Source organism: Ascidiella aspersa, chromosome 9, assembly GCF_963924565.1.
Source record: "Ascidiella aspersa chromosome 9, kaAscAspe10.2, whole genome shotgun sequence".
Taxonomy (NCBI): domain Eukaryota; kingdom Metazoa; phylum Chordata; class Ascidiacea; order Phlebobranchia; family Ascidiidae; genus Ascidiella; species Ascidiella aspersa.
Genome location: NC_139455.1, coordinates 10,361,566 through 10,432,339, shown reverse-complemented (window position 1 = coordinate 10,432,339; position 70,774 = coordinate 10,361,566). Strand labels below are relative to the sequence as shown.

Sequence of the window (70,774 nt, the reverse complement as noted above, 5' to 3'; positions counted from 1 at the left end):
TTTTAAATATCTTCCTCATGGATGCAATATACAAAATTTTCCATCTAACCACACATTGGAGGTGTCTGATTTTTACATGCTACAAGTTTAGCTAAACATGTCTGTTCCTACTTTAAAACTTTTTAGTGTTTGGATTTGGGATTACCATAAAGTAAGGCAATGTTCTGCTTACAATTTGTTTATGAAACGAAAACTTGTAAAGTTTGCCGTATGATAATTCTCATTGTTTGCCTGATGAAAAATTAAATAAAGTGTTAAATAATGTTAATAAGATCAGAAAAGAGCTAATAATAAATAACAAATGCGAAAAGAGTAAAACATATGTTGCTTTTATTAAGGTGTTTGGTCACTACATTTTATAACTGCTTTTATGAAAATTCATAGGTATAATTTTTGTGGTAAGATTAAGAAATGTATCCCACTCTGACATTTAAATCTATAATTTTAGCACACAAATGAAAATGTTAAACATTCTCTTAAAAAAAATTAAGATGTCACTTGAATTTTTAACTCTACCCCAGAAATTGTAACATTTATTAGGCCTCCAACTACAAAAGAAACACAACAGGTGGTGGAAAACGAAAGGGAGGTGCTCGACCAGAGTTAACTGAAGAACAAAAGCAAGAAATAAGGGAAGCTTTTGATTTGTTTGATGCTGATGGTTCAGGAACAATAGATGTTAAGGAACTAAAGGTATTGTTTATATTCATAAACCTAAGCACAGTTTTCATGTACTACATTACACTATATTTATCTTGTGTTCCTTTTTTATTATTTAAGTAATGTAAATCTCGTCGATTTAAATAAAAAAACTCTTTCAGATCAATTTAAAAATCTCTTTTCCCAACTGAATAGTTAAAATTATGAAAAAAAGCTAGAGCAATTACAGTTATTCAGTTATGTACACCGTAATTGGGCTATTTATCAAAAAAAGTACAGTTCAACCAGAAAATTTGCTCTATTAAATATTGAGAATTTATAACACATCGTTAATACCGAGGGATACGCATAGATACAATGAGATTATACAGCTGATTTTAAGTAGCCTTTTGTTAAAATATTTATTTTAATTTGTAATAAATATGTCCACATTTGCTTGGTATGGGATTATTATCTTTACATGCAAAGGTTCAAATTCAGATATTCTAACATTGAAACATGAACTTTTTATAGTTAACTTTTTATTAAATTTTATTCACTAAAATTAGCTAAATTTTAGGTTGCAATGAGAGCTCTTGGTTTTGAGCCAAAAAAAGAAGAAATAAAAAAAATGATTTCTGATGTTGACAAGGATGGAAGCGGAACCATAGATTTTAATGACTTTTTAACCATGATGACACAAAAAATGGTTCGTATGAAATAAAAAATTATAGTTTGGGGTATGACTAGTATCATTGTCCAAACCATAAGACAGTTTAACTAATTTAGCCAACCTTCTGAAATTGTAGATTTATTTTTATAAAAATACATGAAATTGGCTCGTTTGTAAATAGATTGTAGCTTTGCTAATGTTGTGAAATTGACACTCTAGAGTTGTTAAATATGTTTTGGGTAGCACATCGGGCCACTAGAATTATGAAGTATTACAAAAAACCTGCATCCACAATCAATTTGTGGAATAAGGTCAATCTTTGGTTTTATTTTTTGGACTAGCCAAACAATTTCCTTTAAAAACAAAATGAAAAGGTTTTCTACAATGTTTTGAATGACATGCCTGTATATATTATTTAAAATGGTTTTACCATTAATATTTTTTTAATAAGGAGAATGTTTTTCATAATGAGGTATATATTTATGTCTGTATGTGATTATGTTTTTATATATTATGTTTTCAAGTATTATATGTACCAACGGCTTTCTTTACAGAGTGAAAAAGATTCAAAAGAAGAAATTTTAAAAGCTTTTAGATTATTTGATGATGATGAAACTGGAAAAATTTCATTTAAAAATCTAAAACGAGTTGCAAAAGAGTTAGGTGAAAACTTGACGGACGAAGAACTACAGGTAAATCCTATCACAAAGCATTTACTAAAAATTGTATTTGCGTTATATAAACTGCTATCAATATACCATTTTGGTACTAGCATTGCTATATTGCATTGTGACAGCAAAATAAATAGCCTAAACTTTTAACAACAGTTGTGTGACATGTGTGCAAATGCAGCAAAACTCAGATTTGCCATTTAGATTTAACTGTCATATATGGTATATATACCTATTTTTCATCCCGTCTGAGAAAGAAATTAGAAACAAGTGTTTCTTAAGTGATTTGTATCTTTTGGGGTCTATATATCAACCACAAAAGTTCCATCACATCTTGCCTGCGAAAAGCAGCCATTTGGATTTTTAAAATGGCCCCAGGCCAGGGTCATTCCATGTCAAATCACCAGGCCATGTAACATATGGTTTTCAATACTTAAAAAAGTCTTTTAAGAAAAATGAATATTTATTTCTACTGAATGCTTTCTATATCCAAGGAAATGGTTGTTTTTGTAAGGTAACTTTTGTGCTCAAGATGTAAACAGACAACAGATATTCCTATTTTTGCTGCAAATAGTCTTGTTTGAAACGTTTATTTACACTGCATATCAAGATGAATAATTGTAACGTTGTTTTTGCTTATGGCTGTTTGAATTTTGCAACAAATATTACGTCTAAAGGGTGAGTATGACCATATATATTTAGAATTCCTGGTTAAATTCAATAAGATTGCCCTATAAAGCAACACTAGAGACAAGAGTATTATCTCTTACGCCATGATGTTACGACCATTGACATAATAAAACCAAATGCATATTAATATCTATGAACCTCACAATAAATTGCTTAAGTAAAAGGCAGCCTTCCAATTATTGAACCATATATGAAGGGATATATGCGTTTCAAAACAAGATAAATTTGCTGCTAATTTGAAATAAAGGTTTGGTGATAAAAGATAATTAAGCCATTTTATCTTATTAAGCAGGCCATATCTCTAGGTATAGAAGACATTTGAGGAAAATAAACACGTCCTTTTGCAAGAGACTTTTTCTATGGCTACACAATTTAATAACACTTTAAGCATATACCATGTGTTACACAGCCGGGTAAATTTACATTGAATAACCCTGGCGACCATTTAAAAAATCCAAAATGACTGCTTTCCCAGACCAGATTAACTGGAAGAGCACAAATCAGATTACAAACACTTATTTCTATTTTTTTTTTTCAGATTGAACCTCTTTTCATCAAAAATAAGGATACTAATAAACGTATAAATTTACAGGTGTTATTTCTGACCATTAAATACTTTTTTGCCCCCTATCCAAGTATTGTGTGAGTTAAACTAAATAGTTCTTTACTAAACTTCACGCTATTACAAAACTTTGTAATGTAACATATAGAAACTTAAAATAGCCCTCAATTAAAAATCTTATAGTTTTTAACGCATGTTAAAGGTTACTTTGCACATAACAAAAACGAGCCATTATGTCATAGTTATAACCAGGACTGCGGAGTCGGACTCGGGATTCAGGACTCGAGAAGTCGGTTGTTTTGTTGAAGTCGGACTCGGGACTCGGGATTCGAATAAGACCACATAAAACAACCCGAGTCCCGAGTCCGACATGCGCATGCGCAGTACCAACATTTTGTGATATGGCCTCCAACTGGAAATGTAAAGGTGAAATAGCATATGGTGCAATATTTTCCAACCATGTATTGCGAGTGAATGAATTATACGACACCACTATGAGTGGATTGCTGAATATCCACGTTATTTTAGTTACGTAAATTAGTGAAATAAGGCTGAAGAGTCTGGGCCTGGCTCTGGGCTCGACAAAATTGCACATTTGACCGGAGTCGGACTCGTGAGTCGGACCCGGGTTATTTTTAACCGACTCCGCAGCCATTGTTACAACATACTTCGCAATTCGCATATATCCTCCCGCTTGGATATTTTAAAATCTTGACAAAAGCCAGGTATACACGTAAGTCGTAAAGTATCAAAATAGTTCGAAGAAAACAATATTTACCCATAATTAGTTAACAACGCCATTTTTGATGAACACATCAACATTGTTATACCTTATATTTTTGTGCAACCATTGTCCAAAAAAACATTATCCAATATGCAAAAATATGTAAATCCATGCTATATTTAATCCTAATTTTTAATAACTTATATCCACGGCGACAAGTTGGCCACAATTTTTCAATTGCCGATGAGTATTGTTTAATAATGGCTTAACGTATTGTTCTCGTGAATCATATGGATGTTTTGTATGGTGTTCGCACACAACGTATTTTCAAAAATATAAAAAAGTGTACAGTAGTAGTCAACAAAATTTACCAAATTAAACAGATAACAAACACATTTTGCCTTTGTGTATAGCCCACAAACAAAATGTTTACGGTTTTTTGGCCGATGCCAGTCTTGTAGAACCCTGTTTTTGGCAAAAAATATCAGATGCGATACCCATTGACGTCGAGCAAAATTTATGTTTTTTAAACGTACAAAGTTTTGTTTGGTAGGTTTGTAATGCAATATTTGCTTAAATGTTAGGAAGCTAATTTATTTTCTATTTAGAATTTACTACCCTCAAAAACATTCTCTCCTTGCGTAGAAAACTCTGCGCACCACGGCTCAAATGTGCAAATTAAATGGACAGTATGTTAGCAGCGAGTGTTAGACCGGTCCAATATTATTGAACATCCCTATGGAGTATTTTTTAATCCATACTTTTTAAGGAAATGATTGACGAAGCGGACAGAGATGGAGATGGCGAAATAAACGAAGTCGAGTTTCTCCGAATCATGAAGAAAACCAGTCTTTATTGATCGCTTGTATACGTTTGTGCTCCACAATGTCATGCATTTTCTAAATTGCAAGATCATAAAGTTACCTTCAGAGGAAGCCAATCATTTATAAACATTCAGTTATATTTAAATCTTCCAAAATAAAAGATTAGTTTAAGAATGTTTTATTTCTAAGTGTGTTATCTGTTGTACATAATAGTAATGAAAACACATTCAATTGCTGACCATAAGTTAAGTTTCCGCTATTTTTTCTAAAATCTTCAGCTTGTCGAGATACGTTTTTACATTTGCGAGCGGTAACTGGTTTGGTGTTCACTTTTTATTGTTTGATGTCTTTTGTAATAAAAAACAAAAATGCTTTACCACATTGGTTATTTTATTGGAAATTCGAAAAACAAATTGGGTACAATATTTCATAACGTAAGTAACACCTCTCCAATTCCATCCAAGAACTTTAACAATCTAAACGCACCGTTTTTGTGCTTAACGCAACTTTTTACGGCATTTCCGTGCTACAATAATTCTGTGGGTTAATTAACCTCACAAATTGCATAAAAATCCTAGATTTGTACCTGATTGAGAGGTATTGTATCATACTGTGCTTGAAAACCATACATTTTAACAACAAAATTATTAGTTGAAATTTCGTACGGCCCACCTAGATCTTGCCGAGTTTGGTTTAGGCCCGCGACTGGGAAAAGGTTTCCCACTCCTGGTCTGGTATGTCTAATCCCATTTTGATAAAATCGTCTACCTCAAAGGCGCCTTCGTCCCATCAAACCCTCGTAAGCATTTATCAATTATAAGCCTTTTTACCTATGCCGATTCCAGTTATTGTTTTAGGTCAGTAAATCTATAGTTAAAAAGATAATTAAACTCTGATTCTAAACGCACTATATTGGTATTATATTAAAGTATATAGGCCTACTTAGGGTAACAAAAAAGTCACTCGGCCAAAACGATTAAAAAAATTGGTGATGTCGTTAACACTAAATTCTATATTTGACTTCATTTTTGCAATCTAAGGTCGGTGCTTATGAACGGCCACATGTAAAAACATTATTTTGGAAAAAATGTACAAATTAAGCACCAATGCCAGGTTTCATTTTTCAAATTCTATTAAAAACCCTCTAATCTCTCATGAGCTATTGCAATGGGATACTATTTTAGAAATTTGACCGCAAAATCAGAAGATAAAGAAATATAACACGTAAAATCTTATGCGTTTCGGCGCTTTTCATTACAAATCGCTTATTTTCTATTTGCTGATATTGTCTATTGTCGATCGACATACATTTCTTACATGTGCCGCCTTATTGCAAGAGGAAAAAGGTTTCGGAGCGCTGGCATAGAATGGTCAAATATATTAGGATGTTGCCGTAGTATCAAGTTTTAAATTAATATTTTATGTTTGTAAAGTTTAGCCAACATATGTGGCAACTCCTAAGTTCATACGCTATATTGCAAATTTTACGTTGATTTTAACATTTTTTTCTTGATTACGGCTATATGACGTCATCTTAAACTAATTGATTTGGTCCAAATGACTTTTTTGCTACCGTATACCCAAAGTATATTCATGAGACCAATTTCGAGTGTACTTGGGTATTTTTAAATTTGTAGCACGTAACAAATATGGAAGTCATTATTACGTGTAGGCCTATAAGACACGATATTTTCCCTGGTCTTTAGGGTTCCTGACCTTTCTCGTGATGAATCATTAGAAAAACAAGCGATTTTATTAGTTTGCTTTTATGACCTTGTTTGCTGACATTTCTGTTAAAACTCCGCGTTATTTTTTGCAGTCAGAATGGTTGAACGGATTGAATATAAATACTAAAATTGCCATTAATAACAAACCCTATTCCTTAATGATTTGTTAATTTAAATGAGTCAATATCCTACAGAAAGATTGTTGCAGCATGTAAAAGATCAAATGAAATAAAAATATTAATCTACGCTTATCTCATTAAATAATATTACAACTTTTTCATTTAAATGAGGCCACGCTTTTCTATTTTTTGTCCATATTGTAATTTCGTAAAAGACTAGTGTATATATCGGAAAAAGCATTTGTTTTGATTAAGTTTTAATTATTTTCATATTAGAGTACCATGGCCTATGAGTACGTTAGCAAAAGAGAAAATGGCTGAAACGATTACATAAAAGTAAAATCAAGTACAATGCCGGACTAAAGTTCGGTGCCATTCATCAAATTTTAAGTAGAAATGCAATTTATAGGCTACATTCCCACTCTGACTTCACACTAGTGATATATTTATCTCGTGAGAAATACAAGGCGGCACAAAGCGTTTGCCGTGTGACGTCTTTCTATTACCACGACATTTTAATGTTGATCTTGTCGCTTTTTACAGTTTCCTGTCCGTGTTGTGAACCTGTTGCAAGTTGTTTGAAGCTAAAAGTGCCGTGTGTGGTTTAGTAGATATAAAATAGTTATACCTAAAAAGGTTTTTGGTTCACTGTTAGGTAATTGCTGCCTACACACAAGGTGAAGGAAACACTCAATCGCAGAATAGGTATTCGAGAATTTAAGGTTTCTCTCAATCATGCAGTTTTTTTCAAATTGATTTTTTTAGGTTTAACCAAACAAATGTTTACTTAAGGTTGGAGTACCACGATCACTTAACAAAAAATAAAATTTATTCGTACCTTGGTCAGCTACGATTGCAAGTTACCATATTGGTGACCTCGTCAATATTGTAATTACTCTAATAGTTATGACTAAAGTAAAAAGCAGGAAACCGCATGAATGACTAATCACGTGATCGGATGTGTTCAACTGGTACAACATCATCGTTCTCAGAATTTTGTCGCCGTTAAGTGGCTTCACGACCACTTTTAAGCAGAGGCACACCTCTGCTAGCGTTTTAATTTGAACTATGCGCAACAACATTAAACATGGACTTTTTGACAACTACCTTTGTTTTGATTGTGTCACTTGTTGCGGTGGAAAGTGGTAAGTATATTATTATTTGATATTGGTAAGAAATTAATGCAATTTTTTTTTAGGTATAGTTTTAATTAATATTTCAGGTGTAATTAACATGCATGAACGTTAGTCTAAACTAAACCATCAGTTTAAAAAACCTATGGCGAACCCCCTAAGTTGAGTTTTAGTGTATTATTACACTCAAACCTAGGCCAATTTTTTTTTAAATTCGAAAAAAAAGCGTTAACATTTCAGGACGAATTTTTGCAATATTTGTCAAAAACGCATTGCTTTTAGGATTATGTAGGACTTATTAAAGTTAAGTCTTCATTCGCTTCATTTACGGCGTTTTGTTTGCAATAAAGAAAAAAATAGTTATGTGATTACGATCGGAAAATTGGAAATTAAGTTCCCCAATTTAACCCAGAAGTAAGGATTAATATACTTCATTTTGTAATGCTACGTTGTTCTAATTTCACAGAAATTTGACTTTACGGATTGTGTTAGTAACACGGCACAGCAAGCTTTATAGGCCAGGTGGCCCCCTGAGTCCGCCCCTGCTCACACAAATGCTTTTAGCCAATCGGATTACCAGTAATTAGAGACTGCTGTCTGCCTGATCCATAACATAAAACCCCGTCTAATTTCCTAAACATGTGCACGGCTGCAAAAAGTTATAGCAAACAGCCGCATGTGGCCGCATGATCACAGGTTGTGCAACCCTGCACCAGGTGGTCGCGACCCGGTTGGAAACCACTGGTCTAAACTTTAGTCACAGTTCCTACCATTATCATTTAATGGACAAAAACTAATGCATTATAACAGTGCTTTTTAACCTTTAAAATTTCCATCCGCATTTTTTTTATTTTGGAAAAATTCCATCTGCACGAAACAAACACAGTAAGTTTGCAACCTTTTTTGTGAAATAACAATGAAAGGATTTGTGTATTTAAACCGTGTGCCTAAGTCTTGACCGATTTAAAAATAGATGACTTAAACTGCAATAAAGCACTGCGAGACACTATATTACTGCACCTGTAACCCATAAGTGGGCGCACCAGCTGATTTAGTGATTACTGTTTTACCTAATGAAAAATAATAATATGCACCATTTTGATCAGCACATTTATCCGCACGACGTTTGTCATCCGCATTTCAATTTTTTCATCCACACAAGTGCCTACCATCCCACGGGTTGAAAAGCACTGCATTATAACATATTGTCTTGATATATGTTATAATTTATATATTTTAACTAATACACAAAGATTCACACCACGCAAACTGGAGTACAAATTCGACAAGGATACCTAAAACAATTGTGTTACTAGGCGTGTCATATATTGTTGCATATTTTAAGGTATACTATATAGACTTTCTACGACAATACCGTATTTTCTACGACAATACCTATAATTTAGGCATCAACAACCAATAGTAAACTATGTATTAAAAAGTAAACCATCTGTTGACACTTATTCCTAATATTTAAGTAGCCTACCCAAGGTAGGTTTTGTTTAAAAATAGTTATTATTTATGGTATAATATGTTTTGTAAGAACCATGCTTATTTCTCAGGTGTATGCTAAATTTATCTTATTTTAGTTTATCAGAATGTTTTTTTTATTAATTCCCGCAGTTTAAATTAGGTGCGAAAAGCTTCATTTGACACTCATTCAATGCTTATTTCACTGAGTTCTTTGATTGGATTATAATAACAATGTATTCTACTAATTAACAACAATGGATTTTATGCCTTGTGATTAAGTTAATTTGGTTAGAATTACGTCTATACTCTCGTCTATCGGGCAGGGTAACTGCGGCTGGCGAGCCGAATGCGACTCTTTAACCATTTTTTTGCAAATCTTATCTGTATGTTGTATTTGAGTTTTTTAGAATGTGCGGTGTCAATTTTCGTGTACTTTAGTTTATTGTATTTCAAATAGGTAGTGCACAAACTTTTCGCGTTTTGCGCTAAATTGCCCTAAATTCTGTCTGACCATATTTGAAGAATTCTTGTCACAATGAAAATACCGTGCACTTCATGTCTGCTTACTAACCTATATAGGGCGAAGGATTTTGTAGACGTATCCTTGATTGTATTTATGCTTGGTTTTTGTTGCATATTTGCGCACGAGATTTTATTGAGTTACTTTTTTACTTTTAGAAAATTCGACGGTGTCATGGCAAATATTCCTGCAGTGTAAGGTATAGGCCTAATTTAGTATTTTTACTGTATTGTCCGTTTTAAAGAATTAATTCGGCCCAAAGGCCCTATGCATACTATATCAGCTTGCGCTGTGTAACTTAAACGTTGCAATATCGAACAGTATGCGATTCGCTTTTATGTACCGTATGCGTCAAGTTTCCTCTTAAATTACAAGTTATGCCATTTTCAACCAAATAAACGCAAATGTTTTTATTGGGTAACTATGTAACGTCATTCCTGAAAATTTGCATGGCCCTTAAAAACAAAATAACTCGTTCCGCCCCTGTTCATCACAGCGTAGCGTGCTTATTTTTTTTTATCTTGGCAGATGGTAGCCCTGTATACTAGGTCCTAGTGGGGTGCCTATAGTAGTTTTGTATAGCCGGGGCCTCCAACCTTTATTGCTATGGAGCGGTCAACGTTTTAAAAATTTACCTCGGCACGCTAAGATGTTTTATAGGCCAGTCGGTATATTGAATAATTTCGTATTTTTGTTTGCGTGTTGAGAACTATTAATGGGGTGTTAGTGCCGTGGAAAACTGTTAAGATTTTTATGTTTTAGGATTTAACGTGTCGTGTGAAGGAACCGCAAAGCCATACATTTATGATGAGAGTGTTCAACTAGAATTTCCTTCGGTTCAAGTTGGCAAGTGGTCTAACTCGCTTCAAATATGCAAAAGTACAGGTCGGTTCATATTGCGTAGACAAAACTCTGCAATCGGTGTGGCAAATGAAATATAAAATATAAACATATGCAGGATTATCAATGGGATCTATCAGGTGCGTTGAACTAGGAGGTTGGGTATTCTTTGACGAAAATAGTCAAAATCATTCTGAGTGTACTGGACTAATAGAGGAAAAGTATGTAGAGGTAATTTAACTTTTTTTCAAAGGGCGTTATTGATTGGAGCTACATAATAGCTTTACTTTGTTCTTAAGGGTCACAAACATTATTGGGAAGAAGAGGTCACGGAAAAACACTACTACGACTTTGACAACAATGAAATATTTTTTAATAACACAAATGCTGACCCTATAGAAAATTACACCGAAATCGACAGTGACACAAATCCTCTTCTTTTGAATCTCAATGGAATATCAAATTTTGAACAGGTAAAAAAATGGCATACGTTTTTATTCACATTTACAATGTAGAAAATAAATTAAAATATTGTTGTTGTTGTTGTTTTGTTTTTTTGTTTTTGTTTTAACAAAACACTTTTAAATATTTATTTACTTTTTCAAAAAATATTTTATTTACTTTTCCACAGATTTCTCTTCAGGAGTTTAATCGTTTGACGAATAGTGTCAATCTTTTAATAGGAAGTTTGGCCAATATCAGTAAAAGCAAAAGTTCAAACCACAGCAATGCAACTAATTTAAAATTGACAGCAACAAGAAAACTAGTCACTGACACACTTGACATGATGGTTAATAGCATAACTTTACCACCGAACAGCATACATGTCATCAGTGGATCTTGTATCGACGTTCAAGTGCACAACATTGACGTAACGAGCCAAGGTAATCTTGCGGTAACGTTATAACAGATGATTTTAAACTAATTTCCTCATCAAAATTCGTGTCTTTGTTTACTTTAGATACTATCATAATATTAACGAGACAGGCGCAAGGATTTTTGTTTTGGGCCCATGATTTTTTTAACAGCAGCCATATTTCAAAACAGAATATTTATTCAATCGTGCATTAGTGAGATACTTGCTGCTGAACAATCAATTTACATTCCTTATCAATTCCTTCCTAAGCCAATATTCCTGCAAAATTCAGTATAGTTACATAAATTAAACTAAATTCTCCAATAAATTTAGATTTTTTAAATTAGTCTGTGGCCCTTTTCAAGTGAAAGTCACACACTCGAACTATTTAACTATTTAAAGTTTTGTACTGAAAAAATGAAAGCCATATGCATAGATGTTTACGTATCCCTCTTTTGTAGAATCTCATGTTGCATTTGAACTTGGCAACGATTCACTGACGTTTAAACTACCTATGGATTCCCTTAGGGAGCTAACATCAGATTTGAACCAAACCATGGCAAGGGTCGGATTTGTGTTGTACAAGAACTCAGTTTTGTTTCCTTCTCGCGATTTTACCTCCAATCAGGTAATAAACTACTATGATTTTTGTGTAAGGTACCGTACTTCTGTCTATTCCGCATGGATAAAGATACTTAAACCTTAGGCTACTGCCTGTCAGGGGTATTTAAGAGAGGATTAGACAACATGACTAAATTATATGGTTTTACTGCCTAAATCCAAACATCACGCATAAATGCATAAATTAGCAATGCGCGGATCAAGGATTTTTGTTTGGCGTGGCGATTAAATAATTTTTGTTGAGATGGCGTTACAAAGTTACGTCTAATCGCGACGTCATAAAGAGGAAACCTTCTGAAACAAACCGTTTATAATGTTAAAGTTTTGGTTCACAGAGGCTTACTTTCAAAACAACAGCTACACTAAAAATCGATTCGCGCAAACACGAAAAAAGTCAAGTCAAGTCATTTGGAAAATAGTGGTGCACTGGTCAAAAAGTGGTCAAATTTTATATCCTACTAAAATAATTTGATTATAAATAATATATATATACCTCATTGATATCTTCTTACAGGTTATATCTGCTTCAGTTACAGGTGTAAAACCGCACAAAACACTTACAAATCCAGTTTCATTCGGATATCTAAGTCATAAGGTCGGTTTGTTGCAAGCACACCTCGTTTTTTGATTTTGTGATTCGGTTTAAATTGTTGCTTGGGAATGAATGCGTTTATTAAACCAAAACTGGATTAACAGGATGAAGGAAATCTGACTTGTGGGTTTTGGAACTTCGAAACCGAAGCTTGGTCAACGTCTGGATGCAACTTAAACTTTCGAGCAACTCCGTACAGCATGTGCGAATGCAATCATTTGACCAACTTTGCGATTCTTGTTGTAAGACTTTAACATTAAAGTGGTACGTTGCTAACGCATCTGGTTACTAATAAAGCACGACACTTTAATATAGGACATAAGGCGACACGATGTGAAACATCACAACAAATCCACAATGGTGATTTCGCAACATTCTTCCTCTCCATCCGCAGTTATTGAGTACGTCAGTGATGTTGGAAATGTATTGTCAATTGTGGGTTTAACATTTACAGCCATCATACATTTATCATTTAGGTAGGTTTTAAACTATAATTTTCCATGTAGGGGAGTCTATATTTCGCCTTGACATTCAGTAGCCTTTTGATGTCGTAGGTTTACTTTATTAGAGGCCAGCGGCAATGGTAATTATGAGTCTAAACGGCAAACCTTAAAGACTCAGTAAATAATTTAGTTTGTTCCGGTTTTCAAGTTATCAAGAAAACAAACAGGCTGCTATGTCAAAGGTATACAGGGCAATCGCCAAGACATTGAATCACCTTTTAATTGTGTCACCCAAGTTTAAAATGGATTACGTCAACTGCCAACTTTCATGTGGCTTGATTGTAACGCGCATTTACCGTCATAGAACTCTCCGTCGAAGGAGGCCCCAGATGATTCTAACTCACCTATGCTTATCTCTTCTGGTCGCCTATATCTTGTTCATGGTGGGGATCGAGGCCACGAAAAACTTTTCTTTATGTGCGATTTTTACGGTCGCCCTTCATTACTTCTGGCTCTCTGCATGGTTTTGGATGGCAGTGGAAGGCTACACAATGTACACTATGTTGGTTAAGGGTAAATAATAATATGAGAATCAGATATTACAAACGTAAAACATTTTGTCAATATTAGTAATTTATACCTATAGTTTTAATGTTTAGTGCTGTTGACAAACACCCAGAATCATTACATCATGAAAGCCTGCTTATTTGCTTACGGAATTCCTGGTATTATTGTGTCCATTACGGCAGGATTTTCTCTTCTACACCTCGATGCGAAATCATGGCAACATTCTCATAGGTAAGGATGTCCGATACTTAATGTTTATTCCGCGTCATTGTAATGCTCAAAAAAATGAATAAGAGTAAAATGTTTAAATTGCAATGTTTTTAGGTTCATTAGGTCCAAAATGTTTTGGCATTAAAAGGTAGAAATCAGTGGCTGAAATTCTTATATCAATTAGGTATCGATTCCACCTCCTATCGGACGACTACCGTTACTATACCGCTTGGCATCGAGTATGGTTCTGTTTAGATATTATTATCGAGTATGGTTCTGTTTAGATATTGTATTTAACCTATTTTTTCAAAAGGGAATGTGCCGCGGGAAGAAAGGGTTGACCTCGAAGGCCGTAGTATGTTGACCCCCGGGTTGAGTAACGTTAGGCATAAACAACAAGACACCTAAATTCCACTTTTTGATACTGTTGGTTTATTTTGCAAATTTGCTTTTCTTTCTATAATACTTAGCCTATATGGTTTCTAAAGGCAAGAAATACACCAAGCGTTGTACGAACTTGATGAACAAGTCGCAAATCAGCATTTTAATATCACTGGAGAAAGCCGAAAAAATGTTTCAAACGAAGACGGCAAGTTACAATTTTAAGTTGACTAACACGTAAAAAACTGGGTGATAACTGATAAGATTCCACCTATTTTATTTTTCAACTTTTTATTCTACAATATTAAATCGACAATTTAACGAAACTGTTGAACGCGGTATCCTTACTTAGTGAAGCGGCCTTCAGCATTTATGAACAAAACACAGGAATCACAGCTTGATATTTGTATTTTAAAAGAATGGAAATCTAGTTATGTGAGCATGAACGCTTGCTGGTTGACCGGAAATCCCTTTTACTTCGGTTTTCTTCTTCCTATTGGATTGATCATTGTATACAATGTTGTCACATTTGGGTTTATTGTATATTCCATTGGCAAACGACGCAAAAGGGTGGGTTTAACATAATATTTCTTGAAAATTATTGCAATCTTTTTGGTAAAAATGTAGATAATTTGAGAACAACGTTTATGTTAACGCGAATCACGTTTTTCTGGTTGTAAAATTCCTATTTTAAAACCTAATTTAAATTAATAAATACGCAACTGAATATTTACTTTCAGATGCATATGAACTAAATATGATCCGTCTAAAGAGTCGTGCTAAACTAAGATAACTGCACCTTACAAAAATTTCGGCGCAATACTATAAGTTTAAATCCTGAAATATTGCCAGAAGTAAAGTAACCACACAATTTTGCTAGGTCCAGTCAACTGCAAAGAAGCAAACACTTTTGCAGCAGTTAAATAACCTTCTAACCATGAGCATTTTACTTGGTCTTTCCTGGTGTTTTGGTTTTTTCGCAATGATCAGTGAGGATCCACTTTATGTTCATGTAATGCACGGATTCTTCAGCGTATGTATATCCTTTCAGGTAAGCTCATTCGCAATTGAATCTTAGTAATAAGTTTTTAAAAAGCCTAAAAGTAATAGAATACTTAAGTATTTTTATAATAAATGAAAACACGGCCATACGATAATGGTATTTTATGTTTATGCTACCCAAATGGGTTTACGGTGTATCAGCGTTAGCTAGTGGACACAAGCAACCACCAGCCTTATGCACATTTTTTGTTTTGTTTTGACATTTTATACCGTTATCTGTAATCGTAATTTGAAAATTTGGATAGATTAGATCCGATATTATTTTTTATAGTAAGTAACAATATTGTTATACATAGAAATGCATTTAGCAAAGCGCTAAGGAACTAAAAAACTAATGTGCTTGTCCATTCTTATATCACTTTTTAGGGATTCGTTTTCTTCCTTCTATTTTGTGTGCGCCACCGAGTGGTAAGACTCACTTGGACCAAGGCGTTACGCACCAAGTTGCCCTTCCTGAAGAACCCGGTCACAGAACCGGGAACGTTGAGTCGCAACTACCCATGCATGAATGAAAATCAGCATCGTCACCATCGAACAAGCGGTAGAAGTAACGCATCAGTGCGCAGCAACGCTTTGGATGTGGGAGGCAAGTGACAATTATGTTACGCATTTTAATTAAGTCTCAATGGAAAATTTTACTTAAGGATACATCGGTTTGTATTTGCCATTGTTTTACATACAATTTCGTAATACTCGAGAACTACATTTCATGTTGGTGTAATCTATGTGAAAACTGGCTACCCCTTTCGCCAAACACATCACACAAAACTTACACTCTTCATTTAACCATAATCGAGAATCAGCATAAAATTATGTAACAATTTAAGTTGTGTTTTACTGTCCATGATTGTCAACTATTATATGGTTTCTCTGGACGCAAATTTTAAGACCGATATTCCATGGTACATGTGTTAATAAATTTATAAAAAAAATATGATAACGGTAAATTATATAAATTTAGGTAGGGTACTGTTAGTTATTGTTAGCTTAGATGTTAATTTAAGTTGGCATTTATTCAAATTTAGAGACAAACTTTCATTTTTATGCATTGTAAACTAAGCAACAAGAGCACACATTTTATTTTTTGCAATGAATGATAATTGTCTTCTACAGGTTCAATCAAACGAAATTGAGCCCAACAAAATAGGTGAGCAAAACTGAGCATACATCGCATGTTGACTAAACTATCACTGATTACCGTGCAAGTTTTGTGAGGATTTTTTAAGCAGTGGTTTTCAACCTTGCATACATAGTGGTCGTCTTTCATTGGATGTCAACAGTCCGTGACCCCCAGATCATGTTTCAGTCTTATAAGGATCCTCCTTTCTTATTTAATTTTTCCAAACTTTATTATATTTTGGCCCCTTTTAAAACAATGTCTTCCTCCTGAGCACCGTGTGTCTAAACTCTAAATATTTTTTTCTAAAATGACACTTTAAGTAACCAAATTCATGAAAACTCGTTTTCACGTGGTTTCTGTGCGGACATTCAATACCCATTGCGAAGTGTGCGAATGTTTTTCGGGTTGCCAATGAGTTAAGTCTCCTAAACTATTATATGTTTGCAAATTTAAACACAATAAACATATATATATTTTTTTTGAGCAAATAGTTTGTCGACATATTTATGAATGTAATGATTGAACTGTAATTTTAGATAAGATTAATTTGCGTATTTCCGCACGAGATCCTAAACTAACCTCAGGTGTTGCGGTAATTTTGGTTAGTGTAACGGTTGGAATTTTTTTCACGTAGTAGATTAGGAAAAACAATGTACTTTAAATTTGTGTTTAATCGGTATTTATAGAACGATTCATGGTAAATAGTGTTTTCGAATATTGTATTGTATTTGTCGCAATAAATATTTCTACGTTATAGGCTGGTACTTTTATCAAACATGTTTTTAAAACTTGACCGTGATAATCACGTCTAGTAAAACTGAATATGCTAAAAAACAGTTTTGCAAGTTTATTTTTTGCCAATTTAAAATGCTCGTTTTTACTTTGTGGAATTCCTATTTGAATTTTCATTTTTTATAGAGTCTAAAACTGTATAGTAATTGGCAAACCACGCCATTTTTAATCTATTCAGAAGATTCCCAGAAAAAATTGTTAACCTATTTTAAAAATGACAAGCAGAGTTTTAAATATAATTTAAACCTAGATTTTTTATGTGTAAGGTATTTATTGCTGTTTATCTTTTTATAGATAAACGTTACGTTGAGAAGTATTGTGAAATGGGACAGCAACAACTATCGGTTTCGAACAAGAAAAAATAATATTTAAAAATTTTTCTCTATTTTAGTCATATACAGCGTCCACTTTGATTAGAATGCTTTTACACATTTCAAAGGCAATATAGTTGGGCGAATAACGTTAATTTATTATTCACAATTCGTAAAAGATGCATGACTGTATTTAATACACGTATTACCAAAAACATGTACTACCGGTATCTATAACAAAGCAAATATTTTGTAACTCTGTCAACCAAAGGTTGGGCTAGACTGTCACAGATAGTGTAAAATCTTGTGTCGATTTTTTAGTAATTTGATTATAACGCCAAACCATACAAATTTAAATTGTTATTTTCCTAAAAAGTTTAGTGATTTTTAGGGAACTGTCATTCAGTTAAAAATGTTAATAAACTTATTGCGAATTGCACTCATCAGCATTCCAACTGTATTTAACTTCGTTACGGCAATATGTGCTGGTCGGCAGAATTAACCCCGCCTGTGTCTAGTTTCTTAATGGTCTTGGTTTATTGCTTAGGTTCAGCTCGTACTTTGTTTTTGCCTAATCAAGTGTCTTCTATTTAAACCAATGTATCGAAAAATATTTGCTATGTTTTGTTTATTAGTAGTTTGCCATTACTCCAATTGGTCAATAATTATTTTAACTTGTTTCGACGAAACTGTTTACTTATTTGAATTTTCCTTATAGGGTTGACTGCGCCTTGGTTTTCTGAAGAAAGCCGTTTTCATTTTTATTGGTTTTATCGATATGCCTAAACAACAACAGAATGAGATTTACACCAAAAACGTTCTGAAGGAGTTTTCACATACATAAAGCATCTATTTTGCGTCCCCGTATTAGAAAATCACCTAATTATGCTTTCGACAACAGAGCCTCTAGTCAACTCTAGACCAGGGATTGGTAATTATTTTTGACAAAAGGGCGCATTAAAAATATCTCAATGGAAGGTTTAAAAAGGGGATCTGGAATATAATATAAAGTGTGCTTCCATTTACAAAAATGCTGTAAATATTCTTGTCTGGCAACATTGAAAAGTAAAAATAGGTGAAGACACCTGAGAAGTGTCATTTAATCATTAAACATTCTAATAAAACAAAAAACTGGACAGGCTTTATTTGGAAACAAGAGTAGAAACGGTGCTAACTGCTGAACGGATGCTCCTTTACTGCCAGTTTTTTAACTTTTATTACTATTTAAATTATACTGTAGCCCTAAGACAACTCCATACGATCATCTATCTATAGGCACTCACGACTTTAAAATTGTGGGCATTGTTCTAAATCCATATAATTTAAAATCAGGGCTTTGGGGTCGATTTGAAACCACCCTAGTCCGACTTCAACAGAAAATATAAATTCGAGTTTCATTACCGAGGCCGGATTCCCAACCCGGCCAAATTTGCCGTCTTTTTCGAGTTTCCTGTCAAACTTCAAATCTGCAGCCTGTATTCCCCCATTTACGTAACTAAAATAGGGTGATTATACACCAATCCACTCATAGGCGTTTCGTTAAATTCTTCATCTCACAATAAATTGTAAAATGTAAACAGTTACCATATTGTGGAGAATCCATGAATCCACAATGCCGTATATTATTTATTCATGGTAAACAAACAGTATTTCAGTATTTTTTTACTTTACCTTCGAAAAATTGCTGTATTATCGGCTCCGTAACTGACAAATTAATACATACTGCTGTTTTTAACCTTAAGTAGCGCATACATATTTTGCCAGTTTATCTTTTGTGTTATATTGACAGCTTGGGCGACACAAACGGTAAGGCAGGGCACGGCGTTACCGTTTGTTCGACCCTAACAGCATCCCTGAGAAACGTTAACAACCTAGGTTTTCTCCTGGTGTCTTGGATGCGTAAAGTAACGAAGGCAGTGTGCCATTATAAAGTAACATAAAATTGTGTTACTCTCGACTTTGTGAGCTTACATAAAAATAATCCTTTACGTGGTCACACAACTACATTAACTACTAAAGTTAGCGCGTTATCTCATTAGCAGTATGAATGACGACGTGTGCACGTGGACTCGAATTTTAAACCAAAAAAATGCTTTTTTCGCGCTTAGCGCCAACACTTTGATGCAGTCCTTCCCAACCAGTGGGTCGCGAAGTTGTTTCCGGTGGGTCGCAAAGCAATTCTAAATCTTACGTTTCTATTAGATCGGGAAATTATTATAAAATTTAGGCAACACTGTAAAAAAAACATAACAATTAGATGTGTTGTGTTGCATTAACTATTGCACTTACACCAGTTGTAAATATGTAGGTTTTATGTAACTGTTATTATTATTTCCAAATAGTTGCGTTCTAAATTATTGCTAAATAAGGGTTAATGTACATTGTTTCTTTCTTAGTTTGTTTTTCAATTGTTTGGTCGTGTCTCATTGTGGGTCGAAATAAAACTAGCACTAAATGTGGGTCGCGAACTGAAAAAGGTTGGGAAGCACTGGTTTACTGCCTCCTTAAAATTAATTAAACACGTTTTAAAGCGCAAAAAATATCCGATGCCCGCCTGATTTACAGTCGTCCTAACATTTTACTAACACAATTCCTATTTAACAATTTGTTCGGCCCGCAGAGACCTTACAGAGTTTGGTTTTGGCCCGCGACTAGAAAAGGTTGCCGACCCTTAAGATAATACAACAAGGCTGTTAATGTTGGGCAAACTGACTACTTACGTCATCCCAGTAAATTGAACAAGGTTATATTTTGTATATTAGCAGATTATCAAGGCTGCCAAACCATAATATATACAACGCAACTCGCCAACTATAATCTTTCGTGTAACAAATATTTTCGCTTACACAAACAGCAGCAATACAACTTGCACCACGACAGTCAGGCAAAAAAGACTGTCACGAGTCCATGTCTTAGTGAGTTGTTTCACAACGATAACCGCACCATTGTCACATAGAAATCAGTAATTACTGGCAAATACGGTGTAACACCGAATTCGAATATTAAGCTTTTGTTGCTTTTAACATAATTATATCATGAATACTGTATCGAATCATAATGGTCCTAAAAGATTTTAAATTTGTTTCTTGTTCAAACACTATATACAGCAGAAATTTATGTTTTGCAAATATGACCCTCATTTCCTTTATTTCTCAATTGCTTCCGATGTCGCAGAAATATGTATAACAGTGGGAAATAAGTAATAACATTACGGTTGAACAAAATTATAAGCTTACCAATAATAACGCAGTTTTGTTGTCTGGTTAATTTTACAGTAGCGAGTCGTGGAGCATTGGGTTGTGTCATTGTTTGATTGCTTTGGGTTAAGGTTGTTTTGCGATTGTGCGCGTTGTTTTGCGATTGTGATATATTTGTGCGAATATATATACCAAAATAACTTATTTTTTAGAAAGTGGCAGATGACCAGCTGAAAAACTAAAGTTGTGTATATAAAACAGGTTTTGGACCTATTTGATCGTTTTAAGAAGTGTTGTAATGATTCAAGTCAATGACTTGACTTAAGTGCACTTAAGTCACTGTTTTCAAATGATTTGACTTGACTTAAGTCTTTTGGGCAAATCACTTGACTCGAATTAAGTCATTTGGACAACTAATTGGGTCAAAATAAATTGTTTTCATTAAGCAATTAATTATAAAATTGGGTAATTTATCTTAATCTTTGCACATGTTGGCTTTATTGCTCAAAAACTATGACTTGACTGGGACTTGACTTGGGCAACTGATGACTGGGACTGGGCCTTGACTTGTTATTTATTCAAAAAACTTGACTTGGACTTAAGCTATTTTACGAATGACTTGACTGGGACTTATGTCATTTAAAAATGACTTATTTACAACACTGGTTTTCAGCAATACCTTATTAAAGCTTCATCAACTTATATGAAACTTAATGAATGCTAGACGTTACCGGACGTGTTGCCAATTTTGTTCAAACAATTTTCTTGTAAACACAATCAAAAATCTACAATATTTGCTTGATTGTATAAAAGTATAATGTAAAAATGCGATTTGTTTTCTTTTTTAATGTTTTACAGTGAATAAAAGTGCGTTAATTAGTTTGTTTTTCTTGCACACAACAAACAAAAAAATGAAAAAAGATGGAATAGAAAACGGAAATCTGGCACAGAGGGACGGACCGCAAAAGTTCCAGGGGAAATTCGAAGCAACCCCTTTACGTTGCATAATCTTTGCGTATGTCAGCTACGCCATCGCCTTCGGTTTCGGGGTGCTGCGCACCCTTCTGCTGCAGCTCGGTTTCGCCAAAGATCACACTCCGTGTGATCCAAATGGCGTGGCGGAGGGCTTTGCGCCGCTCTACCCTCTTGCCGAAAGTTTCTACTTCCGGTATCTTTACAACCGCGCTCGTGGCCTTTGGAACCGACCGGTCTGCAGTACACCTTGTGCCACGATTGACATCGCCGAGCGAAAAGTAGTCAAGTCTGGCTGGCGTTGCGAGCACACTGGGCGCCTTCATAAGAACGTGGTGAACCTTAGCTCAAACAACTACCTCGGGTTCGCTGAGTCCTCTGGACCGTGTGCCGAGACGGTCAAGAGAACCGTCAAGGAATACGGCGTCGGAACGTGTAGCGCGAGGCAGGAAATCGGTAACTTGGACGTCCATGAACGATTGGAAAAGGAAGTTGCGAGGTTTCTGGGTGTAGAAAGTTGCCTGGCGTTCGGTATGGGTTTCGCCACCAACTCGACCAATATTCCTTGCCTTGTTGACAAGGACTGCCTCATTCTGAGCGACGAACTCAATCACGCGTCTTTGGTTTTGGGCTGTCGTTTATCGGAAGCTTTCGTTGTCGTGTTCAAGCACAACGACCTGACTGACTTAGAAACCAAGTTAAGGAGCGCTGTGGTCTGCGGACACCCGCGTACCCACAAGCGTTGGAAAAAAATCCTTATCGTAGTCGAGGGCCTTTACAGCATGGAAGGATCGATCGTCAATCTACCTGGCATTCTGGCGCTCAAGGCTAAGTACGGGGCTTATATCTACATGGATGAAGCCCATAGCATAGGAGCGCTTGGTAAAACAGGGCGCGGTGTCACCGAGTATTTCGGTGTGAGCGCGCGCGACGTCGATGTCATGATGGGCACATTCACCAAGAGCTTTGGGTCCGCCGGCGGCTACATCGCCGGTGCCAGCTCTCTTGTTGAGCATCTTCGCCACAACTCTCACTCGGCCTGTTACGCGGGGTCCATGTCTCCGCCAGTCTGCATGCAGATCCTTGCCAGTTTGAGGATAATCACCGACAGCCCTGAGGGGCTATCAAGAATGGTTCGACTTGCTGATAACGTTAAGCACTTTCGCTGCGGGCTACGTGAAATGGGTTTCATTCTTTACGGTAACGACGATTCGCCTGTGGTGCCGATGATGATTTACATCCCGACTCACCTATGGCTCTTCAGTCGTGCAATGCTCAGACGTGGCTTTGCGGTTGTGGTGGTCGGTTTTCCAGTAACAACGCTCATCGAGTCCCGCGCTAGGTTTTGCGTTTCAGCCAACCACAGCAAAGAGCAGCTTGAGCTTGCGCTGACTGCTATAAGTGAGATCGGCGACTTACTGGGACTGAAGTACTCGCGCAAAGCGGGCAACCATGAAAATAATCTGTAAGCCCCTACTAAACTTGTTTTTAATTTGTTATGAATAACATCTCCGGGATTTTCATTTGTGAGGGATTTTCATGGATGACGTCATATAGTTACGCCATAAGATAGCTTCGCACAACAATTAATATTAAAAAAACGTATGTTGCTCTCCTGCGAGCCCGTGCGCAAAAATACGGACTAAAGTCTCGCTAATCAAAAATGCGCTTATTTGGTAAAATTGCCCAAACCTTTAATTTAAAAGCATATGTAACGTGCATATTGCCATACTATGCATAGTGCTCAGGCAAAAATTTAGGTTTGTGGCCCATGGCCTTGTATCCTTCAACCTGGATCCACCCTTCTAACACGCACACCGGTGGGACCTACGCCCACTTAGACAAACACTGGTTAAAAGCATGTAATTTGTTAACGCAGCGATTGCTTTAACACGCCACATTTTTTACTATAAGCATTTTCTTTGAATACATTGTACGTCTTGCTGTTGCTTTCATGGATTCTCAGTTAGTTGTGACTCATTAAATATCTAGCTAAAGAATAAGAAATTTTTCTGTTTTTGGTATGCATAAATACTATAACATTCAAAAACGTCTACATAGGATTTTTTGTGTGAAGTGGCAAAACAGCTTACGAGCAGAAAACCTCCCAGCTAAATTAGGGAACGTAAAGGGTTTAAATTTAGGATATAGTATAATCCCTTCTTGTATTTTGGCATTAATTGTTTAACCACGAATTATTGGGGTCAAGTTTGACAATTATTGTAATGATTTACAAAGCTTAAGTTGCTGTTTAATTTTTAATTAATAGCACGTGAACATATATTTGGTACGATCGTATTTTAAAACAAGTGTGCTGCGATCATATTTTTAATTTGCCGCAAGCTGAGAGAGAACCACTACAGTACGACATGGTAGTGTAGCGACGTAGCCTAACAAAATATAAATGTGACCGCTTCCGCCTTGCGATGTCAGCAATTGCACGTTTCCTTCCATAAGTCTTGTAACGCCTGACAAACCACTTTATTTGTCTCTTGTATGCTTTGCGCGAATAGATATTGTCAATAAGCATCATCCTAAACCCCACTACATTGACGACCCTGGCGTCAACCGGTTTGTTTTTTGTCGATTACTGATTGCACTGTTAGCTTGTTTAGTTTGTTTTATTATAGAGGGTCACAGGGTAGAGTGGAAGGAAAAGACCAGAGGGGCTGCCCTGGCTTGGCCGAGAGTTGAAGACGGTCTCCCTGGGAAAGAAAGGACAGGGCACATATAAGAGAGGGGAATTAATACAACACAACAGGATTATGATTTAACAGATGGTTACCGCTAGAAATGGAAATAACTATTTAATGTAACTTTATTAAACAGTTTTTGCTTATGTTTATTAGCGGCACGGGCCATAAGAATTAACCCCATAGGCCTCATAAGGTAGTTTTTATAAATCCTGTATAAGTGCTTCGAAAAGTTGAACTTTTCGCAAAATCATTTTTTATAACTTTAGAGCGGATTTGGCTAGAGTCAACGATTTTAAGTGTAATTTTCTTTTCAAAATCACTGCTCATAGGGTTATTAAAATTTTATCGCAGGCTTTATCCATGGCTATTGGTAGAGTAAATCACTGCGACGTTTTAAAACTCATCCCTTTTTTCCTGGTCACAAATTGTGCGGTTTTTGCACTTTTTTAAAGTTGTTAATATGTGTTTTCGTGAAAAATCTGATTATGTTTTGTTGCAGTCGGCGTAGCTCTACGGCTGTTGTTATATTCACCAACACGAACAACTTTAAATAAAGTATAAGCTTGGAAGAGTCTTTTTTTATTTCTTTTTTTAGGCTACATACTAAATATTTAATCTATTAAAAATATGTAAACAAAATAACAAAAAATAACAAAATTAACAAAAAATAACAAAATTTTACGAATATCTTTCAAAGTAAATGCATGTCATGTAATTTTCTTATTAAAATTACTAATAACAGTTTCACTATTATATTTAAATAAAAATATCTTGTTTCTATGCAATTGTTCGTTGTTAATATTCTATTTTTAGAAAGATTTGTGACGTAATTCAAAATCAATCAGGCGAAACATTATCAATAAAAACTTTTCCTTAAAGCAGCTTGTAGATTACGAACAATGTTGGAAAGATGTTTCTTTTTTGTTTAGAAATTGTTTATGTTTTATGTGTTTATCGTAAATTAAAGTGTGAAGAGCTCTGGTCGAGAATCCTACCACAGCGTTGAAACAATTATTAAAGCAACGCACATTATTTAGGTTAGTTTGATATCGTTAGTGTTACTGTTTGGGGGATGGTAGGTCAGGTATTATTATTTATTAATATTGCTTAACCTACCTACTCAAACGCTAACACAAATAATGTTCGTAGTAACAGGATTTTAGACAGCGCTTCAACAACTGAGGCATGTTTTTTCAAATACCTAAAAAAACATTAACTGGTAGGGTAATGTTTGATAAATGATTTTAAGCTTTGTCTGATTTAAAGAATGGTCATCAGATTTTATTGGACTAAAGCATTACTAAATTAACCATTAAGTTAATGTCCCAGGGCACTAAAGTACAGGGAAACAGGGCCGCCAAAATAAGGCTTCTTATTCTTTAAATACAATATTCTATTGAAATATGAATTGTTTTTCCGTATAAAGTAAGGTTGTATTATGTTAATGTAATGGAAAATGTGTTTAAACATGGAGGAGGGGGCGCCAATTTTATAGTTTTCACCCTGGCACAAAATACCCTTGCTTCGTCTCTGACACAGAGCTGTTATGAAAGTACTGCTTAAATTTGTTTGACTGTAAATAAAGTACTACACAAAACTGTATAGGCCCAGCTAAAGTTATATGCCACTGGACTTCACTGTGATTTTCCATGGAGTGCGTGTCTGTCGCCAGGTTGTAAATATTGCACAAGTATCTGTTTGAGAAACTTAAAATTGCATGGCTTAATTGCTGCTGAAATTTGTTTAGATGTAAACTAATAAGGTTACTTATTAAATTTATATAAATCATTATTGACAAAAACTAAAGCATAACTTTAATTCATAAGTTTTGTGTTTGCTGACTCAAATAAACGCAAAACTAATTTGATTTTAGCAACAATGTTATTTTACAAACTTAAATGAAATAGTTATGGTGGTTTCTTAGGTAAAGATTGAAAATCCTGTTTAAGGCAATTATATTTGATGTCATTATGTAGTGCAAACAACCTGTTCTTAATTTACAAACCCAGTCCCTGCCTAAATTTTTCGCGTATTATATATTCCTATGCATAGGCGCTGAACTGTTCCAAGTTTTTTTTTTTCTTGACAGTACAAAATTGCTTATTAATTAGATAAAAAAGTGAGCTCTTAGATAACAGCTGTTGCCTTTTATGAGCTATCCATTCCGCCTTTTAAAAAAAATTCCTTCAAAATGAGCTAACATAACAATAATTAAAAAAAATGCATAAAGCAAAGTTTCTGGATTCTATGGCCCCATGCCTATATGGCGATTCAGGAATATTTTAAACACTTTTGGTTAACTAAGACTGTACAGGAATTCGTTTTGCACATCTATTAATAACTTGGTCAAATTCCAGGGCGTTTTGATGTCTTATGAGAAATCCAAGGCGTCTAAAAATGCTCAGCACACCCAAGTTCGGCGCAAAAAAAATATGCCTTAATTTGATAGTTATTGGGTCATTCCATCCTTAATTTAAAGGCCCGGAACCCATGTTCTTAGATTTTCTTTAAACTCAGTACAATTGAAGATCTCTTTTAAAAAATAAGAATGCAAAAAATTCGAGCATTCTGTGATAAGCGGTTTCGAAGATAGGACAGTTTAAAATATTTTACCACTAGGTGGAAATGGGTATTTTGTAGTTCCGCTTGAGTGCTTTTTGCTCTGTTGTGGCTTAATTTTGCAGTAGAAGCCTGAAGTAAAATTCTATTCCACCATTTATGGGGTTGCTAATTTCAAAAATCATGATTAAAACTATATGTGACGAATTCTTCTACATGTAATTTACATTTAAAGTTTTCTGACTTCCGAAGACTTTTCCGAAGCTCTCTGCAATTTTTTTTCAATTTTTATGCTGGAAAAATAATCTTGAGACATCATAGTATTTGGAATTTTTAAAGTGATTCTTGGTTATTTGCAATTAGTAATTGTTTTTTATGTTTTAAATTTGTGTTAGTTATAAAAAATTTAAAACACTAAAAAGTTACAACTGATAACTAGAGGCAGTAAAAGTCATACTTTTTTGGTGTAAAATGAAAAAAATATTGTTATGAGCTTCATGTAAGAAGGTTTAAGGTCATATTCTCCGTTTGTAGTCATAAAATATGACCTTTTGATTTTACTTAAACTTTAAAGATTTGGTCCTAGTAATTTTGTAGATAAAGTTAAAGCAGTCCCCTCTAGAAATATTGCAATGAGAGTTCTCATGCTGAATTTCATGAAGCATTTAAAGCATGATTTTCATTGGTTTCTGTACTTTAATGCTTACTGTTTGATTTCAATTTACATTGTGACATTTACACAGTGTTGAATATTATAAACACTTGCTATAGGTCAGCTCGTACAGTCAGTTAGATCAGAGTTATAACTTCTATGGTCAGCCAATGTTAAGATCTTAAGAGCTCCGGGTAGTTTTTAGCCTACAGCTCAATAGTGTATTTAATTTCTCAGTGCCTTTTTCAGGATTTAGTAAATTTGTGTAATCTCTAAGTGTACATTAAGCCTTGCTAGTATCTGTTTTATGAGCTTTATAACTACACAGATTTGTAAATTATGGAACCGTGTACTATAGGCATTTAAAAAGGGTCAGTAAAAGAGTGTCACAGCAACTCAAGAATTAGTAAACAAGGCATGACTAATTTTAATACAATAAGCGATGAGGAAAGAATTTTTTATTTATGGCGAGCTGGACTTTGCACAGAAATTTGTGGAAGAGATAGCAAAATTTGCAACCACCACAAAAAGCAGTTAGGGGACCACTTTTTATCTAGAAAGATGAAGTGCACTGATGTGTATGGAAGACATAAGAAGAAAAGCCTTCAGGTAGCCGAATCATCAGTTTGGATATGGCACTCTACCTGAAATCACAGGAAATTAACAGCATACCAGGAGACAAATTGTGTCGAAATTGCTGGGGCTTGTTGTTCAAAAATATGCAGGTTGAAAAAGATCCTTCTGGTAAGTCATCAGATTCAAGTACAACAGAAAGTTTAGAGTACTCTTTTAACCAATCTAATTCATTAAAAAGGTCAAATGAAGTACTAAAGCTATTGGGAAAATCACCAGTTAAACTACATTCCCTCAATAAACGCCAACGCCTATCTTATGTTCAAAACACGGTATCTAATGTAGTCCGGAACATCCAAGAAAATTTATCACTTGCAATACCAACAGAAGATGAAGAACAAGCATCAACTTCACACTCAAAAAACAACAAGAGGAAAATGCAATTAAAGCAAATGATTTGGATATTTTAATGAACGAGCTTAACGAAAAAGTTGTAACTACTAATCGTGACAAAAAACTTTCCATTTTGACATTAAAGCCGCACTCCTGGTATTTTGAAAAAACTCGTAAATTTTTTGGAGTGTCTAATTATTATGTTTTGCAATCGGCTAATTTAAGACTGGAGAAAGGAATTTTGGCAAAACCAGACCCCATTGGAGCTAAATATAAACTAACAGATGAAACAAAACAGCTGATTAAAGATTTTTATTTGGATGATAACCATTCATTTTTTAGAATCCTGCCTGGCCGAAAGGATTTTGTTGGCATAAGACCGAACATACATGAGCAAAAATGCCTTTTGCTGTGTAATATTGATGAACTATATGTATTGTTTAGACTTAGACAAAAACATCCCTCTTTCAAAGTATGTTCATCCATGTTTTATAGCCTTCAACCAAAACAATGTATTACTGTATCAGCATCAGGACAAAATCTCTTCTAAATTTCATACTTTGTCTTCTGAATAAAATTGTAACTATTAATTTTTTCTAGAATCCTGTAAAGAATGTTAAATGTAAATATTTTTGCCAATGTATATTGTATGTCAGTACAATAGTTGTACACAAAGTTGTGACAGTGTAGCGTATCAATTGATTTAAAGTGTCACCATTTTTTATTGTTGTATTTTAATTTGTTTCACAATTTGCATGAATTTGAAACTTAATAACCAACTACTAAATGCAAATAACCAAGAATCACTTTAAAAATTCCTAATGCTATGATGTCTCAAGATTATTTTTCCAGCATAAAAATTGAAAAAAAATTGCAGAGAGCTTCGGAAAAGTCTTCGGAAGTCAGAAAACTTTAAATGTAAATTACATGTAGAAGAATTCATCACATATTGTTTTTATTATCATTTTTGAAATTAGCAACCTCATAAATGGTGGAATAGCATTTTACTGCGGGCTTCTACTGCAAAATTAAGCCCCAACAGAGCTAAAAGCGCTCAAGCGGAACCAAAAAATACCCATTTCCACCTAGTGGTAAAATATTTCAAAATGTCATATCTTTGAAACCGCTTATCACAGAACGCTCAAATTTTTTGCATTCTTATTTTTTTATTAAAATCTTCAATTAACTAAAATTTAAAGAAAATCTGAAAACATGGGTGGACAAATTTCTGAAAACTTTAAATTAAGGATGGAATGACCCTATTACATTTTTTATATATTTGTGTTTTCTAGACTGAATGACAAATGGTTATATAACTTTTTAAAGCACATATATGTTTTTTGATTAACAATTAATTGTATACTATTGGAATAAAACATCTTTCATCATGGCTTTGAAGGCTTTAATTGGAGAAAGTAAGTATTTTTATATGCCTATCCAAAAGTATATGAGCTACTTTTAAATATGTATATATAAGTATCACCATCTAAGTAAGACATTTTTTTTCTTAAATTTAAAAAAACGTTAATAAATTAAGCTTGAACTATATTTTTTACCTGTTAATGATCAGCAAAACAAACAATTTATTAAAAATGAAATGAATATTGTAATATTATGGTTAATAATGAATTAAAATTTGAACTCTTCTCACCTACATAAATATATGTTTCAAGTTGTGAATTTTTACCAAAAATATTTTGTTTAACATTTCTGTGTTTAGGGATAATGGAAGATGTTATCAAACAAGCTGGGACAAAGGCTAAATGGAAAGTATGTATTAGTCAAATATATCTAACAGTGTTAAGAGCACACAAAATTTAGGCAGTGTTTGCAAATTTTTTGAAGAATTTAATAAAATAGACTATTATTATTTTTGTTCACTAGCAAATTTACATGGACATGTTACAACGAGATACTGAACTGTTCCATTTTAAATAACCACCCAAAATTTAATAGAACACCAGTAGTCCTTTCACACGTAGAAATAAACTGGTAAATAATGCGTTTATTGTAGCAGTTTCAACAGAAAAATGACCATTTTCAAACAGGATTATCTATCTGTTAGATGCAGTTTGGTAACACAAAATGTTGCTTGAGAAACAGGTTTGTTGTTAAAAACAGCATTTCTCAAGCAACAAAAGTTGATACAAAGTCACTTGTATTTCTGGTGCCTTTACATAACTTTATTTCGAATTGTATGGCTGTGTAGAATCAGTTGAAACTTGCTTAAGATTATAAATTATAATTATATATCTACAATTTGACTTAGTGCCATAAATGTTTAAACGAAAATCTGCATGTTTTACAGTTGTAATATTTTTAAAACTTTTCAATCAAATATACCGACAAATGTATATTTTGCAGCTGTTAACAATTAAAACTAACTTACATATACTTACAACTTTAAAATAAACTATACATTGCTTTATGTCTTCAACTAATATTTTAATGATTCTTCTTAATTTTAAAGTTGTCTTTTAAATTTTAAACCAATGGTAGACAGTATTGTGGTGTTTAAATATATTACTACAGCGTGAGCCCTGAGCTACCCAGCTTTTGTGATACCAAATTACTTTTATTGATTAGATTCTTGTTCTGGATCGTTTAAGTGTACGGATTATTTCTTCATGCTGCAAAATGAAAGATATTATTGATGAGGGAATAACATGTAAGTAAAAAATAAATACACACTGTTGTTACTGCATTGTGCTTTAAGTGACATAAAGCATTTGAGTTGGAAAGCCCAATGAATTATTTATTTCAATGCATATTTGAGCTTCTGTCCATACTACTGGCACACTTAAAAAAAATCAATATTCACTGCTTCTAATGTCTGATGTGTTCTGATTATTGTTGTGAAGCAATTGGTTTGTGGTTGTAAATATATTTTACTTTGTTAAATTTGCTCTTGGACTTAATGATATTTATAAAAAATTCTTATATGAATTCCCAACTAGGTCATAGTAAAAATGGTAAAATTACAGATAATTACATAAATTCAGAACTTGCTGCAAAATTGTCATGTTGTTTAGTGTCATCTATTAAAAATTGATTTAAAAAAAACATCATACAAATTGAAAAATTCTGATGTGCAGTGGTGGAAGATCTTCACAAGACACGACAACCCATGCCATCTTTTGAGGTAGTTTACTTTATCACACCTTCTAAAGACTCAGTTGAAAAGATGTCGGACGACTTTCGTGATGATAGAAGATACAAATATGTTCACATATATTTTACAGACTGTAAGTCCTTTTTTTACTGTATGAATGCTTTAAAATTTAGTCAAAGTTTAAAAATAAGAGTTGAAATTGCCTAAAGTTGTATTTTATCTTTGAATTTTTAATTTAGCTTGTCCGGATCAACTTTTTAAACAAGTTTGCCAAGCACCTATTGCAAAATATATAAAGACAATGAAGGAAGTCAACATTGCCTTTCTTCCTTATGAGTCACAGGTTTGTCAGTCTTGCTATAGCCTGCATAAACTGTGACTAATTGAGTTTTTGGTAGCTTTATCTTTACATTCAGTAAAAGTGTTGTTTGGTTTGCTAAAGAATATTTCATTTAATATTATTACACAATATTAGTGCTTCTAGCTGTATGCATGCAACTGGCTCAAATGTGGTTCTATTAATGTTTTCAATCTCCTATTGGCAGGCTTCCTGTAAATCAATAAACAATCAATGGATTAATCCACTTTGGCAAATTGAAAATGTGTAATGAAGTTGGCCAATTAAGTAATTGTATAACCCAGTTAACCAATTTGGGTTTTAACACTAATACTGTTGCATTAAATTGGGTTAGAAGAACCCAAATTCAATTCTAAACAAATGGCATTAAATATTGTAATTTGAATGCTTTTAAATTACAAACTTTTTAGGTGTTTACCCTGGACTGTCCTGATTCATTTGAACATATATACAGTCCCAACCACACACATAAGCGTGATAAGATTTTAGAACGGGTTGCTGAACAACTTTCAACTTTGTGTGCAGTTCTTGGGGAGTATCCATCAATTAGATACAGACAGTACGTAAACCTTTTTTACAAGTTTTATTAGTTACTTAATTATGACATAATACATATTAAATGAAATATTTGTACTCAACTTTATATTATTAAATTGGTATGTCCAAAATCAACAGGGAAGGTGACAAGTCAATGTTACTTGCACAACTTCTTCAAAGCAAACTTGATGCTTTTAAGGTAAGATGTAATCATTTGATAATAGGCATTTTAAATACAGACATGTTTTTTTAATTGTTTTGCCTTTATTTCTCTCGAACATTATTTGCTAGTTTTATGCTGGATATCCTTAAATTATTATATCTGGCACAAATTGTTAGACACATTTTGTGAAATAACAAAAACTTAGTTTCTATTTTTTTGTGTATTTACGATATACTAGAAAAAGCTGATTTCTCGCATGTACTGTGGATACAACACATAACATAATCCTTATTTTTATGTAGGCGGATAACCCTACAATGGGTGAAGGCCCAGACAAATCCCGTTCTCAATTGATTATCTTGGATAGAGGTTTTGACCCAGTGTCAGTTCTTCTTCATGAACTAACCTACCAAGCAATGGTTCAGGACCTTCTTCCCATTACAAATGATGTATACAAGTAAGTTTGGGTCATATTGTGACAATACTTTGGTAATTTTTGAAATAAGTTTTGCGTACAATTTTCAATATTTTTAAACTCAACTTAAATAAATTTCTGGCTTAAAACTAGTATATTTGATAAATTATGTGCTGTCCACTGGACTATGTGCTTAACTTTGTATGTTAATTTATAGTTTGTTGAAACCACCTAATTTTAGTTTCTTCTTGTAAGCCACTAATATTTTAAGGTATGTAAACCAACAGCAAGCTGGACAATCAGAAAAGGAAGTTCTACTTGATGAGGATGATGATTTGTGGATTCAGTTACGCCATAAACACATTGCTGTAGTTTCACAGTAAATCTTTATTTTTTATTTCCTGTCTCCTTATGAATAGATTGTTGGTAAAGTGTTTCTTCAGTCAAAACAACATTGCTTAAAGTACTGGAAGAATAAGTTACTGTTTTATAAAATGATTGGTGTACATTACAGCAATGCTATTCAAAGAGAATACCTAGAACAGAATTAAAAGTATGTATGTACCTACATTTAAAGTGTGCTTGATTTAGCTTAAGTTCAAAACATAAATAAATCAGGACATTAATAGTAAAATTTGACTGCATATTACTGACAACTTTAGTTGCCTCTAATAACAGCAAATAGATTTTACGTCATGTGGTAAGTGTGGGGAAGTGGACTTGTATCATGTTTGTACCACATCAATGTTTTATCCTGCTTTAGAAGAAGTTGTTAATCATATCAAGTTGATGTGTGTTTTGGTTATTTAAACATATTATGTTATTTTAGAGAAGTAACCACACACCTGAAAAACTTTGCCAAAGAGAAAAGAATGGACAGTGGTGAAAAGACAACTATGCGTGATCTCTCAAACATGCTAAAAAAGATGCCTCAGTATCAAAAAGAGCTGAGTAAGGTAATAACGGCTGTGGAGTTTCCCGAATAGTTCATCAGCCAACAACCACAAACAGTATTAAAACTTACATAACTTCTATTTTTAACTCCCTTTTACAACTCTACCACTCCACAATTGCTTTGTGATTCGCAAACTCGCAAAACTAATTTTGCATTTCCTTAGTACTCAACCCATTTACACATGGCTGAAGACTGCATGAAGCAATACACAGACCACGTTGACAAGTTGTGTAAGGTGGAGCAAGATTTGGCCATGGGTACGGACGCGAAGGGCAACACCATTAAAGAGCCCATGAAAAATGTTGTTCCTCTCCTGCTTGATCCGTCTGTACAGCCTGCCGATAAAATACGTATCATCCTTCTCTACATAGTGCTTAAAAATGGTAAGAGTTCGTTTAAAAATTAAAGAAAAGGTAAACTTTTTCAAACCTTACTATTTTGATTTTAAGCCAATATTTTTTTATATAATAGGCAATATGTATGTTGTCGTTTTTTGTTTTTTATGTTTTGCCGTTTTATTATTTTTTTTATTTAACAATTTCTTACTGTCGGTCAGGCATTCCTGAAGAAAATCTGAAGAAGTTAATCCACCATGCTCAGATATCTCCCAACGACGAAGCGTCGATACGCAACTTCGCCCATCTTGGAGTCAACATTGTGAATAATGACGTGAGAACAATGGACTTTTGAAAAAGCAAAACTGTTACTTAAGTTAAAAAATAAATCCAAACACCTTTAATTTTGTTGTGATTATATATTTTTTTATATCCTAACCCGTTGTATAACCGTAAAAAATATTTTACATTATGGCCAATCCCAATATAACTAACTACATTTCAATCCTTTGTGACATGCTTTCTTGATGGTTTTAACATCGATTTGAATAGGCGCGCAAGAAAAGTGGACCAAAGCTAGATCGCAGGGAGCATGAGGCCACCTATCAATTGTCACGCTGGACTCCCATGGTGAAGGATGTAATGGAGATGGCGATTGAAGACCGACTCGACCTTAAACTATTCCCATTCTTATCGGGTCGCGGCGCCAGCTCTGGAAGCACCGCTGTGAGGAGGTAAGATATTGCTAAAAATGTCCACCACATACGATATTACTGAGTATAAAGCTAATATAGCGGAAATCTGTGAATAAACTGTTGCCGTCAGGCATTGTTTCAATTGTAAAATTGTTCTTCTGGCAAAGTTAAAATACCAACGTTTCGACCACCTATTCTGGCAATCTTTGTCAGGGCAATATATTTGCAAATTAAAAAAATATATATATACCAGACAAACAATAAATGAAAAACACTGTGTACCACGTTCTAATAAACCACGAGGCGAGAAAAACGATGCTGCCTTAGCGAAAATCGTGTAAGTTTTCCGCAAAAAATTTAAGTTTGACATTGCTTTAAATGTCTGACACCGCCTTTTGCTGAACTTGAAGTAGTAAGAAACAATTAGTTTTTGTATGCTTTTAATCTAAAAGATTTTGATAAATTTAAAACTGAAAATTAACCGCAATTGTTCGCTTTTTTTGGTGTGAAGACAACTCAGTATTAGTCATTTCACAGAATAATTTACCACTATTTCTTGGTATATTTTTAGTGCGAGGTATCATTGGCACAAGGGGAAGGGAGCTTCTGACTACAAGTCCGGTCCTAGGCTTATCATGTTTGTTATCGGCGGCATGTCCTGGTCCGAGATCAGAACTGCGTATGAGGTCACCAACAAATTCACCGCCAAGGGAGATAAGTGGGAGGTTCTTATTGGTAAGTTTTCTTCGATAAATTTAAATTGTAATATTAATTATTTTATACAGATTAAAATTATGCAGAAATCTAAGATACCTCGGCCAAAAAAGCTACGCATAGTTTAATTATAGCAATAGCGCATTACTCTTTAAACCAACTGGTTGTTTACTGTATAAATTTGTACCGAATTAAATATAGCCCAATGTCGTTGGTCTACGCCACCCATTGCCCCCGAATAAGAGTTATAAAACACGAGAGCGCAATCTATTAACCACCTCTCGCCACGCCCCTTGCTCATACAACTCGTTCTCACTCAACCGTAGCAACAATAGGGTGAACTACTGCTGACCTGCAAATGCCCGGGTCAATTATTGACATTAAAACGCTGCTTTGTTTCCTTTACAAACCCTCTTCGCTTCGATCCTGCATTTCGGACGCATCCGGACGTATGTAAACACTCACTTACCGTTGTTCTGTCGTGTATGCATTGTCATGTTTTTTGTGTGTGCGCTTGTACGGCTTGCAATCACGTGTTTCCATGCACTTGTCATGTCAAAATAACAGGTTCAACCGAGTTGGCCAGCCCGGCAAACTTTCTCGACGAGGTCAAACTGTTGACTCGCACCGTTAATTTCGATTGATGCACATCTGCTTTATTGTGTGCAATATTTATTGTCACCACTTGGCGTCTTCAAACTGTGTTGGATGTTAAGACAGTTTTATTTATTTTGGCTCTTGTACGCTGTCAGTCCTATTTGCGTTTTGGGTATTTTAAACTTATTGTGATCTTCACGAATATGTAGAAGTTTAACGGATAAATGTTAAAACGATCATGACCCTAACACACAATGACTTTGTTTCTAGACCAGTTACTTATCGAATTTATGGATAAAACTAACGCTGCTTATGTGGCATTTTATAGCACCCGTTAAACTAATTTTGTGCGAGAAAGGATTTGTTTTTGACTAACATTAACTGGAAGGTGCTGCAGCAAACCAATACTTTGTAAAGTATTTGTTTTAGACCTGATTAATTCAAGAGTCACTGCACCGATATTGCTGTGAAATCTTACCTATTACTTGTTCTTATAGTGTTGTGTATGTTGTTGTGCAAGCTATTTAATTATTGTTAAACGAGTTTTTATTTCGTGTTTAAGCGTCTGTGAGCCCGGTATACTCACTGAGTCCTGTTAAAGACAATAAACTATTTTATTGTGTGTTTATGGAATCCAATCATTGTCTGTCATTTCATGCTTTGCCTTCGATTTTCAATACAATATAGGTAAATATTAACTTTTCGGATGATTAAATTGCAGGCTGTTTTGTGATTTGCAACTTAATATCGTTTGTATTTTAAAAGCTACATTTTATAGGAAATTTGAATCAATGTTTAACGTAATCGTCTCCCCATTACGTGGTTGTTATATAGGTTCCTCCCACACTTGGCACCCGGCCAATTTCCTGGTTGACCTTATGAACCTGACGGAGACCGCCGCCGATGACCAATGACAATCAGAGCCGCTAAAAGCTGGGATTCCCGCTGCACTGCGCAGAAGTCTGAGGCGTCTTTCCATGTCTAAGAAAAAAGCGGTGGGTTTTTTTACCTGTTTCTATCCTTCTGTTTTGTTTCTCTTCCTTTTCGAAACTGCACTTTACAGTATGGTTATTTTTGCCACCAAATGGAAAAATATAGGGTCTACTGTACGCAAGGAAAAATTAACTGTTTAAATTTCTATGTTTGTGTTAACAATTTCATTTAACTTACAGTTAGTCTGAAAGGTCCGCTAGATTAACTTATGTCGCAACCCATATTAATCAGGACCTTATCAGAAAACAACGAATTAATACCAAATCAACCAGGCTTCATGATGAATAGCACTATGCGTTCATTATCATTTGACTTTTTACCGTACTTTTTAATCTTCATAATATATTTCTAAACCTTATTTGTGTGTTCATGGTTCTTAGATTTTCTTAATTTGTTGCAATTAAATCTTTTTAATTGAATTATACCGTATATACAGTACATAATATGTATTAATTAGTAAAATGGATATTTAGTTAAAAACGAACTGCTGTTTTCTACCAGGTACTAACTTAACATATTTTGTTATACAATTGCTATTATAAACCAGAGAAAATTTAAAATGTAGTGAATAGACTACACTTATATTAAATTTCAAGAAAATACTAAAATGTAAGAAAAAATATTTTTTAAGTATATTTACGCTGTTAAGAGATCACTCAAGTTGCCAAATAATTACACGTATTTAATAAAATTTTCTAATGTTCAGACACAACATCCGACTGAACCGTCGTCATCGGCTAACCGTAACGATAACAATAATCGGTTGCGTAGCAACAGCAACAACTACGGTGCGACGGATTCGGGCAACTCGCTTTCTCTTTCTTCGGTGAACATTTCCGTCACCAAGGACGCCTCCTCTTCCCCGCATCACCGTAGAAGATCCTCCTCGAAAAGGTGGATCTTTAAGATTGCGCTTCTCTACTGTGTTTTGGTACATTTACTTTGTCCTGTGAGAATGATATTCGAAAATGCCCCTTGGTGTGGACTGCAAGCAAGTTCGCGTACTTTGTAGTACGGATGTCCGAAACTTGAGGCGATACCATAAAACCTCATTACTAACTCAAACATGAAGAAATACAAACGTTACCCCCGCCCCACTAAATGTTAACTAGTTTTACTGTCTAGTTTTGGAATAAATTATTTACGTTTTTGCGAGATAGAGTTACCATATAATTCAATGAAATTTAGCGCGTCTTTTGTGGCCCTCCAACCTTATGTCAATTTTTGTTACCTTATTGCCCTAACTAACCATAAGATGAATTGAGTTTTTTCAATGGAGATTGCCTTACCAATAAAATATTTTTTGTTTGAAATTAAGACGCAGAAGTTCTCGATCTCGTTCGCCAACCCTTGTTGACGGCTCAATGGCGCGTTCTCGCAAGAGAGAAAGCTCCACGCGGCTAATCACCAACGAACAGAACGATTCTGCTCCAGGGGGACACGCGAACCCAGCTTTCAGTGGCACAAAATAAAGTACCCACTCTTAACGTCATCATACGTCGACGTTGTTCTTCTTGCTGCACTTTGTTGTATCTAAACACTTTTTCGTTGAACAATTTCAAAAAGTAATTTATATCTGTGTTTTTTTTCGTCGCCTATTGTTTAAATGTGCAGATTTCTAACCGTTTATCAAATTCTAGAATCGAATCAGTCCCTACATATTATATAATTTTATGTGCAAGTTAAATATTTTATATTTTACTGTTGTTGTTTCTGATATCCGCGATGCGACTATTAATATCAAACTTGCGGTAAGTTATAAAATCACTCACCTGCGATTAACTCCTTTAATTAAATCGCATATTTTTGATTTTGCATTCATCAACTGGGCTGCCCAGTGCAATAGCGTCTAACAGTATGATTTGTTGTCGCGCAGTATAAGTCGTTGCTTAGGGCTTCTACATACGATACAGAAGCTGAACTCAAGACGCCGCCCGTATGATCAAAAGCATTTATCATAGAACATGCTTAGTGTATTTAGTCCAATAGGACTCACGCGTTACAACATTTTAAAGGTTGTCGTGCCATGTTTAACGTTGTATTGCAATTAACAATTCTAACTATAACCACAAATGTTGTTGTATAACAAAATTTAACCCTATTTTTCCGCTCGGACAAATCTTGATTTGTTATTGTTACTATACTTCAAGTTGCGTTATGTGTATTTCTTTGTAAATTCGAGGCTTTCTGTCAAATAAATTTCTTTCGACTTTACGTCAATACAATAAATTAATTTATTTGTTATACTGGTGGCTACTAAAAGATAATTTAGGATTGCCATACGTTAGGATATTAAATTTAGCGTTGATAATCTTTTTTGTTGTTTACATCTGCGTCAAGGAGAAACCATAAAATATGCTTTACAGTCCTGAATTTTAAATATATCATCAATAATGTCACAAATATCGTTTTTTATTTGTAGCTACATTCAGTTTTATAAATGTGTATTTTTCAATTATTCTAGTGGAGTATGTTTTTATTGCGCAGTTTGAATATGAGAATAGATACAACTATGAACAGCGCTATTTAAAATCATTTTTTGGACCAACATACCTAGCCCAATGGTTCTCAACGCCGGTCCGCGTCAACTTTCCTGCCGGTCCGCCAAATATATTACAATTTTATATCTTAACTGCAAAATGCAAGATATTGAAGGCCTGACCATCAAAGAACTTCGCCGGTTCCGTAACATGCAGCATTGTAACGTAAAATAGAGTTAATGGTCTACTTTGTACATTATCGTATGTCACAATGCTGTAAGTATTCTGCCCAACTGTTGTAAAAGTAGGCTACAACTGGTTTAAGTCTTAAACTTTAAGACCAGTTAAAACTTCGATAGAACCACGTATAACACGTATCGTATGATATCAAAAAAGCAGCAGCAAATTGCTCATTTATTTCAGGTTAAATTATTTGCTTTATATAGTTGCATACTTTTGTCGCAATTACATTTTGGGTTGATTTTGATTTTTGAGGGTCCACCGGTCCGCAAAATTGATTTTGAAATTTTACCGGTCCGTATATGCAAAAAAGGTTGAGAACCACTACATGACATTTCGAGTCGTTCCTACAGCACGGAGCAAAATGAACGAAAAAGTTAGTTATGCACAAGCGGCGGGCGAAAGTGCAGTGAGAAGACCTAACTGCTTAAGAGGAGTCAATCAGTTTTAAAGAGAAGACTTGTGGAAGTTAATGAGAGAGGTTGACTTTTCTCTAAAAAAAATTGGAATTGCTGAAATGAAATAGACTCTAGTAGATGTGACGTAGGCTGTACGACGTACGTATAGTATACGTCAAGGGAAAATGTGAAACCGAATTCAAGAATAGTTTGGAGAAGTCAAAAAAATGACACAAAGAAAAGAAAACGAAGGTTTGTTAACGCGAATGAGGATAGCAACAATGAATAAAGCGGATTTAGAAAAAATCCAATACCAAGTTATATACGAATGAACGGTTGTGAATTTTATGTTATACTACAACCACGGACAAAAGATTAGCCTATACGTATTGTGGCGAAACTGGCCGAAAACAAGCTAATTGCGCTAAGCGAAAAGCAGATTACCCACAGCTTCACAGTCAATTAACCAATGCAGCAACTCAACCGCCGATAATTGCGCCAGGCACGATTACCAGCTCATCAACGCCTCTGCGCTCAAAAGCGGGTGACCAAACTGCAGCGCAACCGCCTGATCATCAAAACGACTCACTGCCCGGGGTTGAAGCAATATTTGTTGACAACCAAAACAAAGCGGATTCACGATTTTACAACTAAAATCGTCCCGAAAGCGACTCCGCAACAGTCCACCTTCTCTCCCCGACAGTAAATCAAGAAGCTTATAAGCGAAGTTACCATCTCACTGGATTGCCCAAATTGTGGGACTCCCACTCTATAGCTTACGCCCTACAGCGTTTATTTCACCCATTTGTGTACCTAACTAAAATTAGGTTGATATGGCACTGAAAAAACGGGTTATAAAGTCCTGATCCGAATACAATATGAGTAACATTAGGTATAGGCCTAAGCCTAAAGATGTGGTTCAAAAATGTAGAGAATGATTTTTTAATTGTAACTCTTATTTTGTGACGTATTAAAAAGCATGCAGCTAGTTAAAATATGTAAAAATAAAAAATCAACGTTTTATTTAATTTCTATCATTTTTTCATAAAATTTCGTAGCCTACATAGCATTAGGCCTACTTGACCCTGTAAAATACAAGTTGTGGCGTTATGCTGTGGAGTGAACCGTTACGGTTCAAAAAAATTGGCCCAAAACCGGTTCATAAATTTCCGGTTCGGGTGAGGTTCGACTCCCTGTATTAAATAGTCTACCTATTTACGAAGAAACAACAAACAATTAAAACATTTCTGATTAATTTTACAAATATTTTGTAAGTGAAAAACAATAGGCTAACTAATTGTTTTGCTAAACTTAACCGTTCCACAACGATAGGTCGTTTTGTGGAAAGTCTTGCTTGCGAAATTAAAAAAATACTATTGTAGTTTGCTGGCCACTTTCACGAATCTTTTATTTCCTAATAGGCCTAACATGTAGTCAGGGGAGGCAGGTGAGGCACTGCCTCACATGTCAACACCTGGCAAAGCAAAAATTATATCAGTTATATCTGTACCGCAAATTCTATTTTCTATACCTAAAGCGTGCTTTATTTTTTCTCCTTCTGTTGTATTATTCATATCAAGCGTTCACGCGGTCAAAATCATTGAAATACGCAAAGTGACAAGTGAGGCAGCGCCAAGCCGTGCCTCTCTCAGATCACAGAAGTGCTATGTACTGCATTATGCGTGCCTTTTTCTTTCGCCAATTCTCTCGAAAAAAAAAACATGAAGAACGATTTGGACTCCAGCCATAAGATCGAGATAAGAACAACCTCAACGTCAGAACAAAACACAATTCGGAATAAGGCCAAAATAGGACAAATACCTAATGATATTACTAACGTCTAAATCGGAATAAGTCATAAATCCGTCAGAATAAGACCTAAAAGGTCAGAATCAGGCCTAAATAACACTTTAACTAACCCCGAACCCCACCCCTAAGTACATCACTAACTCCCCTAATAATTTCAACACTAACCCATTTTCAAACCCCACCCATTACCCACCAATAACCCCAAACAGGACCGAAAATCCGTTGCCAAAACAGCGGCGCCCTGGCGGCGCTGGCCAGACTATGGCGTCCAAACCTTGGAACCAAAACGGCCGATGCCAGACCGATGGCCCCCGATCGTCCCATACCCTCTATCCACAGATTCTGGCGTTATTATGGCCATTTAGGTCTTCTTACGAAGAATTTAGGCCCTATTCTGATGAATTTAGGACTTAATCCGATGAATTTAGGCCTTATTCCGATGGATTTAGGACTTATTTCAATGAATTTAGGCCTTATTCCGATGAATTTAGTCTTTATTCCGATGAATTTAGGACTAATTCTGATGAATTTAGGCTTTATTCCGATGAATTTAGGCCCTTTTCCGATGAATTTAGACCTTATTCCGACAGATTTAGGTCTTATTCAGACGTTTTTGTACTTATGCTGTACGGGATATTACTCAGTAATTGGCTGTATTATGTCGTTTGTCTTAATACTATGGTTTTATAGATTTTTCTGTTCTAGGTATTTGGGCTTTTTAGATCTTATTGTGTGTTCCCAACGATTTAGCTCTGATTTGAGGCATGCCTCAATTGTGACGTTCAGCTATGAAACCTTCTTCGTCCAACTTGAATGCCCGCACGTGTAAAGCCCTAAAGTTGAAGTTATAAATAAAGGCAGACCTGTTGCAAATTTTAAACTTTTGCATCATACGACTGGACAAAAAAAATAACACGCAACTTTTAAAGAGATTGGTTAAAAAGGAGTAGATGCGTAGCCGTCATAGGCGTAGCCAGGGGGGCCATGGCCACCCAAAAAATTATAAATATTGTAGTTTTGTAGCTTTTATGAGCAGTAAACTACCACAACAGTCGATCACAGGCATGCCACAGCTTCAATTGTCATACACTGTTACGTCATAAACAATGTATAGTCATTAATACGTTTTCTATATTAATGTAGTTTTACTACTTTTTAGTCGTTTTGTTTTTGATCTGTGAATGGTTTTTGAGTTTATTTATTTTTTTATTAGTACTATGCCGTTTTTGTGGTTGTTGAAGAAAAACGTGACTCGAAAAAATGTGTGCCTCACCATCTAGGAACCTCACCGCACGTCACTGCATGTAGTTGAAAATCAATAAACGTAAATGTCAGATACAAACGCTATAATTCAGACCTATACAATTTTTTATCGATCAAAAGAACAATTTTAACCAAAAGTTGACTTAATCACCTCTTGTTGGATGATTATGCGTAGAAGCAAAAAATACACCAAAAACGAGGCAAACTTATTTGGCAGATTTAACTCTGTATATTTGCTTTTTCGCTTATATTTTTTTTAAAAGAGAAAAATCCTCCAAAAGCATATATGGTAGGCTTAGTAGCCCTACATATGACTGTAACACATGGCTCTGAAATAAATGGGCCTATTAATTCATCACAAAAAATAAATAAAAGTTATCCACCGGTTTTGAAGCGTCGGTCTATTTAAAAAGATCTTTCCTTTTGTTAAGTTGGAAGCAAATTGTGTCATAACTAGGGCCCGCAAAAGTCAATAAAGTTAATTTTTTTTAAGGACCTCATCTGTCCACGAATCAAAGAATAAAGTTGTTTTCAGCACCTTAAGGGTTTATAGGTTAAAATAAAGTTAAAATTTACAATAAAGTTAAAAAATTTTAATAAAATATTTGCCAAATTATGGCTTTTGACAAAGTTTTTTTGTTTCTTGGGAGTAATTTTTGTAAAAATCGTCGTGGAAGCATTGTAAACCAGGAACTGCGACACAATTAAACCATATTACCCATAAAAGCATGCAGAATGTCACAATGCCCACTTGGATCAGAGGTAACTTTTATCGCAAATTGTCCATTTTTTTATTTATTGTTACGTATTTAAATAATTCTTATAAAATACTTTATCTTCATAAACGTGGTCTTTTCGAAGATCAACAATTTGAATTTTAGAAATAGCCTATACTGACATTCTGTAATACAAAAATGCCTAAGTAAGCTAAATCTATCCAAAAAAAAAAAAATCCTGATGCACTTTTCATAATCCATAAAACAACTTGACTTTGCGACAAAATATTACGTTTGGGTCTGAAATCGAAAAACTATTATGTTTGGGTAACTGGCATCAATTCAAGGAAGAACTGTAGCCTCTACAAACAAGCAATTTCGTTAGGTTAAAATAAAGTTAAAATTAGATAAAAATAAAGTTAATTTTTTTGTTTTTTTTTTAGGTTAAAATAAAAATGGCCCTAGTCATAACATTTATAACTTAAACTGAAAGATTTCCAGGTGGTTCGAAGTATTAAAGTGAAATCGAAAGACAAATGATTGGAAAAGCAAATTGTGATTTATTCTGTTTTAGGCACCATATTTTGCACAGAAGAAGTGGTGTAATTCATTCAGTTTGACTTTGTAATAAACTTTGGGATTGATGTTCGAATTAGAAACAAAGCACGATTTTTGTAAATGAATTCGAAAATGGGGATATAAAATACCCGAATGATTTAACTGTTCCGTAAATTCAAAGGAACGAAAAGGTTTTGAAAAACAAACTATAGGCTACCTTTATTCTGCATGTTTTGTAAAGGACATTGTGGAATTTACCAGAAACAAAGTTTTCGCTGAGTAGAATGTGGGGCTTTAATTTCCTCAAGGTGTTAAAAAAATTAGGGGAGCCTATCACTTGGGTCTGTAAATACTTTTTGATGCGACCCAAATGTAGAAATTTTAATGTCGTGCTACCCACCTTTGTGTACTAATGCAAATCATAAATCTTAAAAAAGCTATAGATACATTTTTAAAACCCAGAGTTAACTATTTAGCCACCCAATATTTTGTTGTAGTCAAGGGCTTTCATGCTATACAACTTTTGTTTATCAAAGCTTACTCCTCTTAGTTGACAAAATAAAGACAATTTCTCGTTGTTATGTGCCGTACTACGCATTAGTTGAAGTAACGCGTATCTATATAAGTTGTTCTGTAATCGACGAGATTTTACAAAATTATTTTGCAAAAATACCCAATTGTTTTATACATCTATAAAGCAACATATGTCATTAGCGCACTTTGTGTCGCACAGTTTGCACATCAGGCACAACTTGCAGCCGCATCCGCTGCTCAAGATTTTTCCCACTCATAAAACCAACTTTCAATATCCACAATTAGAGAACGTTTCAAGTGAGGATGGTTTTGGCAGCCTCTCTTGAAGGAAACGTATCATACCCTGCACAGCGAGCATAGAAGATTCCCTGGAACAAACAAATATGATTAGATTAATCCCTGTTTTTTCTCCTGTGTCCCCTTTAAAGATCTCACGATACACACTGAACCTACCACCCCGGAAATTTCCGTGCATCCCCATTAACATTTTAATAAACCAGTGGTTAAGGCACCGTAAAGTAATCTTTGATCCAGTACACGCAATTATAAAAAAAACACGTTTCGCTATATTTTCATTCAACACAAGTTTCAAACTTCCTTAACAATGTTGCAACCGGTAGATCTATGTACAGCCAGGCTTTGGAGCCGGAGCCCCGGAGCCGTGCATTTTTAACGGAGCTGGATCCGGAGCTCTACGTGAAAATCAAATGGAGCTGGAGCAGTTGTTTAAAAAAAGCTACGGCCCCGATGTATTTCATAAGATGCTATGCTACTACCAATGGCTAAATTTACATAATCTAGCAGCAACCCTTCACAAAATTAAGAAATTGTTGCCTTTTTAGCAATTTAAAATTTACGCCTGCTCCAAAGCCCTGTTAACATATTAGCACTTGCTAGAATATTTAAACCGCGTAATACTAGTCAAACTACTTTTAATTTGGAATAGTTGATAAAACTCTTAAAAGATGTGACACATATTGCTTGAAAGAAAAACAAACTTTCGATTGTAGTCAATGGCATCGTTGAGGCAAAAAAACTTTAGAGGCTGCATCGAACGCATTAGAACCTCGTTTCTTCTCCAGTCATTGTTAATCGATAAATACTTTTGATGCGAAGAGAACTGAAACGAATAAATTGCTTGAAACAGAAATACATAAAACATAATTATGTATTCCTTTTTTAGTAACGAAATTGAAAGGTTAAACTAGTTGGGATGAAAGCAGCATATACTTTATTGTTAAAACTTTTGTAGATTATAGGGGACACAAATCGACATTAAGGCCTACACTGAAAGCACACCGGCATGTTTTGCGTGGGGATCTCTTGGCTTCTCAGATAGGAGAAATAAGCCAATGGGCCCTGCACGTCGTTCGATTGCCTAAATTGATGCGAGGAGGTGATTTCGTAGAAAATTTTTAACTTCTCTTGTAACCTTGTCATGAAGGATCTGCAAAGGTAAAAAGTCCACATAATCTTTTATATGTCTTCCAAGGAGTTGTTTTAGGGAAACGATTTAGATTTGGTATCGGCGGGACATTGGAAAACTTACCCATTCTATAAAACGTATTTAAAATGGAAATACAAAAACACCTCTGTAGGGACTCTACCTCTGCCTAGCGGTAACTTTATATGCCCAACGATATTCCTGTGGTATTCTATATATCGCCTTCTTCCTTTATCTGCTTATAAGCTCGGTACCTACTCTTCTCGTCTAGAGACCGCACTGTCTCTTGTCTGAGACCACACCTAACTTTATCTGGTCTCCCTTGCTTCTCCTCAACCCTATTCTGTGATGGAATAAACGATACAAGCTACTTCGTAGTCGGCTATATCCAAGTATGGTATGCCCTACACCTCTAGTAAATGGTTTTGTCGAATTCAGTGAAAAAAGTTGTTGGAAGTTAATAAGCAAAGTTTTATATTGTTTCTTTAAAATACTAAAAACAAAAATAGCCCTGATGACTGCGGCATTACCGCAGGTATACTACCATACCTCTTGTGAACACATTGATTTTACAGTGTTCTAGTAAAAGACTATTCTGTGTGCAAAGATGAAAAAAAAGTTTACCACAAAGCAACGTTTCACAACGGCTGGATTAAAAAACAAGAGATTACCTGTTAATGAGGTGCGGAACATGAGCCATCTGGTAGCTAACGCTCAGTTTAAAATATATTTTAAACAAGTAAGCCACGTTCAGCACCGAGTTGTAGTAAATGTCATCTGAACTAGAATTTAAGAGAAGAATTAATTTCACGACAACGCTTGGGCAATCTAGTTTTAGCAAATCGCCTTTATACGCTTATATCGCCTTATAAGGACTCTAATAAAACGACCAAAATTAGAAAAGAGCACCTACGGAAAAAAAGGAAATTTGTGAAATAGTGCATGACGTCGCTATGACGTCAAAGGTCGTTTTAATTATTTAAACCTAATTGAAATACCCTTTTAGACTTGTTTTTAAATTATACAAACAAATGACGTTATAATGACACAAGCGTAAATTTTGAGGAAAAAAGTGTATCGATACAGAACTATTTCAGCTATACAGATATAGATCACGTGTAATCTTCCTGAAATCTCTCAAGCCTTCTGAGTATGTCAACGAGCAATACCTAAATATCATGTCCCCCACCATAACAATCTGGGTTACAGTTTAACGAAAGAGAAAAAAACAACATTATTTTAAAAATATGGTAAACATATTTTTTTAAATCGTTTATAGCCTAGATAGCTCGTACTCGTGAAGTTGTGATTTCGTGATCCGTGAAACCACTTCGTCCATTTTTTCTAATCCTGGTATTACGTTAACGCTGTAAATCTTGTATCCTCTTTTTTTCGTGTAGAAATCGTCAAACACTACCTTTAAAAATGTTTAAAATCTCGCTCATTTTTTGGTGAAAAAATAGTTTAGGTATACAGTTCAACAGGTCAAAAAAATGAGCTAAAATAGATTGCATACGGGGGCTCCCAATATGAAATCGTCGTTGAAGTAAAGAAACTCTTGGCTTAGTCCGGGAATTTTGTGCAAATGAGCTTCGATCGCCGGTGAGCTAAATGTTGGCAAATGCGAAGAGTTGTCGAAAACCTCTGAGTGAAAAACCTTCCAAAGATTTAAAAGAACGGTTTCGTCAACACATTTTTACACAACCAAATCCTCACCATTTTAACTCTCGGGTTACTTGTATTCAACCAGCAGGGAATCTGGCCGTTTGTGACGACATAAACATTACGGATCCATGGCGCGTTGACCTCAAGTGACCTCATCGAATATCTGATTTACAAAAAGTTGTAGAATAACATATGTATCGCGAATTATTTTAACCTGAAAGTTATGAGAACAGTCTATCGTACTATAATAGCTAGGGATTTAGCGTCTAACGTACGCCCTGAACAATAAGCAGTTGAGAAACATGTGAAAATTTTATTTTACCAAGTTAATAAACTAAAAATTTAGCAAGTTCAATTGACACCTTCGCCACCTGACATTTTTTGTATTTTTGGTATTATGATGCTAAGATGTACTTTCTATTTTAAAAATATTATCGGGACATCAATATATATTTTATTTTAAATTTTAGTACGTTTTACCCGTGTGTATGCCCTACTATCACCAAACAGACTTAGGAAAATTTGTTGGTTTAGCAAATATTTCAATCAAATGTGATAATTCTACTCAAATTTGAAAGGGGCCAGAGAAACAGGTTAGACTGATGACTGATTACTAGGGCGATTATTTTTTTACCTAAAAAATTATAAATTTTGACAAATTTTGTCCTAAAAATATATTTTTTGACAAAATTATGACCTATAAAATATAAATTGAGTTAAACAACATATTGCTGTTTGAAGTACTGCACTAGTGGCTTGAAGTCGTCAACCATTCGTTTTTGCTGTTGCGCAATACTCCTGGGAATGGTAGTTAATATTTTTGTCTTTAAAAAAAAAAGTGTAAAAATACCAAAGAAAAACAAGACGCTGGTTGATTTAGAAAATGTTTTATAAACAATTGAAATAAAAGGTATAAAAGTTAAAAATAGCAAATTACTGTTTAATATATTTGTCCAAGTCAGAGATACACACTTGTACAAAGCAAAATCGAAGTTCGAGCTTAACCTGGTGCGATATACTAGGTCTGGGTGTTTTTTCTACTCGCGTATACCCTATATTGCTATAGTGAAGATACAATACCGTTAAAATGTCGTCGCATATAACTTAAATGTTGACCCAACGTGTAAATTTTGACAAAATTTTGACTTTTTTGGACAAGTCAAAAAATAATCGCCCTACTGATTACCCTGTAACTTTTCCCAATGGGATTATGTTGGGCCCGTTAGAAAACGAGAAGTTTTATTAAATAAATAAAAAAAGTTCGAAACGCTATAAAAAGTGCAATTTTGAAGTAATTAGAAAAATGTGTGAATTTTAGGACATATTTAACCACAGTCGCCCTAATTGGCTTTTGAAACGCGATCTTCACGATAGATTCGCTACCGCAATGTTCTAATTAACTCTACCTTAGTTAGTACATTTAAACGTTAAAACAGATTGGTTGCTATTTGCTGGGTGTTTTGTGGTTGCCTAATGAAATAAAGCTTTGAATGGAATGAATTTATTGGTTTTAATATTTAATTTTTTCTTCTTACCATGAACTGAATTGGACTTTCTATGGCTATTTTATGAACCCGGACTTAACTTGCTATTTGTAAAAATTACTTGACTTGTACTTTACTCATGTTATTTTGAAATTATCATTTTTAATGATTTGTCTCACATACAGTATAGATAGGAAACCAATGTTATAAGTTTAAAAAAACATATAAACACGGTGATTTTTGCATAGTCGAGAATCACTAAGAATGTCTTGTTGGGAAAAATGGTTGCATAACGGTTGTGGTTTTATAATTTAAAAGCAAATTTTTTGGGTGCAATATTGGTATTATATGTAGGGGGTTAGGCAGTTTTCCACCTGAGGTGCGCAACTGCGCAGCACCATCGGCATTTTGTCCTTTGGCAAACGGTATAACTTTTTCAATAAGCATAATATATATAGTCTTAAAACAATTTGTCAGATTTTAATCTAATTGAAAATGCCTAAAATTTCTCTTCAAGAGAAGGGCAATAGCAATAATCTGTAGCAGGAGCTGAACAATTCTGGGCAAACAACTCTACCTAATTTGTTATCGTTGCTGATTCCTGCCCCAAAGGCTTTATATGGTCACAAATTCTCAGGGCGAGATCGCAAAATACTGATTGGCAATAATTTATTAGTTAGAATAAGTCATTTGTAAAGTCCTTTGGTTTGAATTATTTGTAAACATTTTATTTATATTCTGTAAACATTTTTTTGTCGGCACTGTACATAAAGTGGTTATAGGCAACATTTTTTTAAAAATGCACTCACATGGACCCGCATATCAACACACATTAGCGCGCACAAAGGCAAGCTGTGTTTACACACTTACATATGAGGTAAATATACTAACCGCAGCACACCGCTATCGTAAAACCGTTGTTCTCTTTTGTCCATTTCCTGCTTTCCTAACGCACGAAGTGCAAAGTTAATGGAACGTTTAAACTCTGGGTCGGAACCGTTGACCTACAACGAAAGCCAATCTGTTAAAAGATTACATAAAATCAGGGTTGTCAGATGGCCAAAATAAAAAAGCCAAATTTACCTAAACAAAACAAAAAAGCCAAATCTAATTCCAACTTCAACAAGCCTATTTTTTTCCTGAAACAAATAAAAACAGCAATATATGTTTATGCTGGTACATTAAATTTCTCTTTTTATGGCAATTTTTCTCAATTTTTTCATTTTCTATATTTTTCTCTTTTTGTGATTTTTTTGGCAATTTCTCTCTTTTTATGCTAGTTTGATTTCTGCCTAGCCTTAATATACCACTAAAATTTTTAAATTAAACAAAAAATTCTAAATTTTCAAATTTGGCTTTAAAAAATCCTAACTGGTAACCCTGCATAAAATGGTATAGTTTTCCCAAAATTTTCGTTTCATGCCTTGCTATTCAGGAGCTACAGATATAAACCTTTTGTAAGAGAAGAGAAGTTTTATCCAATTGCAACACAGTGTTTGCTATAAAAGTGTTATTAATCGAGGTTTTGTCAACTCACCCAAGTATAAACGACGTCAATGCTTGGAATGTCCGGAAAAAGCTGTTGGCCTGTATGGCAGTGGGAAAAAATATAAAAATTATACTGCAATATCAAATAACTAAAATCCTACCAGTTCATTACTGCAATCATCACTGTTACAGTGTTACATATATATAGTCTGGCGTCATTATAATTCATTTTAACCGATGGTATGCGAAGCTCGTTTAGATGAGCCATACACATTTACTGAACTTTTCTGAACCAAAGAAACCCTATTAGTGTTTACGATAAACCTGTTTCGAAGTAAAAGTAATTTGCAAGAGGCATTTTTGTTATTCGTCTACTACAACTTTTTGTGCGTCAAAAACTCTTAGCAAAAATGGCCACTTGTTAAGAAAGTTAATAAAAGTAGGCCGTGGCGTAATCAAGGTTTCAAAGATATTAGCTATTTAATAGTATTTGGAATTTTTGAAACCAAACATTATATGTTTCAAATTTATTTTGAGTTTATACTGATACGAAAGTCACCCGATTACCAGTTTTTGAGGTTGGTGCGTTTATAGTGATCTGTTTTCTGACCTATGTAGGTACAAATAAATGTCAAAAGTGCACAAATAACAAAATAATTACCGATTTATCACATAATAGAATGGTAACTAAATCGTGAGCGATTACCTCTAAAGGTGTAATTTGGTAATTTTTTATGGCCATTTTGAATAATGAAAGGAGATGCTGTCTTTGATAACTAAAAAGCAAAAATTACTGTCCAGTCTTCGATTGTTTAAATTTGTTTTCTAACTGAAATGTAAATTCTTCATTTAATAATTGGTTACAGGTTATACCATACAGTTTATAAAAAGGCCTCTGTAAATTAGTATTGGTCTACCATCTACCTCAAAGAAGGTACACCATCATAAAATCACAAAAAAGGTGCGGTGGCCACTGTTGACATTTTATATTTTTTTAATCGCTTTTAGTAAATACAACGTACAATAGATTTAAATTTTTTGATAAATATACTGGTGGAGTGAAAGTTGAATATTAGGGTATGTGTTTGAAATATTTTTGGCCCCAGAGCGCAAATATGTTCCCGCGACCTGATTTATTTTTATACAGTAAAAATTTAAATTATATTTTGCCCGTCGGTAAAAAGTTACATATCCCTATACTTTGAAAGTTCCTATACTTTGAAGTTCACAAACTTCTCAAAAAATACTAGCCTATAGTTGCGTATTCATCCAATACGTATTTTCTATTTAACATAATGCTGTGCTGACTAAAGTCGTTTTAAGAGCGACGCAAAATAGAAAAATATGGCAGTTTATAATAGAACACTTAATTTAGCTAGCATCGTCAAACCCAACTTGATCGACAACCGAGTAGGCCTAGTTGTTTGACTGACTGTTTCGTTCGTTTTCTTTTGCTTTTTCGATTCGGTGAGCGGTCACTTTTATACGCTGCAAATACAAAGCATTTCAAAGGCAAATCATTAAAAACAGGGAAGAACACGCTTGTTTGCTATAGCATATACTAACAGATAAAAAATTTCTTAGCTTAATAAGCTATATGGGACGTAGGCAATAGACGTATTAGGTATACGTGAATAGGTGAACGAGTTGCTGGTAAATTAATACTGCGATGTTTTAAAATATGCACAAATTGTTAAGCTTACATAAGTGCGTTCCTTTATATATTGCATGGAGTCAGGCATCCACATCCAGCACGTCACAAAAGTCGCCCCGAGAAGCAAAACTGCAACACCAAGTACACAGCTTCTCATCGTATTAAAGTTACAAAAACGTTTACAACAAAGCTATTTTTTGAATAACAAAACACAGCATTTAGGACAATGGATCCCAAATAGGGGTACACGGACCCACATAAGTCAGTGAGAAGGTTACAGGGGGTCCGCGAGTGCACTGAAAACTGACAGAAGTATGTATAATAGATAGTGTAGGCACTAAAATATGATATAACCGTAATATGTATTAAATACTTGTTTATATGTTGTGATTTTTTTTTAATTTCTGTTGATCGGGTGTGACGTTTACCAACATTCAGAGAATAAGATTACATGTTAAACCATAGTATATATAGCAAAGCAGTAGCAGCAAATCAGACATTGTCAAGAGTTCAAGATTTTCAGCCACTGGCAAACGAATCGGATGTAATTATTAGGTGGAACAACCGCGTGTTGGCCACCCCTGTGCTATTGTATCATTCAGAACTGCGTTGACTTTGACTTTCCTAAGGCAAAGTTTAAAACGATTAAAGGAGCTCAAAACGTTTTCCAAATAAAAAGAGTCCCTTTTCTTAATAAATATTTGTGAAAATCATTTATAAGTGTCGTATTCTATATACTTAGCCCATGTTTTCGGTCATACTAAAATAAGCCCTTTCGGAAATTTATTTTCGGTCATTACAACAACAGTAACTTAGCAATTGAGGGACCAGGCTGTATTAATAAAAAATGGATGTATCTGATAAACTAAACACGTTCATGCTTCGTCTCTTTGGAAATGTGGAATGGATGTGGTTTAAAAAAATGTAGCATTTAATGTACAAGACACGATCCAAAAAATTGGGAACCATTGATTTAGGATATGGTTGCCGTTTTTAAAAAGTCAAAATCCCGGACACATTTATGACAGGTGAGATAACTACCTAAAGAGGCACCAATAATGTACTATTTATGTATATTTTGCCTCAATTTATTTAACAACAACGTCCCATTCCATGTCTGGGAAAATCCGGACATACCGCAACCCAAATTTAGGATAAACAATGTTTTGCAAAATTTGTTTTTAAAAAACGGTGGAAACACAATCGGCAACCTCTTTTTTTATTAAAACTTCTCGCAATCTTTCACGCTTGACAGTAATAAGCAGAACATTTCTCATTTTCTAGTTCGGCGCGGGTTGGTATAGTGTGAAACTATGTTAGGGATTAATCAGAAAATATAATTTATAACTGTAAAAAAGTGTACCCACGGCTCGGAACTATAAATCGTTGAGCGACCCCAGATGTATAAGGCACAATATAGACTACAGAATATTTCCGAAAATTTATAAATTTCTTACCAACTACACTGTCATTCGATTAAACACCAAAATTAAACACCTGAAAGGGGCGAAATGTCAGCACGTTTAAAATTAAACATGTTTAAATTTCAGGTGTTTAGACGTTTTGCCGTTTATTCGGGCAGGTGTTTAATGCTAGTATTCAGTGTTTCGAAATTAATTCCACAAAAATGTCATGGGTAAACCATTTTATTGCGCGAACAAGGTGAAAAACAACAGAAAAATTGCACGCTCAACACAGTAAAAGTTTCGAACAGAGTATAATAGGTAAAACTTGAAAAAAGAAAAGAATAAATTGAAAATTGAAGTGCCTATAATAAAAATGAAGAGGTAGAAACACGACAAATATTTAAATACACAATGTAACAACACGATTTTTACAGGGATAAAAATTTTTTTTCAAAATACTTATATTTACTGGACTTTGGAAATTTACCCGATGAATCTTTTAAAATATAATTTTGCAAAAAATTTAAAACTGTGTAGCTTGATGGATAACTTAAATCCCAAGCATAATAGCAAGCAAAAATATCAACAATAAATCCCAACAATTCACTTGAAAATTGTTGGGTTGCATCTAACTTGATATTCAGTTGATCAGCGATAACGAAGGCAGAGAGACTTCTATCTTCAGATTTGCTTATTAAAAGCCTTGGAGGGCTTTTCTTTTTCGACGATAAGTCGAGCGTGTATGCCTGAGAATAAAAAAATAAAACTTATTTATATAATCATTTTTTGAAATGGAATTATAATTGTTAAACAATTTGCTAACATTTTATTTATTTTAAACAAAGAATAACTTACATCAACAACTTGAAAGGCGGGAATTATCTTTTTATTTGAAGGTCCCAGCTTGTCTTGAAGCTTTAAAATGGCCTTCAGCTCTTCTTCTGTGTCACCTTCCTAAATAACGGCAAATAATGTCATATATCATATATAAATTCAATGCAAATGATTTGAAGCAATTGAAAATATTGACCGGATAGCAAAACTGAATACTTAAGTATAACCGATCCAATATTCTAGTTTAAAAAAACAATATAAAAAGTGCAGCAAACATGTTTGAAACATGATCGAGTCACATTTGCTCTAGGGAAACCAGTAGCACGATTTGTCTTAGGAGGTTAAAATTTAATTATCGCAGCCCTTTGTGCCGAATTGAGTGATGACTTTGCCCGGGTAAACGCCTGTCAGGTCGGCCGCCCGACTTTTGGTTTTTGCATTATAATCCCCGATTTCTCAGCGCTGCGTGGTTTCTTTGTGCCAATGTTATAGCTGTTTTGTATTGGCCTAACGTCATTCGGCTTTTGGTCGGGTTGAAACAGGCGCATTTTGACTCCAACTTACATCTCGTGGTTATAAACCTATTTGCAACACATAGTGTGCTTATGTTTGTTAAACTGTACGATTTAACTATAATTGGTTTATATTTATTTGCTGTCAGATCAGCACTGATACCGCTCATTTAACTATATATAGTATAAAATTAAGTAAGCACACAAACCTGTTCACCATTGCCATCTTCATAAATTTTATCACATGTAGTGAGCAGCATAATATAACGGTCTTCAAGAGCTGAAATTTCATACTTAAACAGGCTTTTAAATTCCTCTCTGATCTAATAAAAAAGTATAAAAGTTGGTTAATATATATTTATATAGCAAAAATTTACACCAAAACAAGTGTCAAAAGTCGTAATCAAATAACTCTTAATTTAGCTGTAGTAAGTTTGATCTAAAACAAAACATTTGTGATTAGTTTGATTGCAATACTTACAAAGAATATATCTTTTAACAAAGGGAAAGTTAATACAATTTTTTTAACATCGCCGTCTTCCATCTTTGCAATGGCAGATCTTCTTTGAGGTGTTAAAAATCGAAATACTTCTTTTAAAGTATTTTGATTTTGCATACATTTTTCTTTTAGCAGTTCAAATTCGAGAACTTGCTGGGCTTCCTCAATTGTCCATTGTTTGTCTATAACACAATAAGACTTAGGTAAACAGTTAAACCAGTAATACTCGAAACTAATTTAAACCAGGCCTCACTTTGGTTTTTACAAAATGCAAGGCCTTCCCAAAACCATATTATCACTGGCGACACAAGAAAGCATAATACACCAAAAGTACAAACAAATTGATTAATGAAACTTGAACAACTAAATTTATTTTTTAATGTGGAATAACTTTACCTGTTGTATCAATATTTAGGAGGTCTCTACTCATTGGACGTTTTCCGGTTGATCTTTGTTGATTGTTTTCATTCTTTTTCCATCTCAAGTTTCGTATCTTTTGTGAAAGTTTTAGGCAGAAGAATCGCTGTAAATTATTTTGTATAATTATTAGACAAACAGGAATTTTTAAAAGTGACCCCAAACAAAACTACTAGATTGTACATACCCAAGGTCTTTCTGAAGTCCCTGGAGTGGCAAAGTTTATAGATGGGTATTGGCTAAACATCCTCTTTCCGAATTTTTCATACTCTTCTTTAGTATTGAATGCTACCTCGGAAAGTAGAAAATGTGCGCATTCATCTATGACTTTGTGGAAGTCCCTTTTTGACAGGATAGCTTCGCATAACAGAGACTTTTGCACTGTTGAGCTAAACTGTGGAAGGGAATATTCACAAGTTTCCACATCAGTTGTAGAGCTGCTGCTTGAATCAACAGTTTCAACTGCAGGCTGAGACAAACTTGAGATTGAGCTTTCCTCAAGACTTGCTGATTTTTCTAATTGTTCAGTTTGCATTTTCTGAAATAAATTTAAGAGGTTATATCACTATCAGTTTTATAAACTCCAATAGTTGTAAAAATCTGATTACTATTAACAATTATTTATAGTTGTTTTGATATATGTTAATATTTATCGAATCTATTGACCCTGTATATTAAAGAAATATTACCTTGGAGAATATTAACATTTTCCTGACCACGCCAACTTTGCCAGGAAACATTTTATAAAAGTCATCCTGGGTTAGGTTTAGAAACGATTCTCCATCCACTTCATTTTCTGAAAAATGAACGGAGACATGTATCATATATTATTATATATACTAAGTTGCCCAAGCTTGGTCTTGGTGCTGAAGCATAACAAAAGTTTTGCCCCCACACACATGAACAATTTGAGGCCATTTACATGGTGTTTCAGAGAGAGAATACACTTTACAACTTAAAGAAGGTAAAACATGAAATGAATTAAGGTCCGGATGAAACATACCAATATTTAAATCATTACACGAAAAATAAACATTTTTCTCTACAACAGCAATTCGATTAATTCGCACCAGAAGTGGTAACTGATAAACAGATGTATCAGAACCATAACATAAAACAGTTCCAATTTCATATGATATACCATTTAAATTAACACTTTGACATACAGTTGCTTCCAAAGTTTCAGTATCACAACGACTAGATAAGCTTACTAAATGTTTAACAATAAACTCCTCTTCCAAATCTTGAAACTTCACAGGTTGTGGAGCTTTCAATTTCATATCTGCAGCAAGAAAGTTTCTTGATTTGCGTCCTTTTGAGTCTAGCATCTGGCAGCACATCCATTTTTGATGATAAGAAGATAAACTAAATGGCAAGTTAATGTAATTAAACCATTTCTTTTGTTTGAAAAATCCATTCTTCGCCTCAAATCTCATACACCAGTGCATTCGTAAAGGGCCAAATTTTTTTAATTGGTCAGGGAAATGAACAAGGTAGTGCATTTTGGGGGTAAATGATAATTCCGGATACAACAACAGCAAATTGTAGTTATGAGCTGCAATTAAACATTCAAGCTCCTTTACAGTTTGATTGGATACCGTGGAAGATGTTGCCAGCTGTACAATTTGGTGAAACCGAATAAAATTTGCCCAACATTCATCATTATCTGGAATTAACTGAAAAATCAAATAGGGCAGTAATGTTATCAAAATTAGCATATTAGCAGCTGTTTGTGGTAAATTATTAGATGTTGTAAGATGTTTTTTTTCTAAAACAGGAGGTTTATCCAATAAATCTTTGGCAGTATATTCAAAAAACAACAATCTTTGGTTTATTTCCTGAAGTGTGAAATATTTTTTTTCATAAATAAAGTTAAATAGCATTGTCTTTACAACAGTCTTCCCAATCCCTTCCAATAATACATGCATTGGATCATGTAAAATACAAGAACATACATCAAAATGTGGAATATGAGTTAAAAAACTACTTCCATTTATCCCCCATTGCTTTGACCAGTATGTGTGGTCTTCTGGAGTCATAACAGCGAGCTGAGATAGCCGGCTGTGATGCTCTTGAAGGTTTCTCATTGGACAGCCTGTGTGGACCAGACAGCTTGACATGTTTGGTTTGCTAATGTTGCATGTTCTGCATGGCTTATTTGCAAAACTTACACCTTCTTTAAATCCGCCCATATACTGGGCAGCTGGTGTGTCACCAAAAACACACAGCAGCATACCATGTACAGTTTTTTCCTGTCCCGATATGTTAAGAACGATACCAGTTGATAATTCATTCATGCTTTGGGTGAAGTTTTTTAACATGATATCCCTGGCTTTGAATTCTTTTAAATCTTTAGATTTTGCCATGCAAAGTAATTGGATATGCTTCACCTTACTTCGAAACTCTGCTTTAATGTTAAGTAAGGTCCAATAAAAAGCAGTTATTTTATGTATTCTTTTGTGAACACCAATGGCATTCACAATCTCAAACTCATCACAATATAAAGCAAATAATAAGCAATCTGGATGTAGTTTTAAAAACTCATGGTTGCGGCAGTAATCACCATCTACAATGTCATGCATTACATCGTCACTAGAAGAAAAACTTGATCTTTCTATAGCTGTAATAACTTCTGGTAAAGCTAATATTTGTTTCAGTTGTTCAACAAATGGAATGTGATACACTCGAATTGGTTTATGCATTCTTCTAATTTTCTGATTAATGCGCCGCGTAACATACCTGCGACCCACAATAGTTGCAACAGGTTTAACCAAACCCATGTGCTTCAAAAAATACGCATCCTGAGATGCAGCAGACGATAAGTCCTTAAACATAAGTGAAGGTATTTTATCTACTAAGTTTTCCAAATTTAAAAATGGATTTGAAGAACTTTTGAAGTATTCATTTTTAAATAATTCCATTTTATTGCAAACAAGTTCTTTGGTTGATGCCATAATGTCATTAACAGCCGCAGTACTTAGTTTATGTTCTGTTCTTAATCTTAGAAGGAAAATAGCTTCTGCATGGTCTTCTTTATTTATTTCCGTAGTTTGATTACCAGTATCAGAGAGGTCGGTGTCAAAGTTAAAAATATTATCTTGTGTTTCTTGACCTGGATTATGATGCAAATGGCGCTTTTGACAGTGTCTAGTAAATAGGAAGTAACTACGAAATGATTTTCCACAGCTAGGTACAGCACAGTTGTAAAAACATTGTTGATCTTTGTGATGTTTGATGATGTGTCTTTTTAGGCCATTAGCAGTAAAGCCATCATGTGGACAGTAATTACATTTGAATAATTGGCTATACATTTTAAATAAACCTGGAAAGGATTACTCAAGAACATTACCTTTTATGCTGATCAATGTAAAATGCATGAGTAAACTGTTAAAAACTTACAACAAATTACAATTATTGTACTAGATTTTAATAAATGCTATCTATTGTGTCACATAATTCGCTTAGCTAAATACTGACTTTTTGGAATTAAATTACAATGTTCCTACTTATATAGTTCTTAAATAATGCGAAAAAAATATTTTTTACTTTTAACTTATTTTTTTTTATTTCATTTTAAAACAGGTATTATAGAAGAAGTATTTTTTGATACTGATTCACTATTTAACCTGAAACAAACAACAGCAATCTTAGTTCATCATGGAACACCTTGCCCCTTATTTGTGACCCGAAAATTTTTTATTATAGACTATTGACATACATACTTAGTAGGTGTCGATTGTGGGCTAGTAATTTTTGTCAGGGCAACAAATAATTTTAAAATCAGACAAAATTACATGCATAATAAGTGTACAATATGAATGATACCATCATATTCAAATCACTCTAAGTGTTATGGTCAATAATAGATTGTTCTAATCCGCATTATGGTTTAAGGCATTATACTTCTAGAGAAGGGAAAGGATCAAATTGGGTGATTTAAATTAGGGTTCCTCTCCAGGAATGTTTCTACGGGAAATTCCGGGGATTTTTCGCAAATTAACAATCCTGAATCCCGAGATTTTTTTTTAATCCCGGTTATTCGGCAACATAGCAAAACTTGAAAATAATTGTTGTTTTTGACTGATATAAAGGAAAATATATTACCAACCGTGTTAAAGTCGTTGCATAAGTTTCTTTATTAGCGTTTACCAGCGGAAAAACTTAATTTAATTTATTCTACCAAAAAATATGCTTTTTTCAAACAAAAATGGGTGCTGACTTTAAAAAGAGAAGGTCTTGTAAGATTGCAGAAGCAAGACTACAGAACAAAAATGAACTTAATTAAATCTTTGGAGCTAATAAAAATAATTTTAAACGTCATAATAACCAAATTTTAGGTAAATTTTTTTTGATGGGAATCCCGGGATTCCCGGAACTTTTCATTTTTTATTTAGTTTCCTGGAAGTAAAAAAATCCGGGAAAAAGAGGAACCAGAATTAATCCTTTAGCTGCATAAATTTCTTTACATTTGGACTCTAATAATTGCATAATAACTTAACACCCAATTACTATTATAACATGCCACAAGACAGTGTGTGATGATACCTAAAAACAAGCCGCAAACATGACAACAAAACATGTTTGGCATGTTTGTTCAGTACCACTACACAAAAGGCATATGGATAATGTTACTACTCTGGCATACTTAAAAAACGTTGTATGTTCACACAAAACTTTAACTGGTGGCCTCTCTTTAAATACTACAAATTGTGAGTAGTTTTTTCACGGCATGTATTTAAATGGTATGAAATACAATATCCATAAATAGTGCAGCGGTGTATATGAACAATAACAACAACAGGGAAAAAATTAAATAGGGTTGGGAGCTTTTAATAACTAAAGCTTTTTTTTGTAGCTTAAGAGAACTGAGACAAGGACAGACAACAAAACTAGAAAGGCATACTAAACAATATAATTTATCTGATTTTGGCAGATTATAGACCTTTAGACCTTTTAAATCTAATTTCTGCATTGTAGTATGGTGATGCTAGCAATTATGTTCATTATGTCACAACACAAATTCTGACAATTTCAGATAATATGGGAGCATAAAGTAAATCAAACAGTTAACTGTAACTGTTTGATATCTCATTTTTTAAGTATATTTGTCACACAGAATTTAAAAAACTGCTCACTTACCTATAATTGTGTTAGCATGTTCCTCCAAAAATCCTGCTTCTTTTAGGCAAATTGCAACTTCAGCCGATGTTGATGTTTCGTTTATCATACTAACGGATTGAAATCATAACGATATATAAAATGTAAGTTATAAGTAAAACAAATCAACCGCGTAAACAGTTTCAAAAATTCGATTTCACCTAAAGACTAATTGGTCATCAAATCGATATAAAATAATATTTATTTTTTTAATAATAATTTACATTAAGTAATAATTACATGTTAAACAAAAACACTTACATATAAAAATACTTGTTATTTTTACTTATTATACCATAAATATATAAAATACTTGTTATTTATACGATTTATACTATAAAACGTAACAAATGATAATCATATTTAAAACGCGGTTTACTTACCTTTAAGTTTATGTGGCAATGCTTCACACAGAAACTAATAACTGAAAAATACTCGTATCTCAAATGCTTTTTATCGGCAAGGCCTGACAATACAAAAAAACCTTGCCCGTATTTGCTCCCCGCCGCGCGATCTTTTTGCAGGCGCCTTCTTATTATTAACGCCGTAATTCTGCTGACGTTCGTTCGCTTTTATCCACAGCTGTGGATTTAGGACGCGTACAAAGTCCACGCGGAAAAACAGTACCGCTAACGCTGTAAATGCCGTAAACAATTTATTTGCAGCTATGTAATTTATTTAACCCATTGATTTATACTGGTAGTGGTTTCTAATTAAAATCTGAATAGGTGATCTTTCGTTATTTTTAATAGCTGTGAGTGACACCGGTAAAACTATAATAGATGGCCAAGAAAAACTTTTTTTTTTTTAAGAAATTTTTGTTATTCATTTTTTTAAGAAATTTTTGTTATTAATTTTTTTAAGAAATTTTTGTTATGTTAGTTTATCAGCTAAGGAATATCAATCGATATCACAGAACAAAAAAACGAAAAAACAAGCATCGCTGACTGCTATACCCAGCCTTGAACCAGATAAACCAATGGGCCCTCACTATAGCGTTGCACAAATCCATCGAATTAAACATGTCTAACAATTGACATGTTTAAATATCAGGTGTTTATTTGTCAACATGTTTAAAATCGTTGATTTTGCTTGGAATCACCCAATAATCGGTGTTAAACACGTCAAAATATGAGGTGTTTACCAAAAAATCGTTCAGGTGTTTAGAATTTAAACATCAAAATCCAAATTAAACACAAAGGTGTTTAAATTAGGTGTTTAAGTGTTGAGATTTTAAACGTGCTTAGACCGTTTTGGTGTTCAAATTTAAACACCGTTCTGACAGTGTATATAACGAAAAATGAACTAAAACAAATAATTGTATGCTCTAAACCAGTGTCTTTTTAGTAGAACATTGCTGCGAAACAATATAAAATAGTTAAACTTTTGGTTACAAATTAATTAAAATTTGGTGATTTACTGATTACCAAAATGTTTATCTACCCCTAAAGGCTATGCTTACAAACGTGCAGGATAAACAATACCTTACTACAGAATTTTTATTAGTATCAATAACAGTTTTACATCGTTCAAGTTTAAAATAACTCAGCATAAAACGTATATGTTTAACAATAAATATGTTTTCTTTCACTGAATTGTTATATATTCATTAAATATGAAAATCGAAACGAATAACAGGCAACATGTTTTAACCCTTAGATGCCCAGGTAATTGATCAACTATTATTGTCTATCTGGGTCTAAAAAATGACCCTCTTCGATAAAACGCTTTGTTATGAGATAAATCCGCGCTGGTCTAGAATCCTACCACATTGCACACCAATTACCCATCCTAAAGTTTTGTTCGTCAATAAGGCAGACAAATTTCACAATCACAATAAGTGCTTTTTTCGTTTTTGTAGAAAAGTAACCAAATTAAGGAACAACACTATACAACCTGCAAACTACAACCAAAAACTTCACATGGTAAACAACAAAAGGCCGTTCTATTATTTAAACTAGATTTGGGCCTCAAAATCATTACTGCCAGCAGAGTCGTCACTATCGCATTCTCTGTTAGTTAACTACTGCAGCTGTTTTTATAGTAGTTTGGGTTTTCACCTGAAGGCGACTAATCTGCCAGTTAACATTTGAAAAGCTAACACTACATTTCGCTATTATAATTCTGTTATTGTTATACAGTTTGACAGATTAATATTACATTAGTTAAGTGTATTATGACGTCATTTACGACATTGTAGTAGTTTATTGATGCTTTTTGTGCTTTCTCGGTAAATTTTTCACGATATAAACTCCAAGGCATATTTTTCAAAATGAGCCATCGCTTGTAGTAAATACTACTTGGGATATGCTTTAAATATTCAATCAAAAATTCATAACTGCTCAAGTTATTAGACATATGACCTTTCGATTTTAAATTCCCCAAGAACATCTAATATTTATGTTAGGGATCTAAAAATGTTAAACACACTGTGTTGGATTTAGCATTAAGGGGGTACCACAAATAAAATATTGCACTACATACTGTGTTTGATCTGAATAATTAAACATAAAGGGTCCCAAACTTGTTTAAGCGTTTGGGGGTTAAACCTCCCTGATTATCAGCGTCATAAAATCTGCTTTACCTTAGGTAAGTTAAAGCTTGCTGCAAAACAAAAAATTGCGATTTTAAAAACGATTACGTAATACATAGTACTGAGGTAAATAACCAGTCATAGAGCAAGAGCCTCTTTTCCTATTCAGAGCAAATCATAAACAAAGGTTTCTTCCTCGCTCACACACATAGGCCTACCTTTGTTCAGCTGGATATCTTGGTAATGTAAAACAAACAATACACAAATACCCTTCCTATATAAAGCAAATTATAATTCACAAGGGAGTTTCTTTAAACTAGTCATTAAAACAACTACAATATACATGTAATAGCTGCGGGCAGGGCTGAGGAGTCGATTAAAAATAACCCGAGTCCAACTCCCGAATCGGACTCCGGCCTATAAAATAAACCCGAGTCCGACTCCGGCAAAATGTGCGATTTCGTCGAGTCCCAAGTCGGGCTGCGGTCTACAGCCTGTATTTCACGCATTTACGTACCGGTAACAAAATCAAGGTCGATTTTTAGCAATCCACTTGTAGAGGTGTCATATAATTCATCCATCCACAACACATGGTTGAAAAACATCCATTATTTGCCATATGCTATGCTGCCTTTATAATTTACAGTTGGCGGCAATATCAATTTAAAACTTGATACTCAGGTAGTTTTACATGGTCTTACTCGAGTCCCGAGTGCCGAGTCCGTCTACAGCAAAACAAACCGACTTCGTCGAGTCCCCAGTATGACTCAGTATTACAGAAACAAGTTTTGTTAACTAGGGCAAAAAACAAAAAGCAATTAAGTTAGGATCAAGAAAAGCTAAAATCCCATAGGCATAGTCTAAAATCGTAGTGGTAATAAGCGTGTGCTGAAACACGTTTAGTAAACGTATTTGAAAAAATGCATTTAGGCAGCAAATATTTGTTTACTGAACAGGGACTGTCGTCTGAGAAACGTTTGTGGCAAAAAATTAGGCAGAATCGATTTTGCACAAACCAGGAAGCGGAGAAAATGTGTTTGGGGGATTTTGATATAGAGATAGATCAGTAAAATTATGAGTTTGTTACTAAAGTTCAAGTAAAGGGAAAGTTACTTTTTTGCTAAAGAATTTGTGGTTGGGCCTGTTGATAAGGGCCTGTTTATCAATCCGAGACAGTTGGACTTTTTAGGTTTAGGAATTTTAAAGAAATTATGGTTTCATTCTACACATAGTTTTGGGGCAAAACGGACTCCTCACAAGGTACCGGAGTACTTATCGGAGTAGTTATTACTAGTGTAACTCAACTTAAACCTTTACTGTTTCTTTTGACATTTTGAAACTGGTACTAAAGTACCCAGTGTAGATCAGTTTTGCCGTAAGCCAAAGCGCCATGTATACCATTATTGGAATTATGACGTTACGTTGTGACCAGTGGTGGGATTCAAATTTTTCGTCAGCCGGTTCTATCACGAAAGTCATATTTTTCAGCCGGTTCTGTTGCAAAAAGTCATATTTTTCGGGAAATAATTAAAGTAGTTGCAAGAAGAGGATACAACCCCAGGTTCAAGCGATGGTGGGAACCGGCTGAATCCCATCACTGTTAACAGTCACACTAAAAACCGCAGTCGACTTGTACTTATGACGCAACAATTAAATTTTCAGATAAACTATCACAAAGGAAAATTACTACAATCATAAAAAATTACACCATGTTACGTGCGACTTCAACTTTGCACATTTAAAAAAATACTACTTTGGATCTAAAAATCGTTGTATCAGATAAGATGCAAAAATCCATTGACAGTAACGAGCAATGTTAACCGGTTCGCTGATCTAATAAAATTTCGTGAGACGGTTCTATAAAACCGGTGCGAACCGCCCGATCCCACCACTGGTTGTGACGCAACTTGTGACAATATCTCTGAATTTTTTTATGGAACCCTTAAACAAATATCTTTGGTCCTTTGCATTTCCACACAACGGGGCAATTAAATTATATTTTATTAGTGGTGTCCGGTCTGCCCAACCAGGCATTATGCCCCGTGCAAAAATCGACTGAAAATGTTAATTTATTCAAAAAGTATGCTTCTTTTAGTTGTTTTTTTAGCAAAGACGTAACTTTCAGTAAGACCTTTTGGTTGTTACCCTACTCATCAAAAAACATTTTGTAAAACCCAAAAAATAGCATTTATCCCTTACTTAAGGGGTCCGTTTTGCCCCGCCTTCCCCTACGCCTCCAGAAGATCGTTACGGTAAAACACGGATGGCCAAACACGTATAAAAAACGTTTTAGGATAAGGTGTCTTTTTAATAAAAACGGTCATCTTTAACTTGTCTAAAACTCATTGTTTGTAATTCCTCTTGGTCTTTATTTACCTTTCCAGAATGTCTACAACCTAACGGTAATAAACATCTATAGAAACATGTTCAGTAGACAAAGCATCTTTCACTCCTTATAATTTGTAAAGCCATTGTGAAACAATTAGAGCAAGTCAATTTTAAGTCAAGTCCTTGTCACAAAAAAATAAACGTTAACTTTTTTCGTTGACTTAAGTCATTACAACATTGGTAAGGGAGAACATAAAGCATTGTAAAACCAAACTGAGTAGAACTTGAAGATGTTTTTTAACCAACTTAAAAGTTGTATTTCTAAAAAATATACTAAAAAACAATTTTTACTGTCAGTGAATGTATAAAGTTTTAAATTTGCTTGTTTTTAGGGAAATGCTATATAATATCTTTATGGTAAAATATCAGCAAACTATCGTCTCAAAATTACTATTACAGATATATCGGTACCAGTCTAGAGCATTGGGGTTACAAATTTTTTTGTTCTTTGCGAACCATTTACAGTTTTTTTTAACTTACGTAACCCTCGATACGAGTGTTATACAAAAACAGAGTTCGTAGGAAAATGTAGTGTTGTTTTTTCCTTGAACAAAGAATGCTCAGTGGCTCCCAAAACACCCGATTGTGATCCCCAGGTTGGGATCCACCGTTTCAGAAGGACCAAAACAACAAATAAGATGTAGAGACATTAAACATATATAGAGCTTTATAGACACAAATTGCTGAGTAATAGGCTGGAAAAAACAAGTTATAAATAAACCTTGCCAAACTTTGCTTCTTTTATTTAAAAATATGTGCACAAGAAAGATAGATTAAAGAAATAAATACAATAGACTATATTACCTTACATTAAAATTGCAGGTGATTTTTTCAAAGCTTTTAGGCATATTAGGAAGTATAGTTCTAAAACTTTTTAGATGGGCTGCAAGCATGCAACTAACTCATCAGATAAATATTTTAAACCAAATTAGCATGACACCCCTTTTCCCATTGAAAACGTCTTTTACATGACGTCTATAAAACGTCTTCGTAACGTTTAATTAACGTGATTTTAAACGCAAAAGCAAAATTCTCTTTATTTTCTGTCAATAAATAAGCTTTTTACAAAAAAAAAAACGTTTAGAGTAATCGTTTTACTAAGTTTATTAAACCTTTTTAGAAGTAACATGAAAACAATCTAAATTGGTTTAAAACTATTCGCTTTATGTTAGTTTCGCAGCCTTATCAAACATTACTCCAATACTTTACCCAGTATGACGTCACCCTGGTGACCCCGACATTTGCTTCTGACTTGTATACTGTTAATGTTAATTTAATATCCAAGACCAAAACATATAGCTCATTAAACTTTATTTTAAGTCCACTAAATTATCCAAATTGACAGCAACAGCTGGATTTCGCCAAAGTGGATCACTCGTTGTTAATAATTCATTTCTAAGTGAATAAAATCCAAAGGTAGGTTTGATTTTAACCAACACTATAAATTACACTTCATGCTTATACACCCTAATTTGCTAAAAAGTTAGCTGCTGAACGGACTATAATTCAAGTGTACACATGACCAATTTTGACTGTTACAACAGAACTACATTCATAATAAAATCTCTCTTTTTCAACGACACATTCATAGCAAAATAAACAGTAGTGAAAAACAAAATACCCCAGATTTATAAATTAGCCCTAAATAATAATTTATCTTACATGCATGTTTAAATATTTAATGTATAGAACTTCGAGCTTTAAGCTTCATGGAATTTATGATTGCTGTTAAAGTAGATTTTTTGTTGAACTTTCAATTGTAGAACTTTCGATTGTAAAACTTCCGATTGTAGAACTTTCAATGTAGAATTTCTGATTGTAGAACTTTCTTATTGTAAAAATCTGATCGTAAAGCTATAGAACAGGGGTGGGCAAATGTATTCATTGAAAGAGTCATTTGCAGAAAATACAAGTACAAGAGAGCATCAAAGTTATATCAATTTACAAAAACGGTAATTAGTGTAAGTTCAGCATTAATAACAGAATTGTAATACTGTATAACAAAACGGTAATAACTGACACAATAATAATAGCGGTAATAACAAAATAACACGCACAATATTTACCAATATCAGTCTTTTGTTTGATTTGCTAATCTCTGAAACCTTAGCAATAAAATTGCCTTGACTTGCTGTGAACTAACTCTTCGGATTCTATGTGTAATGTTACATCATAAACGAAATGCTGGCCTAAATAAAGAAAAGAAAAGGAGAAAAGGTTCATAAACGGTATCTTGGTAGCCTTTACAATTTTTTTGGAATTTTACAATTCGACTAGAAGAGCTACAAAAAACATGCCGGCGAGCCGCAGTTTGCCCACCCCTGCTAAAGAATGTAAAGCTTTCAATTGTAAAACTACCAACAGAATAATTGTTGACTGAGGGGTATCAAATTAGCAGGGAGTCGAACCGGAACCGAACCGGAACTTTATGAACCGGTTTTGGTCCAAATTTTCCCGAACTGTAACCGAACCTGAACCGCTTTATGTAGGATTTTAAGGATCCGAACCGGAACTGAACCCAATATTTTGTAGGAACCCGAACCTTAACCGAACCCGAACCTGTCAAGTAAATGCGACGAATAGCAATATTTGTTGACCAGGAATTACTCGAGTTATTTTGTTATCAATTGGATGGTTTCCATCACTAGAGGCGTTGCGTGAGTCAGATGAGGTGTCGTGAGCTCCTATATTTTACAACCAGAAGCAAAATAAACATATTTACCAAAATAAACATATTCAACTACTACAGCATTAACCATTTTTAACCTTACCAAAAAAACTCAACATGCCATAGCCATCTCAACCAACTTTCTAGTTTTTGATTTTTTAAGGGTGATAACTTAGTGTGCAGTCGTTAACTTCAGGCGAAAATATAAAACAAGACCGTGAATATGTGTGAATAATTGTGGTAGAATTATAATTCGACTATCAGCAGCGCAGTTTCCTAAGTTCCATGATCGAGATTAGCGCTAAATTACAAGCACGGCCTTCGCCACCTGCAATTAAGATCGTTTTTTCCGGGTGTTACTGTGCCACGATTAGCACAACATCTGCCCCGAGCAGTGTGCCAAGTCAGAAAAAATACAAGCTGCGGTTGGGGGGAAATAAGTTGCACAAAAATGGAGACTTCGAAAGGCGCACCACAGTCACCATTACATTTCCTTTTAAGAATCTGTTGAATGTTACACAAAACATCGGATATTAGCGCAGAGAGCGAACTGCGAGACACATTAACTGCACCTATAACTCGACGTTTTTAGCAAGAAAAAAGAAAGAAGGTTTGACTTAGCGTTGTGGATTGTCGAATACACACTTGCTAACTAATAGCGTTGTGGATTGTCGAATACACACTTGCTAACTAATCAGCCAACCTAAACCAGGGGTTCCCAACCGTTTTCCAATCCCGTACCACTTGGACGTTTTCTAACGCCACGCGTACCACTTCTTGTATAACAGTGGTTCTTCACCTTTTTTTCTACCGCGCCCCTCTTTGGTAATTGTTCTGTGCCTTGCGCCACCTTAGATATTAAACAACAATAATATAGGAAATTTGTGGAGTGGAGCGCGAAAGAAATTGCGTTTATTTGGTTTGTGTTGACTAAACCTTAATTTTGACACACAAAAGCTGCTCGTGCTCGATATATTGGTTTTCATCCAGCTAATTTTGACAAACATGTTGTAAAAATTTAAACATTGCGTTAATCGTGTCTTAAAAGGGGTGATGGCACACAATGCAAAGGTTATATACTGCAAATAATATTACAAATTTGCGCAATAAAGTCAGAGTTTCCCCCAATTAGTTATACGCAAAAAGTTGTTCGTAGTTTGC

The 70,774-nt window shown here is 34.3% G+C and overlaps 6 protein-coding genes and 1 pseudogene across 8 annotated transcripts in view; 4 read left to right on the top strand and 3 right to left on the bottom strand.

Annotated features, from left to right (window-relative positions):
- The window catches only part of LOC146132942 (uncharacterized), a 5,932-nt gene extending 773 nt beyond the window's left edge, over nucleotides 1-5,159 (top strand). Inside the window, exons 2-5 of the mRNA XM_083398000.1 lie at nucleotides 541-693; nucleotides 1,220-1,348; nucleotides 1,867-2,004; nucleotides 4,729-5,159. Coding sequence (XP_083254126.1) covers nucleotides 541-693; nucleotides 1,220-1,348; nucleotides 1,867-2,004; nucleotides 4,729-4,818 — 510 coding nt within the window. The 3' untranslated portion in view covers nucleotides 4,819-5,159. The remainder of the gene's footprint in view (nucleotides 1-540; nucleotides 694-1,219; nucleotides 1,349-1,866; nucleotides 2,005-4,728) is intronic.
- A 2,557-nt stretch (nucleotides 5,160-7,716) lies between these two features.
- Nucleotides 7,717-15,921, top strand: LOC146132941 (adhesion G-protein coupled receptor G2-like). Its single transcript, XM_083397604.1, has 15 exons — nucleotides 7,717-7,774; nucleotides 10,518-10,640; nucleotides 10,714-10,826; nucleotides 10,895-11,068; nucleotides 11,227-11,479; nucleotides 11,913-12,079; nucleotides 12,587-12,667; nucleotides 12,769-12,906; nucleotides 12,980-13,140; nucleotides 13,472-13,680; nucleotides 13,767-13,905; nucleotides 14,373-14,457; nucleotides 14,662-14,835; nucleotides 15,146-15,316; nucleotides 15,694-15,921. Exons 1-15 carry the CDS (start codon nucleotides 7,717-7,719, stop codon nucleotides 15,919-15,921), a joined length of 2,274 nt encoding a protein of 757 aa, XP_083253730.1.
- Nucleotides 15,922-21,658: 5,737 nt separating this feature from the next.
- Nucleotides 21,659-23,188, top strand: LOC146132940 (serine palmitoyltransferase 2 pseudogene; annotated as a pseudogene).
- A 6,534-nt stretch (nucleotides 23,189-29,722) lies between these two features.
- Nucleotides 29,723-39,801, top strand: LOC146132939 (syntaxin-binding protein 1-like). Of its 2 annotated transcripts, XM_083397460.1 has the most exons (17): nucleotides 29,725-30,007; nucleotides 30,313-30,362; nucleotides 31,179-31,260; nucleotides 31,688-31,837; nucleotides 31,944-32,047; nucleotides 32,473-32,621; nucleotides 32,738-32,798; nucleotides 33,065-33,219; nucleotides 33,449-33,556; nucleotides 34,007-34,133; nucleotides 34,296-34,515; nucleotides 34,689-34,801; nucleotides 35,020-35,201; nucleotides 35,734-35,897; nucleotides 37,308-37,468; nucleotides 38,173-38,360; nucleotides 38,785-39,801. In XM_083397460.1, exons 1-15 carry the CDS (start codon nucleotides 29,980-29,982, stop codon nucleotides 37,385-37,387), a joined length of 1,773 nt encoding a protein of 590 aa, XP_083253586.1. In that variant the 5' UTR covers nucleotides 29,725-29,979; the 3' UTR covers nucleotides 37,388-37,468; nucleotides 38,173-38,360; nucleotides 38,785-39,801. The 2 variants fall into 2 exon arrangements, with proteins under 2 accessions (XP_083253587.1, XP_083253586.1); XM_083397461.1 differs by lacking the exons at nucleotides 37,308-37,468; nucleotides 38,173-38,360; nucleotides 38,785-39,801 and adding an exon at nucleotides 36,444-37,289 and having other exon boundaries at nucleotides 29,723-30,007.
- Nucleotides 39,802-44,998: 5,197 nt separating this feature from the next.
- Nucleotides 44,999-53,384, bottom strand: LOC146132938 (uncharacterized). Of its 2 annotated transcripts, XM_083397293.1 has the most exons (11): nucleotides 53,249-53,384; nucleotides 52,979-53,033; nucleotides 51,595-51,644; nucleotides 50,949-51,061; nucleotides 48,625-48,736; nucleotides 48,425-48,565; nucleotides 48,204-48,325; nucleotides 47,580-47,690; nucleotides 46,764-46,911; nucleotides 46,463-46,584; nucleotides 44,999-45,832 (listed from the first exon to the last, which is right to left on the bottom strand). In XM_083397293.1, exons 1-11 carry the CDS (start codon nucleotides 53,354-53,356, stop codon nucleotides 45,733-45,735), a joined length of 1,182 nt encoding a protein of 393 aa, XP_083253419.1. In that variant the 5' UTR covers nucleotides 53,357-53,384; the 3' UTR covers nucleotides 44,999-45,732. The 2 variants fall into 2 exon arrangements, with proteins under 2 accessions (XP_083253419.1, XP_083253420.1); XM_083397294.1 differs by lacking the exon at nucleotides 46,463-46,584.
- A 1,649-nt stretch (nucleotides 53,385-55,033) lies between these two features.
- Nucleotides 55,034-57,607, bottom strand: LOC146132937 (uncharacterized). The gene is made up of 7 exons (XM_083397603.1): nucleotides 57,557-57,607; nucleotides 57,160-57,405; nucleotides 56,847-56,973; nucleotides 56,433-56,632; nucleotides 56,161-56,274; nucleotides 55,461-55,559; nucleotides 55,034-55,351 (listed from the first exon to the last, which is right to left on the bottom strand). Exons 1-7 carry the CDS (start codon nucleotides 57,605-57,607, stop codon nucleotides 55,034-55,036), a joined length of 1,155 nt encoding a protein of 384 aa, XP_083253729.1.
- Nucleotides 57,608-57,633: 26 nt separating this feature from the next.
- LOC146132936 (uncharacterized) lies at nucleotides 57,634-62,094 on the bottom strand. Its single transcript, XM_083397602.1, has 5 exons — nucleotides 62,007-62,094; nucleotides 59,801-59,979; nucleotides 59,607-59,692; nucleotides 58,079-59,459; nucleotides 57,634-57,663 (listed from the first exon to the last, which is right to left on the bottom strand). The coding sequence occupies exons 1-5, from the start codon at nucleotides 62,092-62,094 to the stop codon at nucleotides 57,634-57,636; spliced, it is 1,764 nt and encodes a 587-aa protein (XP_083253728.1).
- Between the last annotated feature and the right edge of the window lie 8,680 nt (nucleotides 62,095-70,774).

What these genes read in the sequence shown, in the direction of transcription:
- LOC146132939 (XM_083397460.1), top strand. Translation starts at nt 29,980, where the DNA reads ATGGCTTTGAAGGCTTTAATTGGAGAAA. An exon ending in GCAAACTTGATGCTTTTAAG is followed by an intron (nt 32,799 to 33,064) that starts GTAAGATGTAAT and finishes ATTTTTATGTAG; the next exon opens with GCGGATAACCCTACAATGGG. An exon ending in GGAAGCACCGCTGTGAGGAG is followed by an intron (nt 35,202 to 35,733) that starts GTAAGATATTGC and finishes GTATATTTTTAG; the next exon opens with TGCGAGGTATCATTGGCACA.
- LOC146132938 (XM_083397293.1), bottom strand. Translation starts at nt 53,356, where the DNA reads ATGAGAAGCTGTGTACTTGGTGTTGCAGTTTTGCTTCTCGGGGCGACT. An exon ending in AAAAGAAAACGAACGAAACA is followed by an intron (nt 51,645 to 52,978) that starts GTCAGTCAAACA and finishes ACTGCCATACAG; the next exon opens with GCCAACAGCTTTTTCCGGAC. An exon ending in ACGAAATCACAACTTCACGA is followed by an intron (nt 47,691 to 48,203) that starts GTACGAGCTATC and finishes CTTAAATTCTAG; the next exon opens with TTCAGATGACATTTACTACA.
- LOC146132937 (XM_083397603.1), bottom strand. Translation starts at nt 57,607, where the DNA reads ATGTTTCCTGGCAAAGTTGGCGTGGTCAGGAAAATGTTAATATTCTCC. An exon ending in TGTTAAAAGATATATTCTTT is followed by an intron (nt 56,275 to 56,432) that starts GTAAGTATTGCA and finishes CTTTTTTATTAG; the next exon opens with ATCAGAGAGGAATTTAAAAG. An exon ending in CCGCCTTTCAAGTTGTTGAT is followed by an intron (nt 55,352 to 55,460) that starts GTAAGTTATTCT and finishes TTTTATTCTCAG; the next exon opens with GCATACACGCTCGACTTATC.
- LOC146132936 (XM_083397602.1), bottom strand. Translation starts at nt 62,094, where the DNA reads ATGATAAACGAAACATCAACATCGGCTGAAGTTGCAATTTGCCTAAAA. An exon ending in ACATGCTAACACAATTATAG is followed by an intron (nt 59,980 to 62,006) that starts GTAAGTGAGCAG and finishes ATCATAATCCAG; the next exon opens with GTCAAGAAACACAAGATAAT. An exon ending in GCAACTATTGTGGGTCGCAG is followed by an intron (nt 59,460 to 59,606) that starts GTATGTTACGCG and finishes TTTTTCTTCTAG; the next exon opens with TGACGATGTAATGCATGACA.
- LOC146132941 (XM_083397604.1), top strand. Translation starts at nt 7,717, where the DNA reads ATGGACTTTTTGACAACTACCTTTGTTTTGATTGTGTCACTTGTTGCG. An exon ending in GAATATCAAATTTTGAACAG is followed by an intron (nt 11,069 to 11,226) that starts GTAAAAAAATGG and finishes ACTTTTCCACAG; the next exon opens with ATTTCTCTTCAGGAGTTTAA. An exon ending in TCATGGCAACATTCTCATAG is followed by an intron (nt 13,906 to 14,372) that starts GTAAGGATGTCC and finishes TGGTTTCTAAAG; the next exon opens with GCAAGAAATACACCAAGCGT.